A 57,327-nucleotide genomic window follows, 5' to 3' on the forward strand; every position below is an offset into this window, starting at 1 on the left:
AGCTGCTACGTATGTCCAAAATGGTGCCTGCTCTGTTGGCTCATACACTTTTGTAAGGTGATTGGAGAGAGAAAATTGTGTCCGTACCATCCCTTTTATTTTTTTCTCTCCTCTAGTTAGGCTGGTGTACTTTTCCCCACGGGGCTTCAAGCCTCGTTCCCTCTAGGCTCTTCCTGCTGCTTTTCCACAAGTGTCTCGGGCTACTGCAGTTTTGTCTCACCTCTCTTTCCAGCGCTGGTGCAGAGGCTCTCAGCAGCTGGGGTCCCACCTCCTTATTCTTATTTAGGGTTTTCCCTTTGTTTTTCAGCATTTGTGTATTTTTTTTTCCCTGTGGAGATTCTCTTTTGAGGTTTCTGTTATGAGCTGCTGTGTGTCTGTGTGTTGCAAGTGGAAGTACAGAGCGTCACCTACTGGAGCCCTGCTAACTTTTCAATCATGGTGGAGGGGGGTATGAGCCGGGACTATTGGGACCAAGCTTGCTTCTCAGTGGTTGATGGAATGGGCTCGAGTTTTCGATATTCAGGACTTCTTGTTGTTCAGCTTGTGTGGTGTGGAAGAAATTTTTCTGAAATGTTGTGTTCCACATTCCTGTGTTGGAGGTGTGGTGAGTTAGCCCCCTGCAAATGGGGACTAAGGCAGCAGTACCCAGCTTGCATTTGAAAATGTAAACAAACAAGATGGCTTCTCTTAGCCAGCTGTAGGTCCAGTTGTGTGTGTGGGGGCATGGAGATGGGCAGGGGGTTGCCTGACCTCTCTGCTTTTCTATACCTTCTGTTTTTTCCATGTGGAACTTCAAAAGCAGTTTGAGAAGCTCCCCCTCCCACTGCTATTTGCAGCTCCATGGACCTGCGATGTCCTGTCTAAGCTTATCCCCTGGGGGCTGGCGCCAGCTAATCTGTGCCTCCTCCGTACCTCCGCCCTTCCCTTTATTTGCTCCTCCAGCATGGACCTGTCCAGTCTGTGGTGGCCTCCTGGGCTTCCCATTGTGAATTTTCCATGGTTGTATCTCCAGCGTGTATCTTCTCTCCTTTTAACTATCTATTTTACCTCTCATGACTCAGATTGTCCTGTTACTATATGCCATCTTGGGACCCCCACTCCACTTCTGATCCAGCTCCTTGCTAGTGTGCCTGGAAAGGCAGCAGAGGATGGCCTGGGTGCTTGGGCCCCTTTACCATGTGGGATTCCTGGATGAGGTTCCTGGCACCTGGCTTCGGCCTGGCCCAGCCCTGACAGTTGTGGCCATTTGGAAGATGAACCAGTGGGTGGAAGACTTCTCTCTCCGTGTCTTTCCCTCTTGCTCTGTATCTCTACCTTTCAAATAAATAAGTCTTTAAAAAGACTATACTTTCTTTATTGAATGATTTTGGCATATAATTTTGTTGAAAATTATTTACCATATACACATTTCTCTCTTTTTTAAAGTTTATTTTTATTCATTTGAAAGGCAAAGAGACAAAGAGATCTTCCATCTGCAGGGTCACTCCTCAAATACACACAACAGCCAGGGCTGGACCAAGCTGATGCCAGCAGCCAGGAACCCCACAAGGGTCTCCTGCATGTATGATAGGGACCCAAGTATCAGAACCATCACCTCCTTCCTCCTGGGGTGCACATTTGCATAAAAATCCATCAGAAGTGGAGGTGGAACTTAAATGTGAGATGTGGGCATCCCAAGTTGAGGCTTAAATTGCTCCATTACAACACCCACTACCTGGCTTTTTATTTCTAGGCACCTCTTGCTGTGCTGATGGCTAATATGTCTGTCCTTATACCAGCACCAGGATATTTGATTACTATAGTTTTCTAGAGTTTTAAAATCAGGAAGTTTGAATCTTCCAGCTTGGTTCATTTTCATGATTGTTTGGTATTGGGATCCCTTCAGGTTTCATATGAATTTTAAGATGTGCTTTTTATTTCTGCAAAAAGTGGTCATTGGACTTTGATAATGATTGCACTGAATCTATACTTTGCTCTGTGTAATATTATCTCTAACAAATTTTCCAATTCATGAACATGGTGTTTCTCTTTTTACTTATGTCTTCCCTAATTTCTTTAGCAAACTTTCCTAGTTTTCAGTGTGATAGTTGCTTTGGATTCTCTGTTAAATTTGTTGCTAAGTTTTTAAAAAATTCTTTTTTATTTGAAAGATAAAGACAGACTAAAAGAGATCTTCCATTAGCTTGTTCACTCACCTAATGCCCACATTAGCTTGGGCTGGGTCAGATGAGTACCAAGAGCCCATAACTCAGGCTGGCAATGACCCAAGTGCTCTTACCATCATTTATTACCATCCAGAGTATACATTAGCAGGGAGCTGTAATGTGAAGCAGAGCTGAGAGTTGAAACCAAGCACTCTGATATGGAATATGAGCATTCCATGTGGTATTTAAAAAGATTTTTAAAAATATTTATTTACTTATTTATTTGAAAGGCAGAGTAACAGAGAGGCAGAGGCAGAGGCAGGTGGAAGGAGAGAGAGGGAGGGAGGGAGGTCTTCCATCTGCTGGTTCTCTCCCCAAATGGCCTCACTCTTCAGTAATGCTAGTGAGAAGAGGGTGATTTTGGTAATTTCTGTGATTTGGAATGTGTTCTCTTTTTTGAAATATTTATTTGAAAGAATTACAGAGAGAGAGAGTGTGTGTGTTTCATCTGCTGGTTCACAAGTGGCCACAACGGCTGGAGCTGACCCAGCTCGAAATCAGGAGCCAGGAGCTTCTTCTGGGTCTCCCACATGGATGCAGGGGCCCAAGGACTTGGGCCATCTTCTACTGCTTTCCCAGGCCATAGCAGAGAGCTGGATTGGAAGTGGAGCAGCTGGGACTTGAACCAGCACCCATATGGGATGCTGGCACTGCAGACGGTGGCTTTACCTGCTATGCCACAGTGTCAGCCCCTCTCTCTTTTTTTAAAGAAAATTTATTTATTTAAAAGGTGGAGTTACAGAGAGGCAGAGGGAGAGAGGGTGCAGTCTTCCATCCTCTGGTTCATTCCCCAGATAGCCTCACTCTTCAGTAATGCAAGTGAGAAGAGGGTAATTTTGGTCATTTCTGTGATTTGGAATTTGTTTTCTCTTTGTTATTTTGTTTAAGGAATGCAACTTCATGCATTTAGTGTACACAGATTTGGGAACATGATGATTCTTCCCCACCCCCCCCAACACTCCTGCCTTTCTTCCTCCCCCCTACCCTTTCTCATTCTTACTTTTTACAGAGATCAATTTTCAGCTAATTTTTATACTAACAAGATTAACCCTGTACTAAGCAGAGTTCACCTATTAGTATGAAGAAAAAAAGAACAAAAACAAATAAGAAAACATTGTTCCTCGATAGTCAAGGCAAAGGCTATTCAAAATCATTACTTCTCAAAGTCAGTTTCACTCCTATGGATTACATTTTAAGTACTCTATTAGTTATCACAGATCAGAGAGACCATGTGGTATTTGTCTTTTTCTGACTGGCTTATTTCACTAAGTATAATGGTTTCCAGTGGCATCCATTTTGTTGCAAATGACAGGATTTCTTTTTTTTTAATCGCTGTGTAATTGGAATGTGTTCTCTCTTACTAATTTTAGAGACAATTACATAATATCCCTTCCCCGTTGTTTTTTTGGTCTTAACCCATCAGAGTCACTGAGGAGTGTTGTCTGATGTCAGGTGTGTGGCATTTCTCTTCAACAACATGTCTTACTCATTTTGGTGAGTGTAAGGCCAGCTCCCATCTTCTGGAACTGTTCTGACTTTCTTACTCATCTAAATACAGAAATTTTTCCTCTGATGTATTGGCCACTGGTTTTCCATGAGGTACCTCAGTTATATTAATCCCTCCTTAGTGAGCTATATAATACATTTTAAAAAATCTCCTTTGCTCAAATTGAGGTCAATATTTTTAGGGAAATTAACAGAATAGAAGCCCATGGAAAGGACAAAGCCAGCGTCACTATACCAACAAAGACTTTCTTGCTCAGAGAATATGCTCATAATGCCAATCTGTCAGCATCCCTCACATGTCAGCATTGTAGCCTACACACCTGAGAATTACAGACCAATAGTAATGGGGACTTAATTTCCCTTCCAGCCTCCTTTCTGGGTGTGCTGAGATTTGGCTGCAAAATAGTCAGTTGCTCACACGTAAACTTTGTTTCCTATTTTGACATGTGTACACCTATGAAATCACCACCACCACCAAGACAGCTGAACACACCCCGCAAGATCCCTCTTCCTTGGACACCAACTGACCTGGTACTCAGCACAAAGTCATATAAGCAGAATTGTACAACCTGAAGCCCTTTTGAGTTTTTTAGTTTCTGTATCTTGATTCTTTGTGGCCTTTAGTACCCTCAAAGAACTCGCTGGGTTCTCCCATGACAGCCCCCTTGCATCACTTTCTGGAACCTTATGCCCTGCCCCAGGTCTCACATCCAACCCCCTATGGTCTCAGACACTTTCCCACCAATCCACAGGTGATTTCCTGGTGGGTGGAATGCTGCCCATGGCACCGAAGATCACCCCGGTCCAGAGTCAACCCAAGTCGTATGGTGCCCACCTGGAGAGCATCAGTTTCCATCCCGCATTCTCAGACTGCACCCTGATGTGTAGAACTTTGTGGCCACTTAAATTCCAGAGTGATGTCATCATCACCCTCTTGCAGTCCTCAAACCCCTGCTTGAGGCATTCCCCGCCCACCACACCCAGACCCACGTGCTGGTCGTTCACGGCAGCCTGGAGACACTAGCCGTCCCAGGCAGAGAATGTGTCTGGCTGAGTGCGGACAAACCCGGATGGTCCTCTGCCCTTCTCTTTCGGGGCTCTCCCATCCTGCGAAGTCATGGGGATCTCAGGTCACTGCCCAAGTCCTCCAGTCCTGGGACACTGGTGCTCCAAACACAGCAGCGATTTCCTGGGCTAGCCAGCAGGTTTGCGGGAGCAGCCACAGGAACCAGAGAAGGGAGCAGGTGACCGAGCCTCAGATGCGCTGGGGCCCGGGTTGGGCAAAGGGTGGAGAATAGATTGAGCCAGAAAATGGTAGGCCTGAACTGTACCCACCCCGGGAGTGCGGGGTGAGGTCACAGCACTGCCCGCTGTTATATATGTTCTTTCTCAACATATCTGTGTCTGGAGATCTAAAGGCATAGTGGTGCAGTGGGTTAAGCCGCCACCTGTGATGCCAGCATCTGATATGGGTGCTGGTTCGAGTTCTGGCTACTCTGCTTCCAATCCAGCTCCCTTCTGGTGTGCCTGGGAAGGCAGCAGAGGATGGCTCAAGAGCTTGGGCCCCTGCACTTATGTGGGAGACCCAGAGGAACCTCCTGGCTCCTGCCTTCGGATTGGCCCAGCTCTGGCCATTGTAGCCATTTGGGGAGTGAACCAGTGGATGGAAGACCTCTCTCTCTCTCTCTGCCTCTGCCTCTCTAAATAAATAACTAAATCTTAAAAAAAGAGAGAGGATTCTCCGTGAGGATTTTTTTTGTGGGGCAGGCATGAGTAATGATGAATTCTATCAGCTTTTCTCTCCTTTTTTTATCTGAAAGTTTCTTAATTTTTCACTCCTTTTTTTTGAAGACCATGTTGCTGATTATAAAATTCTCAATGAATACTTTTTTTATTTAAGCACATTGAATGTATTAATACACTAGCCCCTCCTTTGTTTCTTTGAGCATATTTTAAGATAGATGCTTTAGATGAAAAAAATAACTTATCTGTTGTATTTCACTTTATTTGAAAGGAAGAGAGAGGGAGACAGAAACAGAGAGCTTCCATCTACTGGTTCACCCCCTCAAATGCCTGTAACAGCTGGTGCTTGGCTAGGCTGAAGCCAAGAGCCCAGAATTGAATCCTACGCTCCCACATAGTGGGCAGGGCCCCAAATAATTCAGCCATCTGCTGCGGTGACTCTTCCTCGTCACCGTCACCGCTGGAAAATTAGGCAGGCTGCCCGCAGCTTGCCTTGGCCGAGGAGGGGAAGTGCGCCCCCCGCCTCTTAGCCTTCCCCAAACCCGGGGGACAATCAGATGCGGTGGAGAGCCCAGTCGAAGCAGGATCTCACTTTATTGTAAAAGACAGGTGTTTATATAGCTGAGGTACAGAGCGGATGCGGGCAAGGGGTGGGGTGATGTGATGCACAAGGTTTTAGCCACTCCTATTATACCACCTTAATGATCATTAGGCAAAAGCGCCCTGGGGCTGGGGTGTTTACCGCCAGGGATTTGAAACTTAAAGACAAGTTTTCAAATTTGAGGCAGGCTCAGGAAGTTTCCTCTAGGCCTCTCAGGATTCAGCCTCCCCCACAATCTGCTGCCTCCCAGGGTGCATATTTGTATACAGTTTCAGTCTAGCATGTCTAACATCTAGATTTTCTCTGGAAGGGCGCCTGTCATCTCATTTTGTATCTTTGGATTAACTACCTTTTCTTGTTCCTTTGTCTGAATTGTGGTATCATGTGGGAAAGTGAAGATCTGACATTTATAAAGTGCTTACTCTGCAAATCAGATTCTCTGCCTTACACCACCTGCTCAGTGAGGGGAAACATGGATTGTTATTAACTATTATGCGCTCAAAAACTCTGGTTTGCTCATCAAGCCTGAGAAGTGCAGACCCCAAAGAGAAGTGTGGCACCCTCAGTATGAGAAAGAGCTGTCCTGGAAAGTGTCTCAGGGTGTATTTTTGGAGGATTTTAGTTATACAGATAATAACAGTTGACAGAAGTAGAGGTAGCATGGTTTAATTGCCCTGTGGTCAGGAAAGATACTGGGTAGGTTTTCAGTATTTAAGGGTTACATTTGGTGCTGCCACATGATCTAGCCTGGTTGATGTGTTACAGTTGAATTAGAGTTGAATTGTTCTTGCCACCCCAAAAACGCTCCAAGAGACCTTCTCTCATGTAATTAACAAAGGGTAAAGTTTATTGATGATCCGACATGTCGGGGCCCCCGTCCCAGTACAGGCGAGCGGCCCCAAATAGTCTTGGGTTGGGGTTTTTATACACGTTTAAACAAAGAAAATCAATCATTGCATAGATCAGACAGAGGTATAGAGTAAACAATTGATACAAGTTAAGTGATTTTACAACCAGTTGATTTATGAATACAGGGAGTACAGGATACCAAGTAAGGGCCTGATTAGACCTCAAAGAACCATATGGCCTATACAGGGAGTATCAAAAAGCCTCCTATTGCCAAAAGGGAAGGCCACACAAGATTGCAGGAACTGCCTTGATGATACCTAGGAATGCAGCTGAATGGTGATAAGGGACACATGGTGGGGTCAGAGTTCCAGGAGGCAAAGAGATATACGGTGACTTCTATCTCACTTAGGTGAAACTAAGGTTATGCTCACATTGGGGTAATTTACTGACTAATTAACTTTACAGAGAATGGCTATGCAGAGCAAGTCTAACGAGGTCAGGAAAGTTCACCAGGGGAGGTGGGGGGGGAGTGGCTTTTAACTTTTTAACCCTTCAGATGTTCCATTTGCTTCTTCAGCGCCTCATGGACTGTTCAATATGTGTCTATTATATGCATTTTGTTGAGGGTGCAGTTTAACCCTGCTGTTTCATTGTTTTTTGCCTGAGTGATGTGTCCACTGCTGCAAGTGGGGTGTGAAAGATCCTGCAGTTATTGTGTTAGAATCTAGCTCTCTTTTTATTTCTATCCATAGTAACTTTGTATATTTGGGTACTCCTATGTTGCATGGATAATTTACAATTGTTATTTCCTCTTGATGAATCAAACCCTTCATATTCTCATACTTTGAGAATATCCTCAAAATGAGAATCTTGAAAGGTTAAGAAATTAAAAAAAATGAACGAGAAAGTTCCAATTTACTTATAAAATATTCTCAAAATACGTGTACTTACATGTGGTATAGATGTTCAATGTTTACCGAATATACACTTGGCAATAGTATACAGCAAGCCCATGTGAACATTGTTGTTTTGATAATAGTACCATCTTTCAGATGGCTTTACATATGTTGGGTGGATATACATAAACAATTGTCACTTCTTCTTGATGACTGAAACCTTTTATGTTATACTCCTAAATAAAACCCACGACTGGTGTTTCTATACATTGTTATTCCCTAAATTTTATTTATTTAAAGTATTTATTTCATTTATTTGAAAGGCAGAGTTGCGGTGGGGGGGAATCTTCCATCCGATGGTTCACTCCCCGGATGGCCGTGCCTGTTGCTACCTCAGGCCGCAGCCAGGAGCAGGGAACTCGGGTCTCCCACTGGTGCAGGTTCGCAGGCGGCACTCGGGCCACCCTCTGCTGCCTTCCCAGGCCACAGCAGGGAGCTGGATGGGAAGGGGAGCGGCCGGGACTCCAGCTGCGTCCGTGTCGCAGGACCCCGCACTGCTGTCACTGCTGGGCCCTCTCTACACTTTTAAAAGTCCTCCCACAAAAAACCGCAGGGCAAAATTGGGGTTCTGAGAACACCGGGATTCACTCCCCGCTGGCCCCAGTGGGCTGGGCGTCTCTGTGTCTCCGGTCACGCCTGCGACCCCATTTCCAGGCGGAAGAGGCAGGAAGCAGCCACTGAGCACCGGAAGCAGTCAGTGCCCAAGCTGGAAAGCCAGGCGCGAATTTTGCTTACAACCAGCTATTTCCTGGGTTGGGCCAGATCCACGTGAGGAGAGGAAGCCCCACCTGCGAAGGGCTGGGACAAGAATCCCATCATTTCCGTCCCCGTCAGTCAGGCCTCCGGGGGCGGGACTGCGACAACTACCCAATCAGACGCTGGGAGGGCGCTACAGCTCCACCCACGCAGCCACGGAGAGCCACAGTCAGGCCTCAGGGGGAGGGGACGGGCTCATGAGCCAATCAGGGGGCGGGAGGGCGGTGGGGGGGTGGGACTGTACCAACTACCCAATCAGGTGCTGGAAGAGCACTACATAAGTCTCGGCCTCTTCCGTTTTGGCGGGCTGGTGCCTGCGTGCCGCCGAGGGCGTCGTCGTCCCGCGCGCTCCGTGCTGGTCTGTTCTCTGGGGATTCGAGGATTCTGGGAACCCGGAGATGGTGAGTGTATGTGGCTGGAGCGGCTGTGGCAGGATCGCGGCGCTTGGCCTTTAGTTCGGGGGCTGGGCTGGGCGGCGGGCGGGACCCAGGCCCGCTCTGAGGAGCCCGGCCCTCAGGCCCGCCGTTCCCGGGGATATTTGGCGGGAATGTCGGCGTGGCGGGAACGCAGCGCACCGCCCTCTCAGCGTCGCACTTCCAAGGTGCTACAAAGACAAGACGTTTCTCTGGGCCGGCGTGGAGCGGCGGCAGCTAGTGAGGCGTTTCTGAGATGAGCAGGGCCGCGTGTGGCCCCGACAGCTGAGAGAGAAGCCATTATGCCCGCGTAGACGATTCCTTCGCTGTGGGCGTGGCCCCAAGCACTTCTTCAAGGGAACCGCTTGTTCCAGCTCTTGATCTCTCATAATGGCCGATTCGGTCTGCATGCGAGTTTTGAGGGCCACGGAGTCTTCCTTCCTTCCGTCCGTCCTTCCTTCCTTCCTTCCTTCCGCCCGCCCACCACGGAGTCTTTCTTTCTCCCTCCCCTCCCCTTTTCTTGTCTTTCTTTCTGTCTTTCTTTCATCTTCCATCCGCTGGTTCGCTCCCCAGTTGGTCGAAACGGTTACAGTGGCACCGATCTGAATCCAGGAGCTTCTTGCGGGTCTCCCTCATGGGTGCAGGGACCCAAGGACTTGAGCCATCTTCTACTGCTTTCCCAGGCCATAGCAGAGAGCTGGATCGGAAGTGGAGTAGCCGGGACTAGAACGGGCGCCCATATGGGATGCCAGCTCTGCAGCTGGCAGCTTTACCCGCTACTGAGTCTGTTAAGACTTTCCTGTTGTTCCGGAGCTGTGGCGCAGTGGGTTAAAGCCCTGGTCTGCAGTGCACCCACATGAGAGACCCAGAGGAGGCTCCTGGCTCCAGGCTCCTGGTTTCAGATCCGTGCAGCTCCAACCATTGCAGCCATCTGGGGAGTGAACCAGTGGGTGGAAGACACACACTCTCTCTCTCTCTCTGCCTCTCCTCTCTCAGTGTAACTCTGAAAGAGACTTTACTGTGCATTTTTAATTTGTTCTATTGAATTCTCTCTCTCTCTCTCTCTGCCTCTCCTCTCTCAGTGTAACTCTGAAAAAGACTTTCCTGTGCATTTTTAATTTGTTCTATTGAATTCTTCATTTCCAGTATTTTGATTTCTCTTTAACATTTCAACTTAGTGGGAACATTTGTCATTCATCTCATGTACAGATTTCTTTAGTTCATGGGCTTGCTTCTGATTACTTCTAAGTAATCCTGCAATCTTTTGAATCCTGTTTCTGTCATTTCATCAATCTCTTCATCTTCACATTCTGGTATCAAAGTGTTGTGCTCTTTTGGTGGCACCATGTTGCCTTCCTTATTCTTGTATCTTGAATCGCTGCATTTATTATTAGGCATTTGTGTAGATACTTGGTTTTTTTCTCCAGTGATGGCTTTTATCTTTGGACTATGCCTCTGTGGCTTAGTGGAGTGTCTGCTCTTGCAGTCAGTACCCAGAGGTATGTGCTGGGTGTGGTCAGGGAGCTCTGTTTATTGTTCCAGTGTGAGGAAAGTGTCCAAGGTGACACCCAAATTAGACATGGCACATCTCTTTTTTCTTAATCACATGGTGAGGTTTGTTCTGCTCCATTGTCTAGTTTCATGCATACCTCCTCTTCTCAAAGGAGACCAGTGCCTGGGTGCCAGCCCCAGCGGTTGCTGGGCGTGCAGACATGAGCTGGTGCAGCTATTAATATATGTCCAAAAAGGTGCCTGCCCTCCCTCGCCTGTTACAGAATGCTGGTGCTGGGTGGTCAGGGATAAATAGGCCCAATTTTTTTCCCTCTAGGTTAGCAGGTATACTGTCACCCCAGGTTCCAAACTGGACTCACACAAGGCTCTTCCCACAGCTTTATCACTAATGACCTGTGCTGCTGGTTTCTGGTCTCACCTCACTCCAAAGCTGTTGCCAAGGCTCTCTTCTGCTGGGGTTCTGAGTTTTGTGCATCTGCACCCTCTGCATAGGTCCACAGCGTTCCTCTAATTTGCATGGAATTTCCTCTGCAGTTTTCTCCCCAACTCTTCCCTGAGATTGTACTGTCTCCACTTTTAAATACTATGTTCCCCTAGACTCTTTCCTATCTTAATCAGCAGCTAGAGACCCTCACAAATCTACTTCAGATCAGATCAGCCCCTCTAACTCCCTAAAGTCAGTTGTTTTACATTGTGAGACATAGATCCCTTTTTCTACTTATTACTGAATAGATTGTTGAAATTGGTAATAAGTAACTGAAGAAGTGAGATTTTCCCCCTTCTGGAAGTGAGTTAGTAAAACTTTGTTATCCAGGTGCTATAGACCCAGTGTACAAAGACATTGGGGCTGTTCCATGCAACATTGCTAGCTCCCTAAAGTCACCCGTGATTTATTATCCTAAATAGCTGGTGCTTTTCTTAATAGTTCAATTTAGCACAATTACGTTTGAAAGGAAGGTTCAGTAGACAGCGAGTAGGAGCCTACCAAGTATGGAGAATAATGTTTGGAGTTCACAGTATGCTTTTCACGTCCTGTGAATTGAGTATAGATTACTAGTGCTTATCTACATGTGTGGTATGTTTCAGGACTCTATCACTGTTAAGGATGTGGATGTGAACTTCACTCTGGAGGAGTGGGCTTTGCTGGATCATTCTCAAAAGAATCTGTACAGAGAGGTGAGGATGGAGAACTTCTGGAACATGGTCTTTGTAGGTAAGGATGACATCATTCCTTCATTCCTGTAGAATAGGAGGTTCTGTGGCCCATGAATGCTGTTCAGTGACATGGGCTATGGAAAGGGTAGGGTTCCCTCAGTAGGTGATTCAGGCATGATCTCATCGTTTCTCTAAGTTTGCAGTTTTATAAAGATGTTTCTTCTCCTGCACTTTAGGAATAATACAGGACGACCATAACATTGGAAATGAGTACAGGAATCCTAGGAGAAATCTAAGGTAATTTATATTCACAAGCAGAAACAATATTCTGTAAGAAGAGAGTCTCAAAATGTCAAGAAATGTTTAAAAAAGCAACAAAATGAGCAAAATTTCCCCTTTAATTATTACAGAATATCCTCAGTTTGTGTGCTTGCGTGTGGTATAGATGCTCCCTGTTTTAAACTGAGTTGGAAACAGTATTAAGCAACCCCATGTGAACATCGCTGTTTGCATAATATCCGTGGTTGGGCCATTTTGGCAGAGATGCATTGAGACGCCAGCAGTGCAGGAGCACAAAGGCTCCATTTGGCCTGATCCTGTTGACAATGTAAAACCAATACCTGTTAGCAACTATAAGATCATTAGTACAGAAATCCTTCATAATAAGCTGCTTTCTATCCAGCTATGATGCAGTAAAGAGACTGGGAAAGTAAGGAAGGTGGTCAATGTGGTGAAGCCTTCGGACATATTCTGCATTATGTTATGCAAAAAAGCCCTTGTGCCTTAAGACCTTGTAACAGCAGTGTGTGTGATGAGGTGGTGAACAGCCATTTCTCTCTTCATAGGCATGTCATATCGGACTCTGGAAACAAACCATATAGGGATCAGAAAAACAGAGGGAAACCCTATGAATGTGAACAGTGTGATAGCATCTTCAGGTCTCACAGATCCTTGAGACATCACAAAAGGACTCACACTGGGGAGAAGCCGTATGGATGTGTGCAGTGTGGGGAAGCCTTCAGTAGTAACAGTTCCTTGCGAAGACATGGAAGAACTCACACTGGAGACAGGCCCTATGAATGTGATGAATGTGGGAAAACATTCACATGGTTAAGAAGCCTTCAGAGACATAGGAGAGCGCACAGTGGAGATAGACCTTATCAATGTAAGGTGTGTGACAAAACCTTTTGTTACAGCAATTCATTTCACATCCATGAGAGGACTCACACTGGGGAGAAGCCCTATGGGTGTAGCAAATGTGGGAAAGCCTTGAGTACTTACAGTTCCTTGCAGGTACATGAGAGGACTCACTCTGGAGAGAAACCCTATGAATGTAAGCAGTGTGGGAAAGCCTTCAGTTCTTCCAGTTCTGTTCGAGTACATGAGAGGTCTCACTCTGGAGAGAAGCCCTATGAATGTAAGCAGTGTGGGAAAGCCTTCAGTTGTTCCAGTTCCCTTCGAGTTCACAAAAAGACGCACACTGGAGAAAAGCCCTATGAGTGTGGAAGATGTGGGAAACCTTTAAGTACTCAGCAGTCCTTACAGATGCATGAAAGGACTCACACCGGAGAGAAACCCTATGAATGTGGCAAGTGTGGGAAGGCCTTCAGTTGTTCCAGTTCCGTTCGAAGACATGAAAGGACTCATTGCAAATAAACGCTGTGAATGTGAGAAATGCAGGAAGGCATTCAGTCAGTCCAGTTACTTTGTTACATGAAAAAAAAAATCACACTGCAGAGAAACCCTGTGAATGTAAGGGTTTTGGGACAGCATTCTCATTTCCCAGTTCCTTGTATAGGCACAGAACTCAGAGTGACTATGTGTGTAAAAATGTGTTAAAGTCCTGTTTCCCTCATTAATACATGAACAATAAACACTGAACAGGTGAACATTCTGTTTCACTTCCTTTCCAAAGTGCTAAATATATCAGATTCGAGAGAAACACTGCATAATAAGTTTGCAAATGCCTTCAAGATCACACAACCTTTCTAGCCCGCATGAGAGAACATAGTGGAGAGATTCCATGTAAACATAAATCTGGTGTTGTGCAACAGGCTAAGCTGCTGCCTGCAACGCAAGCATCCTGTATTGGAGTGCCTGTTGTCCTGCATGGCTGCTCTGCTTTTGATCCAACTCCTTGATGATGGACCTGGGAAAGTAATGGAAGGCAGCCCAACTCCTTGAGCCCATGCAACCATGGGAGACCGCAGTGGAGTTGGTCTTATAAATATGGACCAGCCTTGGTGATTGGGACTCTTTGGGGAGTCAAGCAAGGGATGGAAGATCACTATGTTTCACCCTGCCTTTCAAATAAACAATAATTTTTTAAAGGGTGTCAGAAAAATTTTAGCTCTACAAGCTCAAATGAAACCATGCATATGGACAATGTGGAAAAATCTTCAGTTGGGGGCTAGTATAGTGGAATAGTGGGTAAGGCCACCGCCTGTAACACCAGCATCCCATATGGCACTGGTTCAAGTCCTGGCTGCTCCTACTAATGTGCCTGAGAAAGCAGCGGAGGATGGCCCACGTTCTTGGGCCCCTGCACCCACGTGGGAGACCTGGAGGAAGCTCCTGGCTCCTGGCTTCAGCCTAGCCCAGCTCTGGCCATTGCAACCATGTGGGGAGTAAACCAGTGGATGGAAGACCTCTCTCTATCCTCCCTCTGTAACTGTGACTTTCAAAAAAATAAATATCAATGGATGATATTCATATGATGATATGTAGAACAAAAAAACTGGGCAGTGGAATATTTCCCTAAATAGACAAAGAGCAATAGAGCCTAGGTTTAATTAGGTAGTGTTTTTCTTTTCTCAGTGAAACCTTTCTCATTCTATTTTGAGTGTGTTAGGGCCATGGGTGGATGGAATGTAATTGTAACTTTAGTTTTCACATTAGTTTTTCGATGATCCTATGACTAATGGAGCTGCTGAAAAATTAACTGTGTCTTAAGAACTCAATGCAAATGAAAGAAGAGGAAAAATTAATTTGTTAAATGTTGAGATTTGTTATTGGCCTCAAGTGACAGGTTTTGGAAACCACTTCCCCATTATGAATTTCTTCCTCTTCCTCATGGAGAAAAAAAACTTTTGTGAAAAGTTTAACCTATCTTCTGTGCTAAAAAGTAATTGTCATTAGTCTTGGTATGTCATGCAATATAATCTCATGTGAATTATTTTCTTAGATTGCCCTCTAGTCTGTCATCTTTCTGATTGATCCTTGGCTAATTCACTTGGAATTTAGTACAGAGCATGTTAAAATCTAGATTCGGAGATGTGTTTCCTTGATTAAGTGATGTGAATATGAAACCAACCTTTCCAGAATTTGCTTTGTAATGCCACATTAAAATTCATCAAGTAACCTAAGTTATTTGACAGAAGCGAATATTACGATTTGGAGGTGCCACTTACAGAGATAACTAAATGGACAGTGTGCGGACACTTCCAATCCATTTTCCTGATTCTTCAGCTTACCAATCAGGAGTGTTCCCACAACTGTCAGTGCTTACTGGGCTTCCATTTTTTCTCATAGTTGTGTTAGTGCAAATGTCCCCAGAGGCTCCACATCATCAAAGATACATCCCTGGGTTGGATTTTCCTGTGAGCCCTGTTGTATCAGGTAGTCAGATCAAGGTTGGGAGTGTTTGCTGATGCTGTGACTTCCCTTGTCTGTAGACTCAATTTGAATAAGGTAGAGTTTGGTTCACACTGGTGGTGAGTGTTCTTGGTTCAGGATGACCACCACAAACGGTGCCATTCAAAACAACTTGTTGGAGCTTGTCAACTGAACACAGTTCTGGGACATGTTTCAGAGAACCAATTTAATTTTTCAAACAACTTGTATTGCAATGTTCTATTGTCTTTGGTATTTATGGAGAAGATATATTGTCAAGATATTCAACATTGAGCCAAGATTACTATTTGCATATAACTGGCTGTTTTTCTTCCCACGGTACCCACCCTCCCACCAAGTCTCCTACCTCTCTTCCTCCTCCCTCTCCTATTCCTGTTCTTGTTTTTTTTACTAAGATCTATTTTCAATTAATGTTATACACATATGATTAACTCTGTTAAGTAAAGAGTTCAACAAATAGTATGAAAAAAAAAAACTGTTCCTCAACAGTTAAGACAAGGGCTGTTCAAAGTCACTGCTTCTCAAAGTGTCAGTTTCACTTTTTAGCTGTTTTTCTCCTGTAAATTTTATTTTCATGCTTATGTGGTCTTTGTGGCTCATCCTGCAAAACAGGGCAGCAGTGTCCTTCCCACAAGAATACTGGGGACAGGCGTCAGTGAACATGTCTGACTTCATTCACAGCCATGTACACTTTTAAAGGGCAGGGAGAAGGAGTGTAACTAACTCGGGAACACTAACTATAGGACAGAACTGACACTGGCGCCAATATGCCTCTCCGATCAGCTTGAAGGTCACATAGCCAAGGTAGCTTTCCAGGTGGAGCTGGGTCACACTCGGGAACAGTTTACCTGACTGGTAGAAGGTGGGGGTGGGGAGAAAATGTACCCGTGACTCCCGCCACCTGCCAGCACTCAGGCTAACTGCATGGGCTAGGCAGGCAGCCTCATAGGATTGCCCACAGGTCTCATTCTCTCTCAATACCAAAACTGAAATAATACTTTGCTGAGTTCCCTTTTCCAAAGGTCACAGACATACCTGATGTCAAAGAAGGTGTAAAACGTTGGGAGTAATAAGCCATCTGTGTGGTTTATTAGTAGGAGGCTGCTAAAAAGAATTTCTTGTAGAAGTGGTGCAAGTTTCAGGCATGATTGTTGATGGGGGAAGTGAGGTGTTTGTCTATTGGATGCTGTGCGGAGGTGAAGTTAATTCTGTTCTTAGTCATTTTATTTAGCTATAGATACTGTGCAATTTATGATTGTTATGTCATGTGGTTCTTCCTGTCCTAGTTTGTGTGGCTGTAGTATCTGAGGCTGAGTAATAGAGACATTTAGGGGTTAGACATTCTGGTGCAGGAGGTTAAACCAACACTTGGACACTTGTATCTTATATCAGAATGCCTGGGATCAAAACTTTGTTCTGCTTCCAGTACAGCTTCTTGCTCATGATCCTGGAAGTCAGCAATTAATGAATGGGCTAGGTACTCGAGTTCCTGCCACCCATGTGGGAGCCATCTGATACATTATACAATGATCTCTATTCTTTCTCTAGGATAGAATTCTAGGGACTTTTATTTCTCAGCACCCTAAACTCATTGCCTAGGTGTGCCAGAAGCAAGGTTTGGGCAAAATTTACATTGATGAAGTCATGAAACAATTTCTGGCTGAAACTGTGGAGGATATGACTTACAGGGGATCCCACAAAGCGAGGACCAGGAATTCCTAATCAGACATGGCACAGGGGACATCCTAATGGGTTCAGATAGAATTAATCATGCTATTTTTTTTCTTACTTGACTGTCACATACAGCACATGGAACCACAAAACAACACACAGATATCAGAATTCCTTCTGGGATTCTCAGAGGACCCAGCGCTGCAGCCCCTCATATTTGGGCTCTTCCTCTCCATGTACCTGGTCACTGTGGCTGGGAACCTGCTCATCGTCCTGGCCATCCTCTCAGACCCCCACCTCCACACACCCATGTACTTCTTCCTCTCCAACCTGTCCTTGGTGGATGTCTGCTTCACCTCTACCACTGTCCCCAAGATGCTTGTGAACATTCAGACACAGAGCCAAGCCATCTGCTATGCAGGCTGCATCACTCAGATGTTCTTCATATTATTTTCAGGGTTGGGTGACTTCATCCTGACTGTGATGGCCTATGACTGGTTTGTGGCCATGTGTCAGCCCCTGCACTGCACGGTCACCATGAACTGCTGGCTCTGTGGGCTCCTGGCTTTGGCTTCCTGGGTCATTAGTGTCCTGAATTCCTTGGTATAAGGCCCAATGATGTTACAGCTGTCCTGCACAAACTTGGAAATCCCCACTTTTTGTGTGAACCTAATGAGTTGGTTCATCTAGTCTGTTATGGCACCTTTCTGAACCACATACTGGTCTGTTTTTCAGCTGTGCTGCTGGGTGGAGGTCTCCTGGCTGGGATCCCTTGGTCCTCTAAGATCATCTACATCTGTGCAGTCTCCTCTGCTTAGGGTAAGTACAAGGCATTTTCCACCTGTGCCTCTCACCTCACCGTCATCTCCTTATTTTATTGCAGCTGTCTTGGTGTGTACCTTAGTTATTCTGCTGCCCACAATGCACACTCAGGTGCCACTACCTCAGTGATGTACACCGTGGTCACTCCCATGCGGAACCCCTTCATCTACAGTCTGAGGAACACAGACATAAAGAGGGCTCTGAAAAGACTCCTTGGGGAGAAACTCTAAGACAGCCCCCTTTCTTTAGGAAAGAGCTTTTGTCTCCAAGTGTCAGAGAATGAATCACAAGACTTTGATCAGACTGTTGGAGTTGGATGTGTTGCCTCCTTCTCTGCAGTCCCCTTTTCTTGGATTTCCACTTCTCTATTAAAATTAACGCATTTCACTTTAGTGAGCATCCTGCTATGCTTTTCTGGCATCTCACCTGTGTTCCCCTTGGTCACAGAAATTTCTCAAAGTCGTTTTCAGTCTCAGACTAGAAACATTGGAAATTCCCATTAATATAATAATGTTGTTCTGAAGAAAAATTTCAGACCAAGCCACTTTTCTTATGTGTTTATTCATTCATCAGTCTGAGGGCTCCTAAATTGGGAATGTCAATTTGGTCCCTGCACCCACGAGGGAGACCTGGAAGAAGCTCCTGGCTCCTGGGCTTGGTTCCGCCCAGCTCCAGCCATTGTGGCCATTTGCGAGTGAACCATTGGGTGGAATACCTCTCTCTCTGTCTTTCCCTCTCACAGTCTGTAACTTTGTCTCTCAAGTAAATAAATCTTGTTTTAAAGTATCAGTTCTTGTAATCCCTGAACATAAGAAGTCTATATTTTTTGTGTGACTTGCATTTCTTTTTATCACTGTTTTATGGTTTTATTATAGAGATCTTTCACTTTTTTTGGTTAACTTTTATTCCTAGATTTTAAAAATATCACTTGTTGGGATTGTTTTCTTGATTACTTTTATCATGAAGTTCATTATTAGTGTCCAAAAGTACTCCTGTTCTTTATATGTTGACTTTGTACCTTGTAGTTTTATTGACTTCATTTATCAGTTTTGATGGTTTTCTTTTTTTTTTCTATAAGTTCTTGGTTTTTCTTTAAAAATATACAGTCAAACCAAAGAAAAGAAGAGGAAATTAGAAATCTAAAAAATATTGTCGGGAATCTTCAGGATACTATTAAAAAAACCAACATTCGGGTTCTAGGAGTTCCTGAAGGCATGGAGAGGGAGAAAGGATTAGAAGGCCTTTTTAGTGAGATATTAGCAGAAAATTTCCCAGGTTTGGAGAAGGACAGAGACATCCTAGTACAGGAAGCTCATAGAACCCCTAATAAACACGACCAAAAGAGATCCTAACCACGTCACGTTGTAATCAAACTCACCGCAGTGAAACATAAAGAAAAGATTCTAAAATGTGCAAGAGAGAAATGTCAGATTACTCTCAGAGGATCTCCAATTAGACTCACAGCTGACTTCTCATCAGAAACCCTACAGGCTAGGAGGGAAGGGCGAGACATAGCACAGGTGCTAAGAGAGAAAAATTGCCAGCCCAGAATATGATATTCTGCAAAGCTCTCACTTGTGAATGAAGGTGAAATAAAGACCTTTCATAGCAAACAGAAATTGAAAGAATTTTTTTTTGACAGGGAGAGTGGACAGTGAGAGAGACAGAGAGAAAGGTCTTCCTTTGCCGTTGGTTCACCCTCCAATGGCCGCCGCGGCCGGCGCGCTGCGGCAGGCGCACCGCGGCCGGCGCACCGCGCTGATCTGATGGCAGGAGCCAGGAGCCAGGTGCTTTTCCTCATCTCCCATGGGGTGCAGGGCCCAAACACCTGGGCCATCCTCCACTGCACTCCCTGGCCACAGCAGAGGGCTGGCCTGGAAGAGGGGCAACCAGGACAGAATCCGGCACCCCAACTGGGACTAGAACCCGGTGTGCCGGCGCCGCTAGGCGGAGGATTAGCCTAGTGAGCTGCAGCGCCGGCCAGAAATTTTTTTTTTTCATTTTTTAAAAATATTTATTTTATTTATTTCAAAGACAGAGTTACAGAGAGAGGTAGAGCCAGAGAAAGACAGAGGTCTTCCATTCCGCTGGCTCACTCCCCAAATGACCACAACGGCCAGAGCTGAGCTGATTTGAATCTAGGAGCCAGGAGCTTCCACCGGGTCTTCCCATGTGGGTACAGGGGCCCAAAGACTTGGGCCATCTTCCACTGCTTTCCCAGGCCACAGCAGAGAGCTGGATTGGAAGTGGAGCAGCTGGGGCTCGAACCGGCACCCATTTGGGATGTTGGCACTGCAGGCAGTGGCTTTACCCGCTATGCCACAGCACCAGCCCCCAGCAGACAATTTTGACCCATAGGTACCTGCCTTGGGACTTAATGTTCTGCTACATGGTTTTCTCTAGAGAGCTAGCAGACCACACATCATCAGTAGCTGTTGCTCAATTTTCAACAAACTTATTGCTTCACGTTATGTTTCACAAGATACGATACGGATGATAACCTAGTAACACAACATAATAACGGACACTTACTGAGCTCCTCTCATGCACATAAATTTCACATATTTAACTGGTTTAAAGCTTCTTATATGCATATTCTTATTCTCTCCATTCTACAGATGAAGAAACTGAGGAACTGAGCAAGCACATGCATTGCCTGTTACCACATGACTGGTAAGGAATAGAGTTAGGTGTCTATCCAACTATCCAGGTTTTAGAATTACCACATGGAATAAAATATGCAGCTATTCATACAATTTAGCGTAAATAGTGCTAAGTATAAGATGTCTGTTTATAGCCTGAAGGTAGATACACATTTTAAAAATTGCTAATAGTTTATAGCATTAAGTATATGGGAGTTAAGGACTATTAAGAAATAAAGTCTAGAGCATTTGGTTTAATCACCATTATGGTGGCATTTTGTACTGCAAAAAGGAACCTTCATCAGTGTGATTGAAATATATGGAATCCATAGGAATGTTCAAGTCCTCAGGGGTCAGTATCTAGGTACAGTGTGTTAAGCTGCCACCTGCGACAGGAGCATCCCATATGACAACAGTTGGCATCCTGCCGGCCAGAAATTGAAAGATTTTGTCGCCACTCGTCCAGCCCTGCAAAAGATGCTTAAAGATGTGTTACACACAGAAACACGGTCGTCAATATGAAAGAAGGTAAACAAAGGAAACCTCACAGCAAAAGATCACAGGAAGTTCAAAACATATATTAGAAAATATCTTTGGCAAATGGCAGGGCAAAGTTACTACTTATCAATAGTCACATTGAATGTCAATGGCCTGAACTGTCCAGTTAAAAGACACCGATTGGCTGACTGGGTTAAGGAACAAAACCCATCTATTTGCTGCTTACAAGAAACACATCTTTCCAACAAAGATGCATACAGACTGAAAGTGAAAGGCTGGAAAAAGATATACCATGCCAACAGAAATGAAAAAAGAGCAGGCATAGCCATCTTAATATTGGACAACATAAACTTTACCACAAAAACTGTTAGGAGAGACAAAGAGGGGCACTATATAATGATTAAGGGATCAATTCAACAGGAACATATGACGATTATCAATGTATATGCACCTAATTGCAGGGCACCTGTTTGTTTAAAAGATTTGTTAAGGGACTTAAAGGGAGACTTAGACCCCAGTACAATAGTACTGGGGGACTTCAATACTCCACTCTCAGAAATAGATCAACAGGACAGAAGATCAACAAGGATACAGTAGATTTAAACGACACTATATCCCAAATGGATCTAACAGATATCTACAGAACTTTTCATCCTACATATAAAGCATTTACATTCTTCTCAGCAGTACATGGAACCTTCTCTAGGATTGACCACATACTAGGCCATAAAGCAAGTCTCAGCAAATTCAAAAGAATTAGAATCATACCATGCAGCTTCTCAGACCGTAAAGGAATGAAGTTGGAACTTATCAACTCAGGAATCCCTAGAGCATACGCAAACACATGGAGATTGAACAACATGCTCCTGAATGAACAATGGGTCATAGAAGAAATCAAAAGAGAAATCAAAAATTTTCTGGAAGTAAATGAGGATAACAGCACAACATACCAAAACAGCAAAAAGCAGTTTTAAGAGGAAAATTCATATCAATAGGTGCCTCCATCAAGAAATTGGAAAGGCACCAAATAGGTGAGCTTTCAATGCATCTCAAGGATCTAGAAAATCTGCAGCAAACCAGACCCAAATCTAGTAGGAGAAGAGAAATAATTAAAATCAGAGAAGAAATCAACAGGATTGAATCCAAAAAACATTACAAAAAATTAGCTGGTTTTTTGAAAAAATAAACAAAATTGATAATTTTTTTTAAGATTTATTTTATTTGAAAGAGTTACAGGGAGGGGCAGAGGCAGAGGGGAGGGAGGAGGGAGGGAGGGAGAGAGAGAGAAAAAGAGAGAGCGGGGGGTCTTTCATCCACTGGTTTATTCCCCAAATGGCCATAAAAGCCAGGGCTGGGCCAGGCTGAAGTCGGGGCCAAGAGATTGTTCCAGGTCTCCCATGTGGTGCAGGGCCCCAAGGACTTGGGCCATACTCTGCTGCTTTTTCACGTGCATTAGCAGGGAGCTGGATTGGAAGTGGAGCAGCTGGGACTCTGTTGTTATTTGTCCAATTTTTGTTTTCTCAAATTATAATTTATTGAAGTATAACATATATACAGAGACAAATACAAAATGTATGAGGGCAGTTTATTGGCTTCCTATGCAATAAGTACACTCAGTATTAACTTAGGTCAAGAAAACAACACTAGCATCTCAACCCTTGTCCCACATTCCCTTCTAGTTAGAAGAGGAAGAGCCCCCTTCTGGCACAGTATGGTGATTCTGGTTGACAACAGTGAACTGTAGCAAGACAGCTGAACTGCTTTCCTTCCAAGTTCTTTTCAGGGCCCTGTTTAAGCATTTGTTTATTCAGACTGTAGATGAAGGGTTCAACATGATGATGACCATGGTGCACATCACTGTGGTTATTGCACTTGAGTGTGGGTTTCAGGTAACAGCAGAACCAAGGTTCACACCTAGTGTCATGTGATAAAGATGATGGAGAGGAGAGAGGCACAGGTGGAGAATGCTTAGTACTTCCCCTGAGCTGAGGAGATTGTGTGGATGGAGGACACTCTCTTAGAGCAGGAGTCAAGGATCCCATTCAGGCATCTAAAAGACAGTAGCAGAGCTGCGGCATAGATCACCACATCACTCAGAAAGCTGCAGGACAGGCGCTGTGGACCTCCTGATGCATTTCACAGAAGTGTGAGATTTCCAGGTCTGTGCAGGACAGCCTCAGCACCGTTGAGCTGTGTGACAAGGCATGCAGGACACTGATGATCCAGCACACCAGAAGCAGAGGACACAGAGCCAGGGGTTCATGATGACTGTGTAGTGCAGGGAGTGACAGATGGCCACAAACTGGTCATAGGCCATCACAGCCAGGAGAAAATTATCCAGCTCTGCAAAAAGCAGGAAAGAGAACATCTGGGTGATGCAGCCTGCATGGGTGATGGTTTTGCTCTGCGTCTGGATGTTCACCAGCATCTTGGGGATGGTGGTGGAGGTGAAGCAGACGTCCACCAAGGACAGGTTGGAGAGGAAGAAGTACATGGGCGTGTGGAGGTGGGGGTCTGAGAGGATGGCCAGGATGATGAGCAGGTTCCCAGCCACAGTGACCAGGTACATGGAGAGGAAGAGCCCAAATATGAGGGGCTGCAGTGCTGGGTCCTCTGAGAATCCCAGGAGAAGGAATTCTGAAAGTCATGTGTCATTCTGTATTGCCATGCTTTGGAGATGATGACCACAAATGAAGAGAATTCACACAAGGCAGTATTACCCATGTAGTTGAAATGACACAATTTATATTTCACTGTCAAGAAATTAATTTATAGGGTAGGCATTCGGTCTTGTGGTTAAGATGTTTGTTAGGTCAACTACACCCTGTATGGGAGTTCCTGGGTTCAGATCCCAGTTCTCTCATTTCCTGTTCCTGCTAATGCCCACACTGGGGCAGAGATGATGGCCCAAGTACCTGCATCCCTGTCACTCACATGGGAGACCCAGATGGAGTTCCCAGCTTCTGCCTTCATCCTGGTGCAGCACTGATTCTTGCAGGCATCTGGAGAGTGAATCAGCAGGTGGGAACCTTTCTCCCTCTGCCTCTCAAATAAATCTCTATAAATAATTAACTTAAAAAAGAAATAGCCATCTATAGTATGTGTGTGGGTCTGTTCTAGAAGATCATTATGGCATCTTGGACTCTGCATTCCTGCTCCCCTCCCAGCATTTTTCCTCAGAGGTTGCTCATTTCCAAGTGTTAATGGGAAATTCCTTCATGCACTTGAGAACCAACCACATACCAGGAATTTTCTTTTTCTTATTTTATTTCTTTTGGAAGGCAGAGTGCAGTTAGATAGAGGGAGAAGGAGAGAGAGAGAGAGAGAGGAGAGGAGAGGAGAGGAGAGGAGAGGAGAGGAGGGGGGAGGAGAGGAGGGGAGGGGAGGGGAGAGGAGAATAGAGGTCTTCCATCTGTTGATTCACTCCCCAGGTGTCTGCAATGGCCAGGGCTGGGCGAGGCTGAAACCTAGAATCAGGAGCTTCATCCAGGTCTCTCACATAGATGCAGGGGCCCAAGGACTTGGGCCATCCTCTGCTGTTTTCACAGGCACATTATAAGGGAGCTGAATTGGAAGTGGAGCAACCAGAACTTGAACCAGAGCCCATATGGGATGCTAGCACTGCAGGTGGTGACTTAACCCATTACACCACAATGCGGGACCTGAAGGTACTTTCAATGTAATGTGTACAACATGCTGATAAACAAAACAAAATCCCTGCAATCCAGTGATGGAGAAGGAATATTAACAAATTAAGAAAAATTACACTTGTCAGATGGTGATAGTACAATGAAGAAAACACAGGTGATGAAAAGCAGAGCAGGTGGTGGTGCTGTCCAGGCAAGACCAGCTGTCGTGATGTTTGAACAGAGACTTTAGGGGTGACAGAGCATGAGCTACAATGGTTACTCTGGAAGTGTGGATTTGGGAGGGGTTAGTAAGTGCAAAGGCCCTGGGGTAGTGCTTGCTTCTGGAAAATCTGGGCTCTAGGGGATGCAGCTGGAGAGGAGAGTGAGCAAGAAGGAGAGTGAGAAGAGACAGCATCAGGAGACATGGAGGAGTGAGGTGGCCTCTGTGTTGCTGATGCTGTGAGATGCAGGGAGGCCTTACCCCCACTGTGCCTCCTGCACCTCGTTTTGTCCTGTTGAAAAGAATCCCTTCCTTGAACCCTCTGTGGATTCAGCACTGGTCTCTGTTGGCTCAGAACCACTCCAGAATCTTTGGGCCTGGGGCAACCCACTCTAAGGCCTGATCTCATTCCATGAGGTGGTCACACCATGTATATGTGTGCATACAGTTACCACACATATGCACATAAATATAGAGACACAAAAACAGAGCATCTCCACACACATACACACAGGCACAGACACATGTACACAAAAACAGAGAGGCACAATACACCATGGCCTCCTGAGCCATGTCACCTCTCACCCCCAGCCACAGTGACACAACTGGGAGTGTGTACAGGGATTTTTCTAGACACTAATGAAAGTGCATGTTAGGAAAATACTGTGCATATGTTTCCATATTGTTTTGCATCAAAATAAACTCATCTTTTAATTCCATTTTCCATGAGTTTTTGAAGTCCCCTGATAAATGCATTTATGCAGAAAGAGATACAAGTAAATGAGAAGTCGTAGAATTAAAAGAATGCAGGGATGGGGCTGGCACTGTGGTGTAACAGGTAAAGCTTCCGCCTGCAGTGCCGGCATCCCATATTACGGGGGTGGGGGGAGAGGGAGAGAGAGAGAGGGAGAGATTGATTCCATCTGCTGGATCGCTCCTCAAATGGCTGCAATGGCCGGAGCTGGGCTGATCCGAAGCCAGGAGCTAGGAGCATATTCCAGGTCTCCCACATGGGTGCAGGGGCCCAAGGACTTGGGCCATCTTCCTCTGCTTTCCTAGGCCATAGCAGAGAGCTGGGTTGGAAGTGGAGTGGCTGGGACTTGAACCATATGGGATGGTGGCATATGGGATGCTGGCACTGCAGGCGGCTGCTTTACCTGCTATACCACAGTGCCAGCCCCATATAATAACACTTTTCTTTTAAAGAAGATTTTATTTATTTGAGAGAGGGAAAGGTCTTCCATCCACTGTTCACTCCCCAGTTGGCTACAAAAGCAGGGGTTATGCTGTTCTGAAGCCAGGAGCCAAGATCTTCTGGGTCTTGCATGCCAGTGCAGGGACCCAAGCACTTAGGCCATGTTCCACCGCTTTCCCAGGTGCATCAGAGAGCTGGATGGGAAATGAGAGTTCCTATAGGAGAGGGCAAAGCAGAGGCTTTGCCTACTATGCCACAGTGCTGGCCCCCATAATACTTATTTCAAAGCTACTCTAATTGGTATATTTATAGCTCAATTGGAGTCTTTATAGCTGTCCTGTGTATTGGAAGTGGAGACACAAGGCAAGGAACTCAGATATAAGGTCACAGATATATTGAACAAGATGAAATGAAAAATGACTCATGTTGACAAATGAAAAACAATAACCTGTAAAATCAATTGAAATGCTGATGATTGTATTAAAATGGGCATGTGATATTTGAGCACACAGTATGATGATCAAATCGCTCAAATTCAGTAACGGTTAAAGGAAATGAGTAGAGATCTGTTTAAAACCTGTCAATGTATGGGGCTGGCACTGTGGCGTTGCAGGTGGAGCCACCGCCTGCAGTGCGGACATCCTGTAGGGGCATGGGTTCGAGTCCCTGCTGCTCCACTTCCAATCCAGCTCTGTGCTAAGGCCTGGCAAAGCAGTGGAGGATGGCCCAAGCTCTGGCCTTTGTGGCCATTTGGGGAGTGAACCAGTGGATGGAACACATCTCTCTTTCTGCCTCTCCTCTCTGTAACTTGGACTTTCAAATAAACAACTAAATCTTAAAAAAAAAAAAAAATCCATCATCCTGGAGGAAAAACTTAAGGAGGTGTTGCTTGGACTGGGATGGGGACTTTGTCATTTCCCTGGTTCCGATGTATTACATGGATTTATGACACTGATGGCTGGTGATTTGTTTGAGATGTGTTATGGAGAAGTATCTGACCCTTTGAAGACAGCCACACTGCTCCGTCCATTTCACCCCTGATGCTAAAACAGCTGGTTTGGGGAGTGTCCAAAACTAGCTGGATCAAGGGACATTCCAGAGCCCTGAGCAGCTCCCACCCTGTGCTTCAGTTTGATGATGGTAGCATTGTACAAACAGTTTGACTTTAGGATGGCTTCATATACAACAAAAGCCCAAAGATAAAACAGAAGGGAAAAGGTTAGTAACAGATGATGTGAATTTGCTACTTCTAACTTTGGTCATTTGTTTTGGTATTTGAAGAAAGCATACTTAATTTCTCTACTACTCAAATTTCTTCTAATAAGTATATTAAAAAAGGAACTACAATAAATTTGCTGTCCAGCTAACTAAGAGACATTTAGTAATTGGAAAATTAACTTTTGCCAGTGACTGGGAAGCACTGTGAATCCCAATTTGAATAAGAGAACAGTATTCTAATGAGAACAAACGCAGTGACCAGCTATGAAATGCACATCGTGTTAAAGACTACATCATTAGGAAGGGCAGTTTAATGTTGTGATATAGAAGATTATGTTGGATTCACATATTAAAAACTGTGTATTCAGATGTTCATAACCTAAAAAATTGCATAAATAGTCTTAGTTGTCCAGTGTAGTTTTGTACATAGAGTAATCAAATTCATGACTGTTCCTTTAGTTAAATGACAGAAAAATAACTCAGTGTGACATAGCTTATCTGAGAAGAAATTAGTCCTAAGAAATTCATGTGTTCTATTTTGAGTGGAAATTTTGAAGCACATAGATCTAAGGATAGAATAAACTTGGAAAACAGAAAAGAATGACAAAGAAAAAGAAGTAGATATTAGAAAGAACAGACAACCTAATAAATAAGTTAGTTAAATGTTGCAGAGACATTGATCTCAACAGAATGGAAATTATAGGATATAAACAGAAGAAACAAGTTACACTTGTATCTAATCTCATCAGTAAGTCACAATTTCTGGATCCCAGGATTCTATCTCCATAATCAAGAGCACTTCTACTGAGATGGGTCAACTGATAAATTTCTGGTTTCTCTCATAAACAATGTCTTCAAGGCCCTCTTAATATCTTTATTCCTCAGACTGTAGATGAAGGGGTTCAGCATGGGGGTGACCACGGTGTACATCAGTGAGGCTGTTGCAGTTGAGTGTGGGTTTTGAGTAACAGCAGAACTAAGGTACACACCCAGGAGTGTGCAATAAAATAAGGAGACGACAGAGAGGTGAGAGGCACAGGTGGAGAATGCTTTATACTTCCCCTGAGCTGAGGAGATTGCACGGATGGAGGAGACGATCTTAGAGTAGGAGTACAGGATCCCAGCCAAAGGACCAGCAGCCAGCAGCATAGCGGTTAAATAGATGACCATGTCATTCAGAAAGGTGTCAGAGCAGGCACTGTGGACCACCTGGTTCAGTTCACAGAAAAAGTGGGGAATGTCCGGGGCTGCACAGAAAGACAGTCTCAGTGCCAGGAAGCAGTGTGACAAGGAATTCAGGACACTGATGATCCAGCACACCAGAAGCAGCAGGGCACAGATCCGGGGGCTCATGATGACCGTGTAGTGCAAGGGGTGACAGATGGCCACAAACCTGTCATATGCCATCACCGTCAGCAAAAATATGTCCAACCCTGAAAACAGCAGTAAAAAGTACATTTGGGTGATGCAGCCTGCATAGGTGATGGCTTTGCTGTGCGTCTGGATGTTCACCAGCATCTTGGGGACGGTGGTGGAGGTGAAGCAGACATCCACCAAGGACAGGTTGGAGAGGAAGAAGTACATGGGTGTGTGGAGGTGGGGGTCTGAGAGGATGGCCAGGATGATGAGCAAGTTCCCAGCCACAGTGACCAGGTACATGGAGAGGAAGAGCCCAAATATGAGGGGCTGCAGTGCTGGGTCCTCTGAGAATCCCAGAAGAAGAAACTTTGAAAGTTGTGTTTCATTGCCAGGTTCCATGAGTTTGTTATGACTACAAAACAGAGAAGAATATGACATAAGCATGTGTTATTCATCCATAAGTGGTATCATTTATATCCTTTAGTCAAGAAGTTATTATATATTTTGTGCAGGGATCCAGTGCCTTTAAGTGAATCCCAGTACCTTATCTAATCAGGAATTCCTGTCCATTTCAACTTCTGCTCAAAAGGTCATCTTTTCATATGTAATATAAGGGAATTTTTGAGTACATCTGACTCAAAGATGATAAGTTTTTGAACTTAGAAAAATGAGAAAGGGAAAATCATGTTAGATGCAATAAGAGCCACAAGCAATTTCTACTGACATTTTGGTGAGAAATTACTTCATGTTTTGAGGCATATAAATCGAATATGGACCTTGTTCCATTGCTGTCTGGAAAATGAACAGTGCAGGAAAAAATGTCCTTACAGTAAAACAATGAAGAACAGAAACTCACAAAGAAAGTCATGTGTTATGGAAGATGAGAAGTGGTATAACGAGAACAGCATAAAAACGGAGAGAATGCATGAAGGGTGCAGTTTTTACAAGGAGGAGATGTGACAGAAGACTGGGTGGGAACCAGGAGGCTCCCTGAAAAAGTGCACATGGCAGAAGGAATGGCCCATGAGAAGGCCCTGCAGCAGGTGCATGTTTTTCTGTGGTGAGGGGATGGAGAGAGAAGAAGGATGAGAGATGAAGTCAGAGAATGGTGAAGAATGAGGTGGCCCAGCTGATGCTCAAGCTTGACAACACGGGAGCCCCTCAGCCCAGCTGTTGTGTCTGCACCTTGCGCTGACTTGATTGGCTCCAACAACGTCTCATATCAAGACGGGATTCCCTCCTCATGTCTGCATATTGCCTTGAGTTCTGGCCTCTGTATTATGAGTCATACATGGAATGTATTTAGTCCAGGTGCCTTCCTCTTATCCCTGCTCTCACCTCTAAAGACACACACGCACACCCTGAAGCACAATGAGGACTCAGGGCTGTGTTAACACCATTCTCTTCTCACACCACGTACAATGTTAGGAATGGATCCCAGGGAAACTCGGCATCAGCTTCTCTTTCCTTTGTGTGTGTATATATGTGTGTGTGTGTGTTTGTGGCATGTTTCTTCCTCTGTCTAAAGGAACATTTTAAAAATAAACAAAAACACCTGTGCAGTATACACAGAGAAGGGGATCCACTAATCTCAAAGGAGAAGAACAGATCTAATGAGCTCAGGGGACTCCTGAGGGACCAAGAGAAGCAAAAGCTTCCTTGGTCACAGGTAGGTTTGAACTCCATTACATCTCCTTGCACCCAGCAAGAGCATTAAAGAGAGAAGTGAATTTATCTGAAAGGCAAAAGTAGTGACATCTCTTTTTGTGGAGAAGACATTCACAGAGTGGAAATGGTCCAATACAAAAGAAAATATGCAAAGGGAATATCAACAATTCAAAAGTAGTAAAGAACCACCAGATCCATGCAGTATTAGATTTAGTAGATTTGTTTTTCTGTGCCTGTTCCTCATTTATGTGAGCTGTTCGTTCTTGTATGGTCTGATGATGAATAACAGGTCCCTTTCACATTTTCCTCCAGTGGCACCTTTTTCATGTTGTTCTTAGCTTTGCAGCATAATGTAATTTCATTTGTGACAGATCCAATGGACATGCACACCTAGTTCTCATCATGGTCTAGCATGCAAAACCTCCGCTGATGTCACTGCACAAAATCCTACACACACCATGGCAGTGCTACCCTTTTAGTATGAACAACATCCTCCTGCATTATTGAGTCATTGAGGACTTTGTGTCAGACGCACAACTACTTCATCATCCTTGGTCTTCACTGTTAGAAGTCAAAATCCAAATGAGCAGGACCATACCTGTTGTGAGACTTGTGCATTTTCACAAAGGGCTGTGAATCCATGTGCATCAGAGACAAAATGTCATGAAGATGATGAGACGTCATGAGTTAACCACAGTGACAGAGGATAAAACCAGGAGAGGGGCTGGTGCTGTGGCGTAGCAGATAAAACCACTGCCTGCAGTGCCGACATCCTATATGGGTGCTGGTTCAAGACCTGGCTGCTCCACTTCCGATCCAGCTCTCTGCTATGCCCTGGGAAAGCAGTGGGAGGTGGCCCAAGTCCTTGGGCCCCTGCACCCATGTGGGGGACCCAGAGGAAGCTCCTTTCTCGGCTTCAGATTGGAACAGTTCCAGCTATTGCGGCCAATTAGGGGAGTGAAGCAGTGGATGGTGGAAGACCTCTCTCTCTCTCTTCCTCTCCTTCTCTTTCTGTGTAACTCTGACTTTTGAATAGATAAAATAAATCTTAAAAAAAGCTAGGTGAGATGGCATACTTTCAAAGTAGCAGTATGACAAAAATGAAGTGAATCATTGATCATGAACTGAAACTGGATACAAATCAACAGCAATTAAATTATTTCAACATGGGTTAATAACATTTTCAAAGACCTGGATACAAGATAATTTAATGTATAATTGAGTTACAGATATGTAAACTTATCACTTCATCTGTAAAGATATGTAGGTTGAATACATTTATAAAGGTGATCTATAGCCACAGGACAGTCAAGAATGCCTTCCACCTAGTGACCTGAGGTAATGTGACTTGCAGAATGAATCTTTCAACAAAGTGCCGAAGGACTAACAGAGATGTAAAAATAATGTGCAATATATAGAATAGGCAACATACTGACAACGCTGAAGAATTTTTGAACATTTTAAGAGTGGCAAGGGCAACGTAATTGGACTGATGGCTAGACTTGCCCACTCATGATGAATACACGTTCATACAATCCTCCACATATGTCAAAGAGAAAGGGGCAGAATAATAGGGGGCAGCATTGGTAAAACTTCTGATTCTTACATTTTAAATAATGCAGTACATGAAGCAGGACTAAAAACACTATGCATGAAGCAAAAAGCACAGAACGTGGACTGACAATAGAGAAAGTAAATGATGACCAAACTCATACACGTTTCCAGACTCACCCTTAAGGAAATAGTTGCAAGTAAAGCTCCTTAGTGTGTACCCTTTATAACCCATTAAATAATGTCTGTCTTTGGAACACCAGGCATGAGGGAAGATGGATGCAGAATGTGCCCCTCAGGCACTGCTGTTGCAAGGCTGTGTTAGTAAGAAATCTATGGTCTTATCCTTTTCTTCAAAATGTAGAAGTGTGTTCTGTGTTCAAGTATGTCCCATCCTGAAGATAATATCTGTATATCTGTCTGTGGTAATACCTAATGTCTGTATTCTCCATCATTGCAAAGATTCTCGTTCTTAAATTCTAAACTTCACAGCTTCCGTTCCCTGCTCTTACTGGGATTCTGTTACCATCACTTCAATGGCAGCAGTTGCCCTGGCTTGCTGAATTCAGTGGATGCTCCTCTTCCTAGTATCATAAACAAGCACAATAATGAATTACTTAATTCAACAGGTGCACAAACAGCCATCTTTCATTTGTGGGCTGGCATTGATTGACTCTCTCGTGCCCCCCCAATGAGCTTTCTCAGCTCTTCCTGTCTCTGAACCTTTCCCACAGCACCTGATGACCACTTGGGCTCACCTGGGCAGCATCTGTGAGGAGAAAGTCTGCTTGGATGGTTGGTGGAGGAGAATGAGGCTCTAGCCCCAGACAAGACAGCAGGAAGGAGTGAAGCATGTCTCACCACATCTCCTTTAGGTCTCCACAGTTTTATAAGTCGTGTCTTCTCAGGTGCATGGTGGCAGGAGCAGAGGAGATGTTTACAGCGACCTGAGTCTTCTCCCTGGGGTACAATTCCCTCTTATTTTTCCAACTCTTGGGCTCACCTTTTCCCATTGGGACTTTGCTTTGTGTACCGAGCAATTGTTTTTTCTTGCAGATTCTCTGCTCCCAGGAGACCAGATGTAAAACCAGGTGAATCTAGTCTTTATTGCTCCTTCTCAAAGAGCTCTCATTTTCCAGAGGTGTAACCTCCTCATGCCCTTATTCCAACCCTGAGTTAAAGGTTTCTTCAAAGTCTCGAAGTAAGGATTGTGTCATCATCATGTCCCTTGTGACACTAGAGCACTGACTCATAATGCAGACTCACCCCTGTTAACTTTAGAACATCACTAGTCCCCTGTTCAACAAGGAGGAGAGCCATATTCCCTTGATAGGAAACCATTGATGCTATGTTCCTTGGCTTCATGATGCTTTGGCCAAAACAATGTAGAGCTTTATGCCAATAACACAATCAAAAGCTGCCATTTATATGATGTTTGGCTATAAATAGAGGGTATTTAGATTGTGCTTTGCACGTTGGCCTTAAAGGAACAACTTGAAGGATTCTCTCATTTAATTTTTTTTTAACCAAAGTCTACTCTGTGGTCAGCACTGTTTGTAACTTGATGATAAGTTTGCAGTGACATGGCTCTGAAGGATTGAAAGATCTGCTCAAAGTTGTAAACCAAGTAGTGGGTGGGCTCCTATGGGGCTCCATCAAGATATCTCCAGCTTTGATGTTGCAGCTCTACATTCATTGACCAGGGCTGAGTTTTCTGTGAAAGAACCATGAGAAATAACCTGAGGAATTTGGTCATTACCTCTGTGTAGGTCCTTCTGGCACTTAGTAGGTATAGGCATGGAACGCTTGTCAGCATCCCTTAATATATATAAGAAGACCCCAGCCCCACAACTGACTTAGGACATTCCCCAACACTGGTTGGAGGAGTTGCTATAGAACCCACAAAACTGGATCTGCCCACCCAGTGTGCACAGAGCCAGTTCCCAATAGCAGGGTGGTAGAAGAAAGGCTGTGCAGGTATTGCTTAATTCTAGGGCTCTCTGAGACATTAGGGGTGAAGATTCTTATGGTATGAAGTTGGGCTGGGAGGTGTGCATCTAGTTCATGTTCAAGGTGCTGTTTGCTTGCTGGTGCTTGTGGTTTTCCTTTGCTTGGCTGGTGATCCTGTGTTCTGTAGGGAGTTTTCATGATGGCCAAGAAAGAATCAGTCAGCCGGGGAGCTATATGCAGTGGTTATTACTTTCTGCCCTGGACCTGGAGTTCCCAGAAAAGAAAGCCCCACAAGACAGTACTGACCATCAAGTCAGAGAAGCAATCTCCATACTGTATTCCACAGTGGCTGTACCAGTTTATATTCCCACCAATAGTGGATTTGGGTACCTTTTCCCCTACATCCTTCCAGCATTTGTTGATTTCTGTATGAGAGCTCTTCTAACTGGGGTGAAGTGAAACCTCATTGTGGTTTTGATTTGCATTTCCCTGCTGGCTAGTGATCCTAAGCATTTTCTCAAGCGTCTGTTGGCCATTTGATTTTCCTCTCTTGAAAAATGCCTGTTCAAGTCCTTTGCCCATTTTTAAACTGGATTGCTTGTTTTATTTTTGTAGAATTTCTTGGGCTCTTTTTAGATTCTGGATGTTGATCCTTTATCAGTTTTGTAGTTTGCAAATATTTTCTCTCTTTCTGTTGGTTGCCTCTTCACTTTGCTGAGTTTTTGTTTTGCAGTAGAAGCTTCTCATCTTGATATAATCCCATTTGTCATTTTTGCCTCTTTTTTTGAACAGGCAGAGTTAGACAGTGAGAGAGAGACATAGAGAAAGGTCTTCCTTCTGTTGGGTCACCGCCTACATAGTCACTACGGCTGGCGCGCTGCGCTGATCCGAAGCTAGGAGCCAGGCGCTTCCTCCAGGTCTCCTATATGGGTGCAGGGCCCAAGCACTTGGGCCATCCTCCACTGTTTTCCTGGGCCACAGCAGAGAGCTGGACTGGAAGAGGAGCAACCAGGACAGAATCTGGCACCCCAACTGGGACTAGAACATGGAGTACCAGCACCACAGGCAGAGGATTAGCCTAGTGAGCCATGGCACTGGCCAATTTTGTCTTTGATTGCTTGTGCTTGTGGGGTCTTTTCCAAGAAGTCTTTGCCTATGCCAGTGTCTTACAGAGTTTCTCCAATGTTCTTTAATAATTTGATGGTATTGAGTCATAGATCTAGGTCTTTGATCCATTGTGAGTGGATCTTGGTGAAAGGTGTCAGGTAGAGGTCTTGCTTCATACTTCTGCACATGGTGATTCAGTTTCCCTGCACCATTTGTTAAAGAGACTCGCTCCAGGGATGGATTTTAGCTCTTTTGCCAAAGATAAGTTGGTTGTAGATGTATAGATTGATTTCTGGGGTTTATGTTCTGTGCCATTGGTCTAAACATCTGTTTTTGTGCCAGTACCAGGCAGTTTTGATTACTATTGCCCTGTAGTATGTCTTCAAATCAGTTGTACTGTGATTTCTGTAGTGATTAGTGCAACAGTGTTCTTAAAAATATTGACTACCCCAAAAAGCTTTTGTTGATGTGAGCTATCTTTATTGACATCATATTAATAGCTAAAACTGAAATAATTATTGAGCAGAACAGATTTTGCAAGAACACTTGACACTGTTTATGATTACTACATGTACACAAAATTTTACATTTTTGTGCGGTACAGTGTAATATTTCAACTCATGATACAACATACAGTATTGACATCAGGATAATTAGCATTTCTGTTTCCTTTTTGTAAATGAAAACATTTATTTTTACCATAAGAAACTATGAACTAGTATTAGGGAATAGTTAATGAAAAGCAGAACTTAAAGTTATGATAGGAAGATTGTACAGTATGAGCATTATAGTATTGGAGCAAATGAACAATGTTAAATATGACTGACAGGGCAGAGGAAGCCAGTGATGTTCAGCTGGCATTTAACTCTTCAGAATATGCATGCTTTGGCAATACCTTGCTCAGTGTTTAACCATTTTTAATCTTTGGTACAGCAGGAAAAAACATGGCATTTCCTCATAGTGGTTGTGTGGGGGATGTTACCATAAAATGATAACTGTTTAAAATATATTTTAGTCTTAAAGAAAATGAAAAAAGACGAGAAGACAAGATGAAAAATACAACAAAAAATAAAGAAAAAGGGGAGCTGGCATTGTGATGTAGCAGGTAAAGCCACCACCTGTGACATCAGCATCCCCTATAGACACCGGTTCCTGTCCTGGCTGATGCACTTTTAATTCAGGTCCCTGCAAATAGCCTGAGAAAGTCAGAAGAAGATGGCTCAAGTGTTTGAGCCCCCGTCGTTCACGTGGGAGACTCAAATAAAGCTCCTGGCTCCTGGCTTCTGCCTGGCTCAGCCTTGGTGGTTGGGGAGTGGAAGTGAACCAGCAAATGGAGAATCTCTGTCTTCCTCTCTCTCTCTACCCTGACTTTAAATAAATGCATAAATTTTTAAAATATATATATATATTAGGGGCCAATGCTGTGGTGCAGTGGATAAAAGCCCTGGCCTGAAGCGCTGGCATCCCATATGGGTGCTGGTTCAAGACCCGACTGCTCCTCTTCTGATCCAGCTCTCTGCTGTGGCCTGGGAAGGCAGTAGAAGATGGACCAAGTACTTGGGTCCCTGCACCCACATGGGAGACCCAGAAGAAGCTCCTGGCTCCTGACTTCGAATTGGCTCAGCTTCAGCCATTGCAGCCATCTGGGGATTGAACCAGTGGATGGAAGATCCCTCTCTCTCTTTCTGCCTCTACCTCTCTCTGTAACTCTGTCTTTCAAATAGATAAAATAAATCTTTTAAAATCTATCTATCTATCTATCTATCTATCTATCTTAGTCTTTCAGGTTTACAGCACCATTTTAAAGTCTTTGCTTAACTGGGACATTTTCATTTTGTTATTTAACAAACTACTGTTTCAAATAGTTGCTGTCCCAAATATTTATTGGAAATTCAGAACTTGAGCAAATATGAAAGAAGAAAGTAAGTTCATGGCCGGTGCCGTGGCTCAATAGGTTAATCCTCCGCCTGCAGTGCCGGCACACTGGGTTCTAGTCCCAGTTGGGGCACCGGATTCTGTCCCAGTTGCCCATCTTCCAGGCCAGCTCTCTGCTATGGCCCAAGTCCTTGAGCCCTGCACCTGCATGGGAGACCAGGATAAGCACCTGGCTCCTGGCTTCAGATCAGCGCCATGCACCAGCCATAGCACGCCAGCCACAGCAGCCATTGGAGGGTGAAACAACGGCAAAAGGAAGACCTTTCTCTCTCTCAGACTGTCCACTTTGCCTGTCAAAAAAATAATAAAGAAAGTAAGTTCACATGGCCAGAAAGCTGAGTATAAAATGGAAACCCCCCCCCCCCATTGCAAGTTTTTAGATAACACCTTGCTGCAATTACTATTACAGTCAATACTGAATTCACCCCAAGGGAGTAATCCACATGAACTCTGAACTTTGGATAAACTCTGGAAAAACTGAAGAGCATCAGATGCATGCAGGTAGGAGTCTCCTGAAAAAATTACAATTTAATTTTCCAGTGTTTGTCCTCCCAGAAAACTCCAGAAGATAACCTTTAGTGGGCACAGAGTTTAACTTTCGTACTTGGAGTTTGCACAGAACACAATGGCAATTATTCTGGATAGATTTCCATTACAGAATTGATTCTGGTTTGTCATAATAGGCTTGTGGAAGCCACCAAGTTTTATTCTGACAAACTTAATTTGCCTAGCAGTGGAATTTGAAAGGCTGCTGGCATCATTATCATTCACTTTGGCAGGAGTAAGGATGTCCGACTGCTGAGATAGCATTAATGAGACTCAGATTTGCACTGAGAGCATTTCAGAGTGCACACTCTGGTCAAAGTGTAATATTACCAGTGTCTACACAGAAAGGAAATGGATATTGTGATTCCAAAGATCACAGCTTCTTTGAGTATAATTTCAAGTTTTCCAAGGGTTAGTTTTACAAACATAGTTTGAAGGCCTAGACTTATATAACAGAAGACAGATAAATGAAAATTATTGTACCCTTTGGAAAGCAAAAGCTTCTTTTCATTTTCATGTTTTACTGCAAATAACAATAACTGGTATCCTCAGCTTTCAAAGTAAAAACAAATGCTGAAACTCTTATTTTCAAATCTAGTTTACTATCATGATGTATCCATGAAAATTATAATTAAAGCTTTAAGTTCAAAATCAAGAAAATATTTGTAAATAGTAAGAATAAAAGATGATGAAAATAGAAATATTTAGAGGCAAGATGGTTGAATAGGAAGGGAGCACACTGATAGTCCGGGAAAAGACAGTTTAATAAAAGTGGAGATATTGCAGGTTCAAGGAAGAGTTAGGGAAGAAACAGCAGAGGAAACTCTTCCGGAACTACTGGTTCACAGCGGACCTATGTGGAGGGCACGGCCACCCATGGCTTGGGACCCCAGCCTTGGAATCTACACACCAGCCCTGGAAAGGGAGGTGAGGCAAAACCTCAGTAGCTTGAGACACTGGCAGGAAAGCAGAAGGAGGAGCCTAGAGGGAATGAGGCTTGAAGCCCCATGGGGGAAAGCTCACCAGGCTAACTCGAGGAGAGAGGGGAAAAAAAGGGACTGATATGGACACGAGTCTCACTCTCCACTCACCTTTCAAAGGCGAGCAAGACAAAGAACATGTGCCATTTTGGACATACGTAAAAGCTGTGCCACCTCAGGGCTGTGCCCACCCTCAGCCAAGCAGAAAAACCTGACTCTGGGTGGGGTGGGGTGGGGTGAAATAACAGGAGGTTAGGACCTAGTGAGTGTGTGGAGCTAATGAACTGAGACTGTAAAAAAAAAAAAAAGGCAGGTGAGAGAACTCACAGAGTTCACGTGAGTACTCTGCAGAGATGCCACAAACTCGGTAACCTTGGCAACCCGGTGGGAGACTGCTGTGGAATTTGAGCTCACACTGAGGGCAGAACAGATCATTTGTGTGGTCCTTGGGACAGAGCAGACGAATATTATACCCACAGGAGCCAGAGATCAGAAACTTCCTGCCTTCAATTCCGCTCAGCTGTGGAGAATTACTTCCCTTCTGAATCAAAGAGAGAGAGAGATTGACTGATTGATTGATTGATTTACCATGCCTAACCTGGGTGTGTAATCTTTGGCACACCCTTAACCCTGAAGAAGCCAAAACAGAGCTCTCTGGCCACACCCATTACAAGCCTCTAAGGATCCATCAAAAGCAGACAGTCCACTTAATACAGTCATAGTATAACAAGAAAGAACACCATAGCGAGGGAAGAAGAAACCAAAGAATATCTCCACAATGCCAAGCAACAAACGCAGAAACCAAAGAAATAAGAACAAGGAAGACATTATGACGCCCCCAAATGAACAAGACACCCCAATCCAAGATTATGAAGATGTTGAGATAGAAGAAATGCAAGATGCATATTTCAAAAAATTTATGATAAGAACATTTAGAAGTTTTCAAAAACAAATTCTTGAACTACAGAAATACTTACTGGACAGGATAGAAAACCTCTCTCGTGAAAATGAAATCTTAAGGAGGAATCAAATCTGTCCTGGTCGCTCCTCTTCCTATCCAGCTCTTTGCTGTGGCCCAGGAAGACAGTGGAGCATGGCCCAAGTGCTTGGACCCTGCACCCACATGGGAGACCAGGAGAAGCACCTGGCTCCTGGCTTTGGATCAGTGCAATGCACCGGCCACAGCCGCCATTGGAGGGTGAACCAGTTGAAGGAAGACCTTTCTCTCTCTCTCTCTCACTGTCTAACTCTGCCTGTCAAAAAAAAATGAAATGCAGAAACTAGTAGAACATGAAATTGTGATAGTGAAGAGAAATCAAAATGAAATGAAGAATTCAATAGATCAAATGACAAACACATTAGAGAGCCATAAAAACAGAGTCAGTGAAGCAGAAGAGAGAATATTGGACTTAGAAGACAGAGCACAGGAAAGTATACAATCAAACCAAAGAAAAGAAGAGGAAATTAGAAATCTAAAAAATATTGCTGGGAACCTACAGGGTACTATTTAAAAGCCCAACATTCGAGTTTTAGGAGTTTCTGAAGGCATGGAGAGAGAGAAAGGATTAGAAGGCCTTTTTAGTGAGATACTAGCAGAGAACTTCCCGGGTTTGGAGGACAGAGACATCCTAGTACAGGATCTCATAGAAACCCTAGTAAACATGACCAGAAGAGATCCTCACCATGACACGTTGTAATCAAACTCACCACAGTGAAACATAAAGAAAAGATTCTAAAATGTGCAAGAGAGAAATGTCAGATTACTCTCAGAGGATCTCCAATTAGACTCACACCTGACTTCTCATTCGAAACCCTACAGGCTAGGAGGGAATGGCGAGATATAGCCCAGGTACTAAGAGAGAAAAACTGCCAGCCCAGAATATGATATTCTGCAAAGCTCTCATTTGTGAATGAAGGTGAAATAAAGACCTTTCACAGCAAACAGAAATTGAAAGAATTTGTCACCACTCGTCCAGCCCTGCAAAAGATGCTTAAAGATGTGTTACATACATAAACATGGTCATCAGTATGAAAGAAGGTAAAGGAATGAAACCTCCCAGTAAAAGATCACAGGAAGTTCAAAGCATATATTAGAAAATATTTTGGGAAAATGGCAGGGCAAAGTCATTACTTATCAGTAGTCACATTGAATGTAAATGGCCTAACTCTCCAGGTAAAAAGACACAGCCTGGCTGAATGGATTAAAAAACAAAACCCATCTATGGATTAAAAAACAAAACAAAACAAGTTATGGGATAGGTATTCTATAGAATACTATACAGCAATACTATATAGTAAAAAATAATGAAATCTGGTCATTTGCAACAAAATGGAGGAATATGGAAAATATTATGCTGAGTGAAATAAGCCAGTCCCAAAGGGACAAATATCATATGTTCTCCCTGATCGGTAACACCTAACTGAGCACCAAAAAGGAAACCTGGTTAAGTGAAATGGACACTATGAGAAACAGTGACTTGATCAGCCCTTGTCCTGACTGTTGATATACAACTTAATACTTTATCCCTTTTAGTATTTTTTTTATTCTACTTAATACTATTGGTTGAACTCTGTAATTAACACACAATTATTCTTAGGTGTTTAAATTTAACTGAAAAGTGATCTCTGTTAAATATAAGAGTGGGAATATGTGAGGAAGGAGATGTACAATTTGGGACATGCTCAAGCTGTCTTGCCCCAAATGGTAGAGTTAGAAATGTGCCAGGAGATTCCAATTCAATCCCATCAAGGTTGCATGTACCAGTGCCATCTCACTAGTCCTAGTGGTCGATTTCAGTTCACAATTGATCACACTGATAGGTCTAAGAGTCAAAGGGATCACATAAACAAGACTAGTGTCTGCTAATACTAACTGACAGAATAAAAAAGGGAGAGAATGATCCAACATGGGAAGCGAGATACACAGCAGACTCATAAAATGGCAGATGTCCTAAACAGCACTCTGGCCTCAGCATCAGCCCTTAAGTCATTCGGATCTGGCTGAAGAGCCCATGAGAGTATTTTAGGCATGGAAAGCCAAGACACTCTGGAAAAAAAAAACAACCAACCAACCAAACAAACAAACAAAAAAAACCTAACTGACATATCTCTGTGAGTGAGATCCCAGCAGAAAGAACAGGCCATCAAAGAAGGAGGTTCCTTTCTCTGAAGGGAGGAGAGAACTTCCACTTTGACTATGGTCTTGTCTAAGATCAAAGTCGGCGAACTCAAAAGGCTTCCACAGCCTTGGCAACTCATGACAAGGGCCTAGGGAGATAACTGACACCATAAACAAGAGTGTCAATTTGTTAAGTCAACAACAAAAGTCACTGTGCACTTACTCCTCATGTAGGATCTCTGTCCTTAATGTGTTGTCCAATGTGAATTAATGCTATATCTAGTACTCAAACAGTATTTTACACTTTATGTTCTGTTTGGGTGCAAACTGTTGGAATCTTTACTTAATATATACTAAATTAATCTCCTGTATATAAAGATAATTGAAAAATGAATCTTGATGTGAATGGAATGGGAGAGGGTGTGGGAGTTGGGAGGGTTGTGGACAAGAGGGAAGTTATGGGGGAGGAAAAGCCATTGTAATCCATAAGCTGTACTTTGGAAATTTATATTTACTAAATAAAAGTTAAAAAATAAGAAATTAGAAATATTTAGGGGCCAGCACTGTGGCGTAGTGGGTAAAGCTGCTGCCTGCAGTTCTGGCATCCCATATGGGCACTGGTCCGAGACCTGGCTTTTCCACTTCCAATCCTGCTCTCTGTTATGGCCTGGGAAAGCAGTGGAGGATGGCCCAGGTTCTTGGGCCCCAGCACTCAAGTGGGAGACCCGGAGAGGCTCCTGGCTTCGGGTTGGCACAGCTCTGGTTTTTGCGGCAAACTGGGGAGTGAACCAGCAGATGGAAGACCTCTCTCTGTCTCTCCCTATCTCTCTCTCCTTCTCCTCTGTGTAACTCTTTCAAGTAAATATTTTTCAAAAAAGTTACAAATGACTAATAACTATACAAAACAACTTTTTTTCTGCCTTTTCCCTTGCAAATCAATCATTTATAGAAGTTCAACAAATTATCTCTTATAAATTCTAGGTTATGTATTGTTCCAGCTCTTCATTTTGTACTAGCTCTTCAATAAGTTTCAGCTTTCTTTTCTTTTTTATTTTTTGACAGGCAGAGTGGACAGTGAGAGAGAGACAGAGAGAAAGGTCTTCCTTTGCCGTTGGGTCACCCTCCAATGGCCGCCGCAGCCGGCGCGCTGCGGCCGGCGCACCGCGCCGATCCGATGGCAGGAGCCAGGAGCCAGGTGCTTTTCCTGGTCTCCCATGGGGTGCAGGGCCCAAGCACCTGGGCCATCCTCCACTGCACTCCCTGGCCACAGCAGAGAGCTGGCCTGGAAGAGGGGCAACCGGGACAGAATCCGGCACCCCAACCGGGACTAGAACCTGGTGTGCCGGCGCCGCTAGGTGGAGGATTAGCCTAGTGAGCTGCGGCGCCGGCCCTCAGCTTTCTTTTCTAAGTGTTTAAATTTGGGTCATTTTACAAGGAAGAAAGGTGATATTTATTGTCAGGAGAAATGTGAATTGACAAGCCTATATTGCATTCCATATTTTTTCTGTTAGTTTTTCTTAATAGAAAGCTTTTATTTAATAAATATAATTTCATAGGTGCAATTTTTGAATTATAGCAATTTGTCCCTCCATACCTGCCCTCCCACCCCCAAACCGTTCCACCTTCTACTCCCTCTCCCATTGCATTCTTCATTAAGATTCATTTTAAATTATCTTTATATACAGAAGATCATGTATGCTAAGTAAAGATTTTCACAGTTTGCACCCACACAGACACACAAAGTATAAAGTACTGTTTGAAGACTAGTTTTACCATTAATTCTCATAGTACAACTTATTAAGGACAGAAGTCCTTCATGGGGAGCAAGTGCACAGTAACTCCTGTTGTTGATTTAACAACTGACACTCTTATCTATGATGTCAGTGATCACCCAAGGCTCTAGTCATGAGTTGCCAAGCCTGTGAAAGCCTTCTGAGTTCACAAACTCTGACATTATTTAGACCAGGCCATAATCACAGTGAAAGTTCTCTCCTTCCTTCAGAGAAAGATACCCCCTTCTTTGATGGCCCCTTCTTTCCACCGGGATCTCCCTCACAGAGATCTTTCATGTAGATCATTTTTTGTCCCAGTGTCTTGGCTTTCCATGCCTGAAATGCTCAGAGCACAGCTTTTCTGCAGCGTAGTTTTCAGCCCATGCGACTCTTTCCTCCTCCTGGGGCCCAGAACCCTAGGGCCATAATTGGTAGGAAGGCACACATTAGTTACTACTAGGCACACACATCTGAGTGTGTGCACTGTTGAGTCCACTACCTGAGACGGGTGACCCCATGTTGGTTGACCTTTGGTGGTTTTTCTTTTACTTGGCAGTGGCTTCTTTACTCCCTGAAGTCCCCTCTTCCAGAGTATTTACAAACTAGGATGGGTGCAGCAACTTTGCCACCAAAGAAGAGGCCAGAGAGTGGGAGCACTGCTGAGATGCAGGTTGGCACAGGGAGGGGTTCCTGAGGAGGGCCCAGGGCTGGCGGGGCCCAGGCAGGTCCATGGCCACCTCAGGCCAGGTTGGTCATGAGGGAACCTGGCGGCTTGGTGGCCAGGAGCAGGTGGATGGCTGTGCTTTCTGACTCAGCCTGCAGCCTCTGATGGTTGTGCCTCTGTGCACCTCCTCCTCCAGGGCAGCCCTGTCAGCCTTCTTCTGTAGGTTCTGCAGCTTCCTGAGCATGGACTCCAGGTGCAGCATCTTCTCTCACAGCCTCCCAGGCTCTCGCTCAGCGTCGGGCTTTGGGGTTCCCTTGAGGTCTCTGCTCTCTGGGATGGGCTGTCCCTCCTGAGACTGACTCCACAATGGAGTACCAAGTAGAGGTGATCCCTGAGACAGACTGCCACTTATCCCCCACGGTCTTGCTGCCTGTCTCCTACATGACCTTGCTGATGGAGCTCCTCAGACAAGGTTTGTGGCATGAAGTAGGACCTCAGCTTGGGGGCTGGGTCACCCGTGTCCTGGCCACCACAGCAGAGCTGTCAGGTGCCAGCAAGGAGACATCCCCCATCCAGGATGAGCCAGGCAGCTCCGGTGGCCAGGAGGACAAAGGTATACACACTTCATGCAGTTCATAGACACAAATTTAGAAACATAGTGATTCTTCCCACCTATACTCCCATCCTTCTTCCTCCTCCCTCTCCTGTTCCCATTCTTATTGTGTGTTTTTTAACTTTTATTTAATAAATATAAATTTCCAAAGTACAGCTTTTGGATTACAATGGCTTCCCCCCCCATCCGCAATTTCCCTCCCATCCGCAACCCTCCCATCTCCCGCTCCCTCTCCCATTCCATTCTCTTATTGTGTTTTTGATAATAATCATTCCAAGTGGAATAACATGATCTCTCATTGTGGTTTTCTAAAAAAAATTATTTGAGATCCTTAAGATGGTGGAATAAGGAAAGGACATACTGCTTTAGGCTAGGAGAAAACAGTAGCAAAAAAGTGGAGGAGGGGCATTCACAGGAGAAGAGTTGGAGAGAAATCTGCAAGGGAAATTCTACAGAAGGAAGAGGGATGTCGTGGATCCACGTGGAAGGTGCGGATGCACCCAACATATGACCCCTGCAGCTAAGAGCCAGAGGAAGCGACAGCTTTGGAGAGCAAGGTGAGAGCAGACTGCGGGAATCTGTGCCACAGGTGATACAGCTGGAGAGATAGCCTGGTGTGACTGTGGCTTGGATCTTGAATTGGGACATTGTACCCCCCTAACACAGCAAAAATGGGCACATTTCTCTCTCCCCATCCCCCGACAATGGCACCTGACAACCAGCTGGGGGAGGGCACCATCTTGACAGAAGTAGTGGCCATGGCAGCTTGGGTGCACTCACTGGGTAATGGATGGGGAAAAGCCACTATTCTGAAATCAGTAGTGGCTGTGGTGGCTCTTGTGTGTGCCAAGCAACACACAGGGAGAAGTCACCATTTTCAAATGAGTAATGGCTGTGTTGTCTCTTGTGCATATGTGTGATCCAGGGATTTTACCAGAGGGAAAAATCCACATTTCCCATTGACTTTCAGTCTAGCTGGGAGGACTGACAGGGGTTGGGTACTCATGTGGGACTGTGAGGTGTCCCCAGACTCTCAACCTACCAGAGGCTCAGGGCTCAAAGTGCCAAGGTGCAGCACCCACAGGCAGCTGGTCTGGGAACATCTCTTCCACTCCGTGGACAGGACAGGTGAGCAGGGTAGAGCAGATCCTCTGTACCATGACCATGGGAGCCTTGTGTGCAGAGACTGTGGGAATCCTGAGAATACACATTAGGGCACAGACTGTAACTGGGCCTCTGAGCAATCACTGAGTGTGGTGCCAAGGGCTCAGAGCTCCCTGACTGCTGGGGTGGGTCATGGTAGTGCGGTCCATGTTCACATGAGGGCTGCACAGATCCTTTATGTGGTTAGCGTGGCAGTGCAGGCGAGTGCTGCACCCACTGTGGGCTAACCCAGGGCATTGACCACCTTGGAGGAGAGGACGTGAGGGTTTGATTATGCCAACAGGGGTGATCATACCCTCCTTCCTGCTGAAAAGAGGAGATCTACTGCATTCCACTGAACCCTGCCACACTTTGTGCAGTTCTGAGACCCCACCCAAAATATGCCACTAGGTATTTACTGAAGGACCAGACACTCAACTAAGCCACAGAGGCATAGTTCAAAGACAAAATCCATCAGAGAAAACTGAGTACTTTCTCAGATGCCTCAAAATAAATGGAGGAACTCAAGGAACAAGAAGAAAGATCACATGACTGGCTGGTGCTGTGGCTCACTAGGCTAATCCTCCGCCTGCAGTGCCAGCACTCTGGGTTCTAGTCCCGGTTGGGGTGGCAGTTCTGTCCCAGTTGCTCCTCTTCCAGTCCAGCTCTCTGCTGTGGCCCGGGAAGGCAGTGGAGGATGGCCCAAGTGCTTGGTCCCTGCACCCACATGGGAGATCAGGAGGAAGCACCTGGCTCCTGGCTTTGGATCGGCGCAGTGCACTGGCCGTAGCAGCCATTTGGAGGGTGAACCAATGGAAGGAAGACCTTTCTCTCTGTCTCTCTCTCACTGTCTAACTCTGCCTGTCAAAAAAAAAAAAAAAAGACTCCCCCAAAGGAACACAACAGTACTTCAATGTTAGAATGTGAAGACGAAGAGACTCATTAGATTCCGGACAATGAATTGAAAAGGCTAATCATAGAATTACTCAGAAGCAATGAGAAGCAAATTTACAAGTTAAAGAAATCCATACATGACATGGAAGAAAAATTCTTCTGTGAGATTGAGATTTTGAAGAGAGATTGAACTGAAATATTAGAAATGAAGAATTCCATATGTCAAATAAAAAATACAGTTTATTGCCATAGCAACAGACTATCCAAGCTAGAAGACAAATCATTGGAAATTTCTCAGACCAACAAAAGAGAAGAAATTAGAAAAACAAAAACAGTGTGGGAAATTTATGGGATATTATCAAATGACCCAACATACAGATCTTAGAAGATCTGGAAGGTGTGGAAAGAGAGATTGGATTAGAAGGCTTATTCAGTAAAATAATTACAGAAAATTCCCCCAATTTGGAGAAAGAAAGGTATCTCTAAGTATATGAAGCACATACAACTCCTAACAGATATGGCCAGAAAAGATTTTCACCACGACACACTGTAGTAAAACTTTCAAGAATAAAACATAAAGAAAAGATCCTAAAATGTGCAAGACAGAAAGCCCAGATTACTTTCAGAGGATCTCCAATTAGACTCACAGCTAACTTCTCATCAGAAACCCTACAGGCTAGGAGAGAATAGAGACATAATCCATGTCTAAAAAAATAAAAACTTGTCAACCCAGAATACTGTACCCTGCAAAGCTTCCATTTATGAATGAAGATAAAAGAAGGAGGTACTTTTCTCTGAAGGGAGGAGAGAACTTCCAACTTGATTATGGCCTGGTCTAAAGTATGTGGACTCAAGAGGCTTCCATAGCCTTGACAGCTCATGACAAGAGCCTCAGGTGATCACTGATATCATAAATAAGAGTGTCAGTTGTTAAATCAACAACAGGAGTCACTGTGCACTTGCTCCCCATGAAGGACTTCTGTCCTTAATAAGTTGTACTTTATACTTTGTGTGTCCGTGTGGATGCAAACTGTTCAAATCTTTAGTATAGAGTTTTTCTTCTGTATATAAAAATAATTAAAAATGAATCTTAATGAAGCATGGGAAGGGAGAGGGAGTAGGAGGTGGGATGGTTTTGGGGGTAGGAGGGTGGGTATGGGGAGAAGAACCGCTATAATCCAAAGTTGTACTTATGAAATTTATATTTATTAAGTTGTGCTCTGAAGTAGAATGTGTGAGATAATAGTCAGGAGCATCATCGGGGCCATGCTGCATACCAGTGCTCTTGGTCATTTTGTAATTCCCCCCCACTCCCCCAGTAATCACACCAAGTATGTATCTCCTCATAGTATGATGATGAAGAGCTGGCTACAGAGCTTAGAACTCACTAAAGTCTGTGCAGACAAGTGCTTGTGAATTCCAGAACTGGCCCTCCCAGGTCAGCATGAGCAGAGTATTGAATTTTTTTCTAACAGAATGTAAAGGGGTGTGAATAACTAGGGGAGCAATTAGCATGGGCTCTAGGCTGAGTGGACTTCATCCTGGTTATGAAGCCCTGGAATCTCTGTGACACAATCACATCACCTCTTTCAGATCCCAGCCAGATAACATTTTGTAAACACTTAGTTGTGCAAAATCCTCCTGTGAGCCTTTTATGATGACAGTTAAGGCCTCACACAAGTTCAAGGAACTGTTGCCATACCCTCAACCAGCTTCAGCCCCTGAAGATCTGCTCCTGACTTGCCATTGGCCACACCCTCCACAGGTTTTTTGAATCCTTCTTTTTTGAACTCCTTAAAATCTGCATTCTGCCCACACTGAGTGAGATGAAAATGTGAGAACCTCTCCCATGTTGCTATCATCCCTATCTTTCTCTTATTTTCTAACCTTGTCCTCCTGATTCTGATAAGGAGATAACGATTTGATTGGATTTTTGGGAGCACTCCTATACATCTCCTTTTTTGGCCCAAATTCTCATCCCACTGCTTATCACCAACAACCGGCCCAGGAGAATTCCCTCTCTGCCCTCTCCCATCCTCCACACCAATGAAAGGGACCTAGCAACTCTGGTTACCTCATATTCATGCAGAGATATAAGTGATGTGAAAAGGCCTTAGAAAGTGAGTTAGCTGAACTGGGAAACTGATATCTTCTTACATCTCGCTACTTCTACATCACACCTCAGTTCTAGGTGCCAACATTCTAATGGTATCCATGGCCTTTGGTCGCTCTGCCTACTGATAGGCCAAAGTACATGTTATCCCAAGAAGAAGGACTATCATATAGACCCATTTCTTCTCTGTCCTATTTCCCTTGATTACTCTTGAACGTTCCTATCCCATGGAACCATTTCCCTGGTGGGCAGGGCTACTCACTGCCCAGGTGGGTGGGCATGTTTATGTCATAAGGGACACTGTGACACGGACTGGCCTGTAAAAGCAGCTGTAGTCCTGGACCCTTATCAGTCACTGGTTCTGACTGCTAGGAGCTTCTCCGGACAACATGACAGATAAGCCCCAAATAATCCTTGCCTCCCAATGCCGTCTTTCCCCTTATTCCTTATCTTCCCACCAGCCTGACCCTCCTGATCCTGTAGCCTGGCCCCACATCTCTGGTCCTCCACCCCAGCCTGACCCCACTAGCTCTGTATTTGAGCCTTACCATCTTGCTTTTCCACACTGGCCTCATCCTCCTCTGGGCCCTCCACTCCAGCCCAACTATCCAAGTCTGCCATACCATTGTTACTTCCGTTCTGTCCCTTCACACCAGGCAAAACCCTCAGATCCTGCATCTTGGACTCACCCTCCTCCTAGTGCCCACCCCACATCTGACTCCTTTTCTTCTCCCAGACCCTCCTCCCGGTCCAGTATTTGAGCCTTTTCCTCCTCCTGCTCCTCCATACTGGCCCCACCCTCGCTCTGAAAAGGGGCCCACCCTCCCAAAAGTCTCATCCTACTACTAATTCCTCACTCAAACCTCATCCCCATTCTCATGCTAAACACTAACCTTGCCCTTCTCTGTCTCTAAACATAAGCCCCACCCACCCCCTGCTCCCAAGCACAAGCCTCATCCTCCTGCATCTACACAAGTCCCAACCTCCTCCAGATGTTCCTCTCTGCCTTCTTTTCTCTTGTGGCCATGATCTCCGCAAATGCCTTCTAGCACTTCTTGCACAAAAGCCTCACCCTTCTCCTAGCATTTTACACAGACACCACCTTCCTGTCACTGCTCTCCACAAGCCTTGCCTTTCTTCCAGTCTTTCTCCCCAGCACCACCTTCCTTCTGTCTGGTCAACGTGGCGCCAGCCTCTCGTTGCACCTGTACACCAACCTCACCCTCCTGGTCCCCCACCCCGCTCTCAGTGTCCTGCTGCTTCGCTGTGCCATCCTCATCTTCCCTCCAGTCTTTCTCCACAGTGCCACCCTCCTTCTGTCCCCTCACATTGGTGCCAGCCTCCTATTACACCTGTACACCAACCTACCTTCCTTCTGGTCCCCCACCCCACTCTCAGTGTCCTGCTGCTTCTCTGCACCATCCTCGCCTGCCTTCTGATCCTGCCCCCGAGCCTCGCCCTCCTCCTGCTCCTCTCTCCCAGCCTCAGCCTCAGCCTCACCCTCCTTCTGACCCTCTGCCTCACCCTTCTTTTCCTTCTCCCTGCCCATCCACTGTCCTTTTCCTCTACTCCAGCCTCACCCTCAGGCTGGTCGTCCCTCTCCACTTTAGCCTCTTTTTGAACCTCTGCTCCAGCCTCATCCTCCTCCCAAGCCTCACCCTCCTTTTCTTTCTCTGTATCAGCCATCTCCTCTTTCTGTTCAACTCCAGCCTCAAGGTCCTGCTGTCCCTGCCCCCCAGCCTGTCCTTCCTTCTGGTCTGTCATTCCAGCCTCACCCTCCTCCTTATCCTCCTTCTCACCCTCCTGGCCATCCTCACCTTTGCTCTGTACCTTGATGCTTGCCTCACCCTGCTTCTGCTCGTCCGTCCCAGCCTGACCTTCCTTCTGATCCTTCCTTCCCTTCCCACCCTCCTTCTGGTCCTTCTCCCTAGCCTCCCCTTCTCTTCCTCCACCTCCCTCTTCCTCCACCTCCTTCCTCTTGTTCCTCCATAGCAACTTCAACCTTCTTTGCCTACATCCTGTCTGTCCATTTGTCTCCTACACCAGCCTGACCTTCCACACTGTCCTTACCTTTGTATGACCTCTCACCTCAGTCTTGCCCTGCCTCAGGCCCATCAAGTTCTAATCCTCTCATCTACCCTCCTCCCAGCTCTCCTCACTTTGTCACCTTTTTCCTTCCATGACAAATGACTCTCCTTCCCAGTATCTGACCTTATTCACTCCATGCCCAGCTCCTCAAGACCCTGTTCCTATCATACCTAACCTGCCCATTGCCCTGTGTTATCCTACCTGTTTCTATTTGGCCTCTATGTTATCCCCAACTCCTCCTAACAACTCTACTTACTAGTCCTCTATACCCCAACACACCCCCACCCACTTGTGATCCAGTCACCCCATCCGTACCTACTGGTTCACAAATATAATCCCGGAAGGAAGTTTCCTTCCCACTATGACGGATCTGGTGAAGCTCACAGTTGTGAAGACTGGACTCCCAGAAACTTGGTGGTGGGTATAAGGGATGTGGCACAATGGCACATCACCCCTCAGCCTGAAATACTACTTGGTTCATTGCAGGATCTTTTACCATGAGCAAATCCTGGTTATGTGACTGAAGTATTTTGCCTTCATCCCCACTTGGTTCCTCTTAATAGACTACAGCACCTTTAACAATTTCCTTTTCTCTGAACAGGCAGGTAGATCCTCTCCCGCCTGATCAATGTGCTTGCGTCAGCCTTTAACTTACAATGTGGTTGGAGCAGACCAAACTGCAGGACCATAGTGGAGTGACAAATGAGGGGGATTCATCCCCTCTGTTCCCCAGGAGGGTAAGTTCTGTTGATCTGCAGAGTTAAAGTGAGTGGAAGAAATGGGGAGCCCAGAGGACTCACCTACAGGGCATGAGGATTCCACTGTAGGCAGGTGGGGACTTGTGTGATTTTTGTTTGTTGTTGGTTTGGTGGGGGTAGGGTTGGAGTTGGGGGGTGGTAATAGTTGTAGTTGACTTGATCTGGTTGTGTTCAAACTTTGTTGTTCCTTTCAATCCTCAAATATTTTAAAACAAAGTACAGGGTCCATAGACTATTTTCCAATAATCTTGAATGTTTAATAAGCATGGCCCAGTGTGTGGCATTGCCCACAGGAATCTAACTTTTATAGTAACTTCCATCTCGTTGGCATTTCAGAAAATCCCTGTAGCATGCGTGTAATGGAGAGAAGGTGTCACTGATTGGCTGGTGAACAATGACATCGTATCTCCAGGGGCTGACTCCATTTCCATGGATGACAGCCTTCCAAACATGGGACTCAAATGTGTGCAGAGAGGTGAGAACAAGTCTGGACAACCCTGATGCCTCTGACCTCTAAGCTGTAGCTCTTATGCTCCCTTATGTGGGGAAATGCAGTCTTTTTTGAGGGATTAAAAACTGCCTGTCCCTTGGACCAGTCATAGCTGCAAGGATAGGCAGGTCTGTTTCCATTGTGGTTGAGTGTGGAGCATGATCGAGGCCATGGCGTGTCAGGCCAGGCCCGGGGCTCCGCATGCGCAGCTGCCTCCGGGCGCCCCAGCCTGAGCCGCGCAGAGCGGAGCCGTGCAGAACCGAGCCCGCGAACTAACCCGAGCCAGGGCCGGGAGCCAGATGGCTGGTGTCCTGGGGATGCCGGTGCAGAGAGGGGCCTGGCATGTGAGCACGTGGCCCCGGCCGCCGCCACGGCAGACAGCGGCCCTGCGGGGGGCATGGCGGTAGCGGCTCTGGCCCCCAGACCGGGCAGTGTGGACGACGGGGGCCCTGGGGGGCGCTAAGAAGGGGTCAGCATGAAGCGTGCCTGGCTCTAGGAGGCGCAGGGCCAGCTGCAGGGCCTGCAGGAAGACTTCATCTACAGCCTGCAGGCGCTGGAGGAGTGGGACTGTGAGCTGCAGTGTGTGCACAGCTGCCGCCATGATGCCGCTGTGCCCAGGGCTGGCCATGAACAAACTGCTGTCGCGCAAGGAGGGGGAGTGTATCCTGGAGCAGCTCTCGCAGCCGCCACAGCCCCCCAGCATGAGGACCGTTGGGGACCAGATGGAGAGGGACCAGGCTGCCGATGACGATGCAGGCGACCTCCTCTCCAGCGGGCCCTGCGAGAGGGACAAAGAAGATGGCGCCCAGAGAAGTAAGATGGGCGGAACGCAAAGTTGTTTGTCACTAAAGCTGATTGGCTTCACAACATTAGGGGGAATGACGACAACTGATGACGAGTATATAGACATATGGCTAGGCCTATAAAAATCGCCCCATAAAATGATCTTTTAAGTGATTGGTTGGTCCTTATGCCCTGCTCCAATGACTCTGCAGTATTGTGCTTTAAAAGGTTCTGTTACGCGCGAAATAAACGAGTCCCTGCTTGACTTGGCTCCCCACTGCGTCTGATTGTCTCCGGGTTTGTGAGGCTGGGAAAAGGGCAAGCGGAGCACTTACCTTTCCTCGACGCAGTCCATCCACGTTCGGGTGGACTAAGACCGTGCAGTTGAGTCAGCAAGTTGCTGGAGATAGAAAGAGAGAGAGGAAGATAGAAAAAGACATCTGCCATCTAATGGGTCACTTCCCAGATGGCCACAATGGCCAGGCTGGGCCAGGCCAAATGCAGGAGCCAGGATTTTCACCCAGGTCCCCCACATGGGATACCATAGTCTAAACACTTGTGCCAATCTCTGCTTGTTTTCCCAGTTCTTTAGCAGTTGTGCCCAGTATATAAACCAGCACCCATATGGGATGCTGGTAGCCACACAACACTGAACCCCATACATTCAATTCACTTCATACTCACCGGGTTAATCCTGCACTAAATTAAGAATTCAACAAGGAAATATACAAAGATCACTGTTGTGCAATAGTGGACAAGGGCTATAAAAATATCAAATATAAAGATGTCAGTTTCACTCATATACATTAAATTGGGGGGTACAGATGACCCTTTCATATGCTGATTTCATTTCCTGTGGGTAAATTCCCATGAGTGCAATGGCTGGATCATATGGTAGACCTATTTTCAGATTTTTGAAGAATCTCCATACTGTCTTCCACAATGGCTGTACTAATATACATTCCCACCAACAGTGGACTAGGTACCTTTTCTCCCGCATCTTCACAAGCACTTCTCTTTCTTTTCCTTTTTTCTTTTTGGATAATGGCCATTCGAACGTAGGTGACATGAAGTTCATTGTGGTATTTATTTACGTTTCCATGATGGTTAGGGACCCTGAGCATTTGTCCATGTGTCTGTTGGCCATTTGTGTTTCATCCTTTGAAGAATGCTTGTTCATCTCTGTTGCCCATTTATTCACTGGGTTGTTTTGTTGTTGTAGTCCAGTTTCTTGAGCTCCTTATGTGTTTTAGGTCTTAATTGTTTATCAGAATAGTTTGCAAATATTTTCTACCATTCAGTCTGATTCCTTTTCTCTTTGTCGAGTGTTTCCTTTGCTGTTCATAAACTTAATAGCTTGAGCTAAGAAGCTTAGAGCTTCTTCTGGGTCTCACACATGGGTGTAGGGCACCAAGGACTTGGGTGATCTGCTGCTGCTTTCCCTGGTGCATTAGAAGGGAGCTGGATCAGAAGTGGAGCAGTTGGGTCTCCAACCTGTGTGCATATGGGATACTAGCATCATAGGCAGAGGCTTAACCTGCTACACTACAATGCAGGCCTCATCTGTTGGCCCTTTGTAATTTGTCCTTTGAAAGATGCTTATTTACATCCTTTGCCCATTTCTTCACTGGATTGCTTGTTTTGTGTATACTGAGTTTCATGGGCTCCTTATTATTCCTATGTACTAATCCTTTATCAGCTGACTAGTTTGCAGATATTTTCTCCCATTCTGTCAGTTGCTTCTTCACTTTGCTGTTTCCTTTGCTGCTCAAAAGCTCCTTAGTTTGATGTAATCACATTTGCCTATTTTTCTTTTATTACCTGTGCTTCTGGCTTCATAATGACACAGAACATGCCTTTTACTGTTGTGACAGATTGAAAAAAAATCTACATTGTACGTGTGTGTGTGTGTGGGGGGGCAGGTATGGGTATGTGTTCCATACATGCATGTTGACAATAGGCAAACAGGTTTGAGAGGGTTTTCAAGATGGAGAAATTTCTGACTCTTTCTCAAATCTTTTATAGGAAATGAATGATGCAGGTGATTGTTACCAATGAAGCACCTATCACCTGTACGGTATGAAGGAAAAGCATTCTGAGATGATAGAAAGGTGTTAAACTGTGCAACTCAGAGATTGGCAAGCTGTAGGACGTACTTAAGATCAAGCATTCAGACAGAACTCAGAAGTAAGATATTGGTGGTCAAGGTTGTATAAAGGAAAGTGTGAGTGGTGGGGTAGGGTTACAATGAGTTTTGGAAATTTCATGTGAGCTCATGTAAGCAAACACTGGGAAGACGTTCTCTGAAACAGGTGAGTAAGATCCAGGCCATGGCTGCAAACACAAAGAATTAGGAGGTTGTTCTATACAGTGAATGTGTTCAACAGTATTCCTCCTGATGTAAGGGCATCCTGAAATATGCTTGTCCTGTATAGCTGAGTGAGTGAGAGGATGAATTAAGGACGTAGTGAGGAAGGACACAAACATTTGAAAGCTGGGGGCAGTCACTTCCTTTCAGGCATTTGTACTGATGCTTGTTTTAAAATGAGGGGGTATGTGAATGAATCAAGTTCACAAATAGAAAGATAACCAGGAAAATGGAGAGTTTTATCTTGCTATATTGTAAGATAGAGTCCGAGCTGCCAGAGCTGTGTCAGGCTAGTACCTGTGTGCTCAATTAGACAGTTTCTTTGAAATAAAAGTGGGGAACAGATGCAGCAGGATCCAAAACACAATGGTTGCTCTGCATAACGGCAGTGTTCTGCAGAGAGTGTCTCTGACGGCCTGCATCCTGGAGCACGCAGCTCACAACTGGAGTGGGTGGGGCACTTCCTGGAGATGCGGGCACAGCCTTCAGTCATTGTGCACCCTGCTGCTGAATCCCCCATCTTTGCTGTCTCTGGAGGGTTCATACATTTGTTTCATTACTTAGCTGTAGGATGTAGTGGATTTAGTGTTCCAATACACAGAGACAGAAATGAAGTGGGAGATTGCAGTGGGAAACCCAGAGTGAATGAATGGTGTGCCAACATCCACCCAGTGACAGAGGTTAGGGAGATTATCCATGTGTGTTAGTCTGTAATGAACTTGGCAACATTTGCTGACTATTTTCACAGTTGAAGTATTTCCAGGTTTGTGTTTTGTTTATGTGTGTATGTTTGGTCACAAACATTGTTTTGAGTGTGACCATCTGATTTGAGTTGTGAGAAGTCTCTGACACCTTCGGAAGCCTTTTCTGGGAGATTCCTCTGACATGTGAGTATTAGTGAGGAAGACATTGCCTCCTATGTGGGGTTTAAGGCAAGGCCATCCCAGAAAGGAGCCAAGGAGGTCAGCTTTGGAAGATTCCTGTACAGCACCAGAGACCAAGCTGGGGCTGCCGCAGGGACTGAGACCAAGAACATCACAGCCTGCAAGTTAGCCCAGTGGGGCTACACCTTCCACCACAACAGATCTGGAGCTCAGACTGGTTTGTTAACTTAGGCAACATGCCTGAGGCTTCTCTCTCTCTCTCTCTCTCTCCTAAATAACCATTCCACAATATTACTTAGATTGTGTGACATAATGTGTGATATCTTGGTATGAATCAGAGCATAGGATAACATCATATTGTTTTTTGGAGTGTTGTGTCACATGACTAGCACCCCCCCCTTCTGAGGCCTGAAGAACCTGCACTCATAGCCAAGCATAGATGACAAATGCAAAGGCCTGAGGTTAACCTTGGGATGCTCCCCTTTGTGGAGACTGCAGCCTGGCTGCCTGAGGAGTTCTGCGTGGGGTTTTCCTCCACTGTCTTACAGGAAGCAGTAGACTCATGGCGCCATCTTACACTGCTTATGGCAAGTGGTGTTCTCAGCAGGATTCTGTGCTTTCACCGCTGAAACCCGGGTTCAGTTCCCAGTTGGAGAAACAAGTCAGCATTTACAATTTAAATTCGAAACAAATATTTTGGATTTAACAAAACAGGTTTCTGGCTTCCTATGAGTGGCTTGTCACTAGATACAATTCTACTGAGGAGAACCTAAAATAAAAAATAATAAATAATTTAAAAAATTTTAAAACCCCAATTATACAGAGGTGGGGGTTTATTGCCAAGTTTGAAGTTTATTGCCAAACTTTTATTTGAAAAGGGAGAATTGTATAAGGAAAAGGCACGAGCTCGTTTCTGGTCTAGAAGATTCATTTTGAAGTATTACTATTAACAAGTGCTCTTCTGGTAGAATATTATAATTATACTAGCCTAAAATTTGGCATTCTGTTCAGAAATCATTAGGAGACATCCTAATACTGTGCTACATATAGAGGATCCTTGGTGCCCAGCAGAAATAGAAGTCAGACAAAGGCTTCCTGTACAAACCCCCATGGATGCACAGGGAGGCCTCACCACCTGTCAGAATCCCGAATCTCTCTTAAGTAGAGCTCCATGGAAGAAGACATCAGCTCTGTTAATTAAGTCCCTGTCACAGGTCCATAGTGACAAATAAAATAAAGATATTAGTAAGGAAAGCAATTAGAAGTAGATCTGCAGAGTCTGAGCATGTAAAATTTCAAGATGATAAAGGTGTACCTAAC

At 44.9% G+C, this 57,327-nt stretch overlaps 2 protein-coding genes across 5 annotated transcripts; one reads left to right on the top strand and one right to left on the bottom strand.

Annotated features, from left to right (window-relative positions):
- Positions 1-8,866: 8,866 nt before the first annotated feature.
- Positions 8,867-20,475, top strand: LOC100351455 (zinc finger protein 763). 4 transcript variants are annotated; one of them, XM_089316513.1, is made up of 6 exons: positions 8,867-9,016; positions 11,627-11,753; positions 11,932-11,992; positions 12,541-12,865; positions 17,735-17,818; positions 20,440-20,475. In XM_089316513.1, exons 1-6 carry the CDS (start codon positions 9,014-9,016, stop codon positions 20,458-20,460), a joined length of 621 nt encoding a protein of 206 aa, XP_089172639.1. In that variant the 5' UTR covers positions 8,867-9,013; the 3' UTR covers positions 20,461-20,475. The 4 variants fall into 4 exon arrangements, with proteins under 4 accessions (XP_089172639.1, XP_089172640.1, XP_089172638.1 ...); XM_089316514.1 differs by lacking the exon at positions 20,440-20,475 and adding an exon at positions 18,395-18,424; XM_089316512.1 differs by lacking the exon at positions 20,440-20,475 and having other exon boundaries at positions 17,735-18,083.
- Positions 20,476-28,024: 7,549 nt separating this feature from the next.
- LOC108175711 (olfactory receptor 7A17-like) lies at positions 28,025-29,115 on the bottom strand. Its single transcript, XM_051835738.3, has one exon. The coding sequence runs from the start codon at positions 29,024-29,026 to the stop codon at positions 28,025-28,027; it is 1,002 nt and encodes a 333-aa protein (XP_051691698.3). The 5' UTR covers positions 29,027-29,115.
- Positions 29,116-57,327: the final 28,212 nt, after the last annotated feature.

Source organism: Oryctolagus cuniculus, chromosome 16 (assembly GCF_051225735.1).
Source record: "Oryctolagus cuniculus isolate XC-2025 breed Fujian yellow rabbit chromosome 16, ASM5122573v1, whole genome shotgun sequence".
NCBI classification, from domain to species: domain Eukaryota; kingdom Metazoa; phylum Chordata; class Mammalia; order Lagomorpha; family Leporidae; genus Oryctolagus; species Oryctolagus cuniculus.

What these genes read in the sequence shown, in the direction of transcription:
- LOC100351455 (XM_017338053.4), top strand. An exon ending in CTGGAACATGGTCTTTGTAG is followed by an intron (nt 11,754 to 11,931) that starts GTAAGGATGACA and finishes CCTGCACTTTAG; the next exon opens with GAATAATACAGGACGACCAT. An exon ending in AATCCTAGGAGAAATCTAAG is followed by an intron (nt 11,993 to 12,540) that starts GTAATTTATATT and finishes CTCTCTTCATAG; the next exon opens with GCATGTCATATCGGACTCTG.
- LOC108175711 (XM_051835738.3), bottom strand. Translation starts at nt 29,026, where the DNA reads ATGCTTATGTCATATTCTTCTCTGTTTTGTAGTCATAACAAACTCATG.